We start from the raw sequence: 62,855 nt of genomic DNA, 5'->3' as shown, positions 1-62,855 counted from the left end.
TGGAGGCTTGCTGCTTTCTCTGAGCTGGCTTCTATCCACTTCGTAAGGCCAGATGAATCTGCCCCCTCTCGCTTTGGATGCCTCCTGCGCCAAGTGCCAATCGTAGAGCTTCCTGTCGTCCTCGCTGCTCAACACGTTGTACGCTTCCTTGAGACGGAGAAATTTCTTTCCCGCTACCTCTAGAGGGAGTGTGGTGGAGTCAGGATGGTACTGCTTAGACAGCTTCCTATAAGCCACTTTAATTTCCTCTGTGTCAGCTTCAGGTGTGATCCCCAAGAACCTGTGGATCCACAAGCGAAACCGCAAGATCACACACAGTCAATGGTGGGCTTCGGTTTTACTCACTCGTAATGTGTTCCCGATACGTGTGCTATGAGATCCGTAATGGTGTCGTCCAGTCCAGCTTGATCGTCTTTGCCCTCTTGTGTTGCTGCTGCTGCTTCAGCTGCTGCCCTTCCTCCTCCTTGGCCCTCCTTATCCGGATCATCATCTTTGTCAAATCGGATCCATCCTTCGTCCGGAGAGCTCCATTCAATCATTCTGTTGGCTCGTTTGTTGGGAGCGTTGGGCACAGCGGAGCATTTGATGGGCGAGGAGGATCCCACCTTGAGCTGAGGACGAGGACGGCCATGGCAAGAAGAAGAAGAGCGGCTCAGCAGCATGATAAAAACTGGAATGTATGGCTGGGACAAGATAAGTACCTAGGAAGCCCTAAGTAGAGAGTCAATTTAACTCTTGTTGAAGCTCAGAGAGAGAGAGAGAGAGAGAGAGAGAGATGAGTGCCTCTTTAACGATCGCTGGTTTGGCATCACTTGCGGCCCGGCGAGATGCCCAGAGGAGACGGGTGTGTCGGCTCTACAGGAAGGCGCTCCACCATACCCTTGATTGGGTCATATTCCGGGAGCCCTTCTACAAGGAGGTGAGGAGGCGTGTTGCGATCCAAGCGTGCATTCTTCTTCTTGTGTGCTTGTGCAGGCATCTAAGCTGAGAGCCAGATTCGATGTCAACAAGGATGTGGTAGATGTGGATGCAATAGAGAGGCTCATTGTCAAGGGAGAGGCCGAGTTCAAGAAGTTCCAGCATCCAGAGCCATACGCAGGTTTGTTTTTCTCCAATGTTTGTGTGCTCACCAACATTTCGTCCAATCTACAGTTCCTTGGTCCCCTGAAGGCGTAACGTATGCAAGAAACCCACCTCTCCCAGCCGAGGTTTGTATCTTTTATATTCAGATCTTGCAACTCTTCTCATTCGGGCTTTGATCAGGTTGTGGTTGTAAAAGATTGGGGGAGGGAAGACTGGAGCACTCACTAGAGGGCCTTTTTTGAGAATAAGTTTAGTCTTCTCTCCACCGGAACGAGCAGTTTGGATTGCAGCACCTGTAAAAGGCTGTGCTTGGCTCGTCCGCCGATCTGATCTGGACCAGCATAAAGTAGGCATGCCCATAGTTGCACTTGGCACAGGTAACTGTCCAGCCCCACGGTTGTAAGAAGCTCAGAGCTCATTCACACACACATACCTGGTGTGCGATCGCAATTCTTCCATGCGTCTTCTCCCCCCATAACGTCGTCAACCTCCTTGTTCTTGAGAGGGATCGGCTTGCTGATCTGAGAGGGAAGAGGCGTGAACGAGGAGAGAAAGCAGGAGAGCAAACCTTGAGGTCCACGCCGAAAATGTATGCACAGGTGGGGCAAAAGTATCTCAGCCTGCCAGCGTGCTCCACCAGCAGCAGGCTCGAGCATGTCGGGCAAAACTCCATCGGGGAACCCTAAACAGGATCCCTAAGAAGCTCTAGTGTGTATGGCAGCGGCGGCGGCGGTGCCCAGCTTTGGGGAGCTGGGAGTGCGCGAGGAGCTTGTAGACGCCTGCACCAAGCTCGGATGGAAGGCACCCACGCCCATCCAGGTGGAGGCGCTCCCGCTGGCTCTGCAAGGTTTGTGTGTGTCTTGTTCGTGCGCGTGTGTGTTCAATCTCTCCACGCTTGTTGCTGACAGGCCGGGACTTGATCGGCCTCGCGCAGACTGGATCCGGGAAGACAGCGGCTTTCGCGCTGCCTATACTTCAAGCGCTGTTCCAGCAATGCCACCCATTCTTTGCGTGCGTCCTGTCTCCCACCAGGTAAGAGAGCACAGGCGAGGAGAACTAATTACCTGGATGGATCATCAAATGCAGGGAGCTGGCCATCCAGATATCGGAGCAGTTTGAAGCGCTAGGATCACAAATCGGCGTCAGGAGCGTGGCTGTAAGAGTTGCTCTATCACCTGTTTTCGTCAGTTCCTTGTTGCGTGCTTGCTCGTGGACAGATTGTTGGAGGCGTCTCTATGGTGGATCAGGCTGTTGCGCTGGGCAAGAACCCGCATATTGTGGTATGTTCTCTGCACGCAAGCACCGAGCTTTCTTACGACACTCCTCTTTCCACCAGGTAGCCACACCTGGAAGGCTGCTGGATCACCTCACAAACACAAAAGGCTTTAGCTTGCGAAACGTCAAGTACCTGGTAAAGATGACATGACACACCTTTTCTTCCCTTAAGGTCCGTGCTTCTTTGTGATCAGGTGCTTGATGAAGCGGACAAGATCCTGCACAACGATTTCGAGAAGGAGGTCGATGAGATCCTCAAGGTTGTCCCTCGGGAGAGGAAGACGTTCCTCTTCTCTGCTACAATGACAAACAAGGTGCGCTTTGTCTCCTGCTTTTTTCTCGTTCCGTTCATGTTCAACGTACGAGCAGGTGGCAAAACTTCAACGAGCCTGTCTTCGAAATCCGACAAAGGTTTGTGTTGCCTGTTTGCGGTTGCCAGATACTTGAGACAAGTGCATTGCAGGTGGAAGTCTCCTCCAAATACACTACCGCTCTTACCCTGAAACAAGAGTATGTCTTTGTTCCTGCCAAGCACAAGGTTTGCACCCGTGTTCTTGCTGTTTGAGTTTTGTCTCTTGTCCACATTGGCCAGGACTGTTACTTTGTATTCCTGCTAAACGAGATGGCGGGGAGTACGGCAATGGTTTTCACAAGAACCTGTGACAGCACGAGGCGGCTGGCATTGATTCTCCGTAGCCTTGGATTCGGTGCTATCCCCATCAGCGGCCAGATGAGCCAGGTAAGGGGTCTTGGTTCGTCTATCCAACCAAACAGAGATGAGCTCACAGGTTTCCTCTTGTGCAGTCCAAGCGCTCGGGTGCCTTGTTGAAGTTCAAAGCTGGCGACAGAAACCTGCTCATATGTACTGACGTCGCCAGTCGTGGCCTCGACATCCCATCTGTGGATGTGGTCATCAACTACGACATACCAACAAACTCCAAGGCAAGTTTCATAAGATATTATCAGCTGCTCCTGACTCTCCCTTTCTCTCCCCTGGCTTTTGCAGGATTACATACATCGCGTAGGAAGAACGGCCCGAGCTGGGAGGTCCGGGCGTGCAATATCCATTGTCACCCAGTACGACGTGGACCTGTACAAGAGGATAGAGGACTTGATTGGTAAGTGATCATGGACCTCTTGTTTGTTCTAACACTGCTTGTCAGGCATGACTCTCCCCGAGTTTCCAGCAAAGGCGGACGAGGTCTTGTTACTCGAGGAGCGCGTCAGTGAGGCGCAGAGACTAGCTGCAATGGTTTGTACTCTTCTTTATTCTATGTACTGGTTGGTTGGATTACATTTTCTTGTGTGTGTGCAGCACATCCGAGAGAAGGACGCGTCCAAGAAATCCAAGAAGCGGCGGAACGGCGACGACGATGAGGCAGACGATGGTGGCTATGTGGCTGGAAAGAGGAAGCAGTCGAAGAAGCGCTAGAAGGAGCACGTCCTGGTGAAGTACTGGCGCTGGGGAGGCAGGGTGGCCACAAGCCTCTTGCTGCGCAAGTCGATCTCTCGGGCCTCTTGACAGAAGGCGCAGGGGAAGCACAGGCAGTGGACGCAGCAGTCACAGAGAGGAGACTCTGGGAGGTGGAACACGGATCGCAGCTTGCGCCTGTACCAGCACGAGTATGCGCATCCGCACAGGCACGACTGGAGGAGGAACCAGAGCAGACAGGCAGCCACGCACGAAGTCTGGCCCCCGTCGAGAATCTCCACGTTCCTTCCCAGCGCCACACAGGGGCACAAACAGCCCAAGACACAAGTGGGGATGTCCGTCAAGCAATCGCACAAACCCGACTGCCACCCCTCCTCGTCGCCGCCGCCGGACACAAACCCCGCCTCCGCGTATCGTTGATAGGCAGCCGCATAGGCCTCGTCGCCACTGGAAGCCATCGCCGATCGCCAAATAGTATCAACCCTAGCTTAAATTAAATCCCTTTGAAGACCATTTACGCGGCTGGAATCCGCGTCCGTGACGTGGTGCGGTTGCCGTGCGACTCCGGCAAGCTTCACTGCCCTGTTTCGAATGTGAACCGGCACGGCTCGAAGCTCGTCTGTCCATCCGGCCCTGGCATCAGCACGGGAAGGGAAGCAGTGCATCGTAAGTTTCCTTCCATTGCAGTATAATTGCCACAGTGCCCAAGAGCAAGTCATCTGCTTTCTGTTGAGGAATGCGAAACCAAACACAGCTTGGTCACAAAGACTTATTGTCACTTTCTATTGCCAGAAGCAGCACACTTGCTTAAAAATCCGCTGCACCACCTCCAGGGAACCGGTTTGGACTCGGACACCGCCTTCAGCACCTCCCCACTGAGTACAGGTAGCTGGAGGAACGAACAAAGTCAGCGGAGAGAAGATAGCTAGCCACGTCTCCTCCATTAAATGTGGCTCCGACTGCTCCTTCATCCTACTCCTCTGGAGATTTCATGCGAGTTAGACTGGCGAGAATCCTATCAATCAGCTGCTGGCCATGTGTAGCACTTCAATCTGGGATGTCTGCCTGTAAACCCGATCTTGAGAAAGGACACGTATAGTCAGCTCTCTTATGGTTCTTGACAGCAAGGGACAGCATGCCAGAGCTCTCTAGCAAAGGGAAGAGATCGATTTACCCTGGGCCAGTTTTTCATGAGCGTCCTGCTGGCTTGCAAGAAGTGCAAAGAGCCACATAGGCAGCCAATTTGCGTACATACCACTTAAACATCGTGCACAAGAACCCGACGATGGGGATGGCGTGGGAGTTTGACATCATACCCCAACACGGCATTATTGGAGTATAGATTTAAAATAGTGATTAAATCAAATTCTCATTGCGGATGGGCGATAATAATTCAAATAAACGTCTGCGAATCACCCCCTTCACTCATGCCTTCTTCTTAAGATGATGTGCGCCCCAAGTCTTGGTTGCCTACTGTAGCTACATCCTTGTTCCATCCTTGTTCTCCCGTTACAAGCGGCTAAAACCTCACGCACAAAAGAGGATGGATATCTTACCGTAGGGGGTCTTTACTCTTCTGCGATTTCGAAGTTCCTTGTGTTGCCAGTTACTTGCACTGAAATCGGTAAAGCGCATTAGGACGACAAGTGTTTTAGACTAATTACCTTGTGAGTTGTACAGATCGCCATTCATCACAGACTGTGACGCTTCCCGCTGTTTCTTCTTTTTCCTTCGACTGGCTGTCGCCTCGGGGTTCACTACCTTCACTCTCTTCCAGTTGCCTCTTCTTCCCAACTGTCAGTTCTGCTTGGTCCACATCTGCTACTGGCACTTTGTCCCTCGCCACCCTGAGAAATGCATGGTTCCCAGCTGCAAATCGTTTTTGGACAAAGCGGACATGGCTTCCCCAACCTTTTGTGAAGGTTGCTGCTCTGACATCTTTAGGTCCTCCTTTAGCTTCCTCTGCCTCTCTGCTTCTTGCAATGCTTGCAAGAAGCTTCTTGTTGCTCCTCCAGCTTCTCCATCTAAACTTGTAACTCATGTATATTCTCGCTCCTCTGCTTGCTTCTTCACCCCCACTTTCTTGGCCATGTTCAATTATGTGCCGCAGATCAACATCACTGATCAGCTCTTCCCCTCCCTTTCGAGCCTAGACAAAATCACCTCTCTAGTATGCAGCTTCCCTTTCAAGTGCCAAGGTCTCCATTTCCCTGTCCACCCACTCACGGAGCTCTCGCTTTTCCTGCTTAGCCGTTTCGCCTCGTCATGCAGCCACTTCATTGACTGCGTTTTACTCAATTTCCTTCGTAAGCCTGTCCTTCCTTTCATTGAGACTCCGACTTCTCCTAGTTCCTAAGCTCGTCAGATTCAGTCATTAAGTCTTGTTGACATGCCCGGAAATCGTTTATACCTCTTTCAATCAGCTGAACCTTGAGAAGAACTTCCCTCTCATTCTTGATCACATCAAGTAATTCTCCTCCTGAATCACCTTGAACCCCTCGAGTTCATCTTTCTCGGACGCGAACGCCAGAGGAAGCTCCTCCTCAACTTTCTCATCCAGGGTGCAGAAAATTAGCTTTGACATGGCCCACAAAAACAGCTGTCAAATATAGAGGAACTAGTTCAGTCTGTTCCTTTTCTTATACCAGGTTGTTAGAGAATGCCCAGAAGAATGTAAAGCGGAAAATAAGCTTTATTTACGCATGCTGTCCCTCTTGCAGCAAACAATTTCAGTGATTAAGTTGGCAATCCAACATCTCTCGAACTGCACTAAACCTGCTCTACCTTTGACTTGGGCAATTTAAAATAATTCAAAATGTCCCCTCGTCTCCTTATGAAATGATCTTCCATTTTAAAATATGCTGTGCACAATTGCATAAGAGCATTAAGAAGTTTTTCATGCACAAAAATATAAAAATGAGCTATCCAAACATGTTTATATCCACTTACCCCAAGAAATAAATATGCAAATTTGTGTAAAATCAACACTCTACCGTCTTCTGAAATTTTGACTGATGACTTCTTACATCCTCCCAAATGCATGTAGATGGCAATTCCATGACAACTTGCCTCTTCTTTCGAGATGGCTCCCCCTGATGACTTTCATTCTCATCACTGTCATTTTCTTTATCTCTATATGTTGAATCCTTGAGTTTGTCATGATCGTCATCATCTTCAGCACGCAGACTCTGCTGTTTCATTTTCGTGCAGCTATGCACAGGACTATGGGGAACTTCATCCGGATCCACGTCCATGTGTTGGAGCAGTCCCTTGCCAGCCTCAGGGAGGACCTGTGGAACTTGGCAGGGGCTGGCTTCTGGACCATGGCTAGAGATGACTCCTGGAACCGGAGCCTGGCTGGAGCTGGCTTCTGAAACCGGAGCTTCCCCCCTGCAATGAACACTGGTGATTAAAAGCGAGTGAGAAAGAGAGCATACTCCAATGCAGCCTTGGCAAGCTTCTGAGTGTTCACAGAGTAGGTGTCTCTGATTCGAATCTGAACCCGGCTCGCATTCTGTCATCACGAAGCTCATACATCTCATCTGGCCCTGGCATCAGCACAGGAAGCAGTGCATCCTACGCTTCCTGGTTCCGTTGCGGTATGATCGCCACACTGACCAGAAAGCATAAGAGCAAGTCTTCCTTGGTGATCTGCTTTCTGTTGAGGATGATGAAGCGGTTGAAGCAGACAAGCCCTTTTACTTCCAGCGGTTTCCCACACAGCTTGGTCACAAAGCCCCGGAGCTTGACAGTGTACTCAGAACATTCCGCAATTTTCCAGGTGATGTATTTTCTTTCCTCCAACAGTGCTTGTTTCTAACATTCAACCATGCGTATTTCAGTGCATTCAGGGGCTTCCAGAGGGCGGAATGCATAGGATTTCTCTCATCGTTATACTTTACCAATCCAAACTGAACTTCTCTTTAAAAATCAGGGACTGGCCAGTGAAAAGGCTCAAGGACGTCAAACCGAAACATCCAAACTTAAGTATAGGAAAGAAAATTACAGTGGATTCGGCAACCTTGATGAACAAGGTATAAAAAACTTTTTTATAAGCTGATATTTTGTCTGCTGAACTAACATCTTCTGCTGGCAGGGACTCGAGGTCATTGAAGCTCACTATTTGTTTGGAGCTGACTATGATGACATTGACATTGTTATCCATCCCCAATCGATTATACCCTCCATAATCAAGCCATAGGTAATATTAGTTGAATGCTGCGTCAACACACAACTAACACATCTAGTCAAATACAGGATTCCTCCATTCTGGTGCAATTGGGGTGGCCTGACATGCGACTACCTATTCTTTACACACTCTCTTGGCCGGATAGGATTCCATGCTCAGAAATCACCTGGCCAAGGCTTGATTTTGTCAAGTAAGCTTCACATTTTATCACCTTGTCCTTTGGAAACATTTATTCACACCGGAGCTTTGAAACAGGACTGGATCGCTAACGTTCAAAGCCCCCGACTGAGCAAAGGATCCATCCATGGACATATCCTATGCAGCTGGAAGAATGGGAGGAACCATGACAGGAGTCATGAGCGCGGCCAACGAGAAAGCAGTGGAGCTCTTCCTAGACGAGAAGTAAGCAAAATAGTTGGTTTCCAAGGATTCTTTTCTCATGATTGGTTATTTCGACATCATCAGATTGATCGAGAAGACTTGCGAAACGCACAAGTGAGATTTTGTCAAGGAGCCAAGCCTGGATGTTATCCTCGCATCCGACCAATGGGCCCGGATTTACGCTGCGGAAGTCGCGGCACGGGCCTCTCTGGTATGAGAATATATATACACCTCTGTTCTTTGAACTAAAAGCTCTTGTTGCTTGCGGTTCTCGATCGACTTAATTCGTAAAACGTTTCTTCCAGCTTCGTAGTCAGGGACAGGGTCCAAGAATGTACGCTGGAGGTCTCAAAGTCAGTGGATCTTTCTTGTTATCACGCGAGGAAGAATGGTGGTTGCTGGCAACCGAGTCGTAACCATGAGCACCAGCAGCAGCAGGATGATCGCAATGAGCGTGCACTTCCGGGAGCTCCTCTGGTGCTGCTTGGCATAGTGGCTGCGAGTTCCCTGTCCACGTAGTTGGCCGCCATGCAATCATATCTCAATGAGCTTCCACCAGCACAGCCATGTCGAGAAAAATCTGGTGGAGTTCCAGCAAGTTTTTCTTGATCTCCTTTCCCTCTCCCGGATCTCCTCGTACTGGATCGCCCTCTGGACGAACACCGGTCTCGACTCTTGATGGTCTTGTGCTGCACCGTCCAATAGACAAGATCTGACAGACAAACTTGAACATGTCACTCGCCTCTCAAACTTGATCATCCAAAATGTAAATGTAAATGTGGCAAACTCATGTATGCCCGAAGTTCATCCAACTTTCACGAGTTGGATTTCAATCTAAACAACAAGCATTATCATGCTATTGCATCAAAAGTCATGCAGAAGAAATGGGCGGTAGCTGCAGAAGTACACGATCTTGAGCCCACACTACATTGAAGGTGGTAGCCTCCAAATCACCAAGCTCTGGAGCGCGGTTGCACACAACAACATTTGGAATACCAAATCCAGAATCAGCATGCATGGTGTGGTAATGCCACTGCCTCTCCTCCAAGTCGTAGACCACAATGAAGCGACCAGAGTCTACATCCGGATAGCTTATATTCCCCTGAGATATGCAAGCGTAGCGACCACCTGCCGTAAACCAAAACAAGTCACCACCTAATCTGTCAACCCCATCCTGGTATATGGGATGTGTAGCAACTTTTTGCCACCCTTCTTCACCACCCTGCCAGCTGAAGACCTGAAACTCTTCAAAAGGTATGCAAGACATCATGTAGAAGCTGCCCTCGTGCCAGTGGAAACCCTTAGGACGAACATTATCTGGCGCCGCCGGCAAGCCCTTGTATGATCGATTCTTGGGGTTGTAGTGGACGGATGGAATGTACGTATTTCCAATCTCCCTCACCTCTTGAGCATCCATTAACTCAAGCTCGACGTCTTCTTTCCCTTCAACATCTAACAGAGGCTGCCAGCTCCCGGTGGAGGAGACGTAGAGAAAGCAACCGTGGATTGCCATGTACGCAACGTAGAGCTGATCATGATATCTGTTGAGCAGCAAAGAGAATGGACCCATTTCGTGGCAGGAAGGGGCCAAGCGTAGGCCATGGCTTCCAATTAACTGCTCCGGGATCATGAGACGTTCTCCATCACACGGGCTCCATGCTAATGTGCAATCGTCTGTGCCATTGCCTCTGTGAACGAGGACCCAGGTTTTTGAATCATCCATCTCCTCTATCCTATTTGCTACTTTAACCGCTGAACCTTTAGCCGATGGAAACAGCTCCAGCCCTGGATCAGAGACAATCTCCCACTCACCATCATCACCCGGTAACCATGCTCAAGACCTCAACCTAATTATCTAGGGTTCATCTGGATCTATGGCTTACACTCTCATGCGCGAGGAGCTCTTGGACTTTGTGCTATCCGAGAAGCTGCTTGGTATTGATTGGCATAGTTCATTTTTCGTCTCTCACTGCTTACAGCTACTACAGTACAGGCTTTCAATTTTGACGATTGATACAAGGAGTGGTATATAGACCACGGATCCCAGGAGAACAATGTTCACGTGCTCGAAACAATGGCTTTTCCCGCCGAATTTTTTCCAAATGGCATCCAGCCATACAAAGGTATGGGAGTTAGAATACACCATACCTTGACTGGTGTGATTTACCACAAGGACGGCTACTTTTGCTCTACCCACCGTAGATGCTTGGCGGATGAGAAAATGATGAAGGCTCACAAAGCTAAGGAGATTCCAGGATACCATGTATGTTACACTGCTACTTTGAGAGGTATGTTTTATGTGTTTTATTGCTTTCTATTTATTCAGCATTGAATTTTAAGAGACATTATCCCACTTGAAATGGTGCTGATCTTTGGTGGACTTGGAAGTATTCCAAAATCACATGGCCACGGTATTCTATCATCACAAGCTGGGTTCCACAAGTTGAGTTCTATGAGTGGCCTTTTGTATCATTTTGTGATCACGAGGTATTTGATTTATAGATGATATTTTTTTTACAACATTTATTTTTCTATTTTCTCAGTATCAAAGACATAGAATGGATCATGGAGGGCACGGACTGGACTTTCAAGATCACCTGCATCAATTGTAAAAAGTAGATCCTACAGTGGTGAAAGGAGTTGTGACTGTACACAAAGAAGGTTGAGTTAAAAACTCAGGGAGAGCGCCTCGAATGTCTAACCGTAATCCATCCCTGCCAAGAACAAAAAGAATAAAGCAAAAACCCGTCTACCTATAGCATATGTTGGTGTTTCCTTCAAAACGTTCGCCAGCATCACGTAAGGCAAGTGCTTCCCCAGACTTTTGGAGTGAGTCGTCTCTAAACATTCTCCACTCCCTCGACTCCGGAGCTAATGCCATCCGAGTGTGTGATGCAAGCTCCAACGAAGGATGTCCAGCCGATAGCTCCAGGCCTGAGAGGCATCGAATTCAGCAACTCATGAGCCTCCGTTAACTTCCCAACTCTTCCCAGGATGTCAGCCAGTAGTGCTAAGTTTAGGGCTCTTGGTTTGTATGCATTGCCGCTGCGATATTCCGAGCGATTGACCGCGCGTCTAGTGATTTCTGGGAGCTGCCGATGGCTTTGGAGGCTGTCTTTAGCAAATGCTTTTCTGGAGCTGGGATTTCTCATGGATGTGGAAATTTCTTTCTAGGGGGATTTGCAGCAGCTGAGCTCGAGCTCCAGGTCGTGTTTCACAGGAAGGAAATTGGCAGTAACAGGTGCGTGAGACACGTTTTCGACAGCGACAGTGCTCATTCGTGCATGTTTGCAGGCGCTCAATGTGGTACCTCCTCCAGTACGCAGGAGTACCCAAGAAATGCTGGTTCCTCTAAGATACGCTGCTCGTCAAATGATCCTCCCTCAGCTTGGCCAGAGCAATGGTGGATGGAGCTAGGAAAAAATCCTGGGATGGACCAAAGCCCATTTCACTTCTTGGATCCACGGGCTCCATCGGCACACAGGTTAGAATCCCTGTTTTCCTTCGTTTCCTATGCAAGCGATGAGGATGCTAACGTGGTGTTGTGCCACACACTTGACATCATCTCGGAAAACCCTGACAGATTCAAAGTTGTTGGCCTGGCTGCTGGCTCAAACGTTACACTTGTTGCTGATCAGGTAAACTACGAATTGGTCAGCCGTCGTATCTGTTTATACGAGCTTACACTGCCAATCAACAGGTCAGGAGATTCAAACCAAGCATGGTTGGGATTCGAGACCGAATTAAAAGAAGCCATTGCTGATCTTGACGAAAATCCAGAGATTGTCGTTGGGGACGAAGGAATTGTACAGGTACTTCAATTTGCTCAGTTGTTTTTTCTCATATTTTTTTTCTCTTGTGTTTGCTTTTTTTTGCTCTTCAGATAGCGTGTCATCCAGAGGCAGTAGAAGTTGTGGCATATTGGCGGAGGCAGCCGCGCGCATACCGGACAACAAAGATCGGTTGAATGCGGTGCTGGAGGTGGCGCAGCGAGTTTTCAAGCAAGCGTACGTTGTGGAGGGGCCTCGAGGGGAAATAGTTACATGCCTGTTGCAAGCACGTCGTTGAAGACTAAGTTTACTCAGCCGGCAGTCCATATGTTCTACCTCTTGCAAAGAAACACGGAATCAACATCCTACCTGCGGGAGATTTTCCTTGTTGGCTAGAGCAATATCCTTTCCAGCTGCTATTGCTGCTACTGTAGGCTGCAAAGAATATTATTGTACATGTCTAAGTGCTTGAAGAACAAACTTTCGTGTACGCTTACCTTGAGGCTAGCACAACCAACCATTCCTAGGCTTGAACGTGTCCGCGGTGAAGACGCAATCATGGTTGGTCGGATCCTTTCTTCAGCTGCAAGGACATTAGCTTCTTTGCCTGCTCGAAGTCCCACCACAAGCTCCCCACCACCGAGATCGGCTCAAAGAACCTGGTCGAAGAGGAGCTGCGCTCTTGCATTTGCGGAGGGATGACGAGGCCGAGCTTTCCGGCAGTATCTGCTACCAGTCCGAACACCTTTAAGTTGCGCGGAATGCACGAAAAAAACCTCCTGCAGGTCAGGAATGAACCGGCTACCTGTCCAAACCATGAAGACACCTTGTCCATGCAGACAATGATCTTCTTATCCGGTACGAAAATCTTGTTGGCCGTCTTCCGGATCGCTTCACACCATCCCAGTCCTGTCCTGGACCCGGCTTGGACACACGCACCTCCTCCAGCACCTCCCCACGGAGTTTAAGGTAGCTGGAGGAAAGAGCACCAGCAGCACAAAGTCAGCAAGCAAAAAGAGAAGATAGGAGAAGATAGTCGCGTACCTTTTAGCCACGGGTTCGCCAAAGTGTGGCTCCGACTGCTCCTTCATCCACTCCTCCGGAGATTTCTCTTTGATCTGAGTTAAAATGGCGAGAACCCATGCTGCCACGGCGTGTGGATCGTTGCTCATTTTGCTATTAATCAGCTGCTGCGCCACAGCACTTCGATCCGGGATGCCTGTAGACCCGATCTTGAGAAAGGAGACGTACACTACGTAGAAGCCCTTGGTGGCCAGCTCTCGCATGGTTCTTGACTTTCCCCACCCAGAGCTCTGCAGCACCATCGTCCATGCTGCAAGCTGCCCCATATCGTTGTGCCACTCGTCAAACAAGCCATTGATAACCTCTGCAACGTAGTCCAACACTTTGCAAGGATCCTGGTAAGGGCGATCCCAGGCCACCTGTAGCGCCTCCTTGACACTCAGTGGGTAGTCAACTTTTGGACGTACTGTGGTTGGAGATGCATACTCAAGCACGGCCAAGACGAGTCCCCGGCGTTTTGAATCGCTGTGAGCAGCCCTTCCATCCATTCCTGATTTCAACAGTAGAGGATCGTCCCAAGGGACGACGGTGGTGAGCCATGTGAAGAGGTTATCCGAGATATTGGCAGTGATGGATCAAACGGGGGCATACCCCGGGCCAGTTTCTCAAGAGCGTCGCGCTGGCTTGCAGGAAGTGCTGGGTGAGAGAGGCATGAGACACAAGATAGGCAGCTAAGTTGCGTACATACCACAAACATACACGTCGCGTGAGGGCGCAAGAGTGCGTCGCCATGCTCCTTGTTCAGCTCCTCCGCCGAGACAGTGTTAGGAACCGCAAGATTCGCACCGTCAAACTCCCATCGCACTCCGCCATCCCTAGTTCTACCAGGGTTTCCTACAAAACCTGATGTTGGAGACTGACTAAATCAAATTCCATTCTATAAGGATATACATACAACCCAAACTACGTCGTCATAAACGTCCATAGTTTCTTTCTCAAGGGCTGAGAATCACCACTGTCGCCATCGCCTTCACTCATGCCTTCTTCGTCATCATCCACTTCTTCATCCATCTCCATTTCCTCCTCCTCCTCCTCCTCCTCTTCTTCTGCCTCCTCATTGTCCTCGTCGTCTCCTCCTTGTGCTACTTCCTCCAGGCCCCCGTTCTCCACCTCTTCTGTCACCACCTCCACAGCCACGAACTCCTCGATGAGGCTAACAGTTTGTGCGCCCTCGCCCTCCCCTCCTTCCAAACCTCGCAAGTCTTGGTTGCCTACTGTAGTTGCATTGACTTCCTGGTCCGCGTCTCCTGTGGTCGGTCCATCCTCGCTCACACCGTTACAAGCGCCACCGTCGTGGCTCTGCAAAACAAAACCAACCAAACCAAAAAGTCACCTCATCACGCACGCACAGAAGAGGATGGGTATCTTACAGTAGCCGGGTCTTCACTCTTTTGCGATTTCTTGGTCGCCGAAGCTCCATGCGTTCCTCCTTGTGTCGCCAGCATACTTGCACTGAAATCGGTAAAGCGCATTAGGACGTGATACAAGTGTTTCTAGACTTACATTGTGGAGTCCCTGAAGTTGTACCGAGGGGTAGAGTCGCCATTCATCGCAGACTGTGACGCCTCCCGCTGTTTCCTCTTTTTCCTTCCACTGGCTGTCGCCTCCGGGTTCACTGCAGCACCCTCGCTCTCTTCCAGTCGCCTCTTCTTCCCAACTGTCAGTTCTGCTTGGTCCACGTCTGCTACTGGCACCTTGTCCTCCTCGCCACCCTGAGAAATGCTTTTCGGAAATATTCTGGACGCACAAGTTCGCAGCCATGACAATCGGCTCGGAGTGATGGTTCGACTTGGAGTAGAGCTTGGAAGGGGCTGCAACTCGTTCTCGGACGAAATCCTCCTGGCGGACATAACTTCCCCATCGTTGGCGTTCTTCTGTGAAGGTTGTTGCTCTGACATCCTTAAGCTGTCCTCGAGTTCCTTCAGGTCCTCCTTTAGCTTCCTCTGCCTCTCTGCTTCTTGCAGTACTTCTTGCCTTTCCGCCCGCAAAGCTTCTCGTTGCTCCTTCAGCTTCTCCCTCTGGACTTGTAACTCGTGTATATCCTTCTTTATTTCTTCCCATTCAGCTTCAGCAAGCTCGCGCTGTCCAATTATCGCCAACCGCTCCTTCTCAAGACTCCGCTTCTCGGACTCCACGCCATCCAAATCCTTTCTAGCTTTTTCACTTATCTGTGCCACCTCTTGGCGCTCCTTCTGAACTTGTGACAGTAAGCGAGCTTCCCGCTCCTCTGCTTGCTTCTCCATCTCCTCCACTTTCTTGGCCATGTTCCGTTCAAGCTCAGCATGCCGCAGATCAACATCACGGATCAGCTCTTCCCTCTCCCTTTCGAGCCTAGACAAAATCTCAGCTTTCTCCAGCTCTGCAGTTCGCGCCAGAGCTTCCCTTTCAAGTGCCAAGGTCTCCATTTCCCTGTCCACCTGCTCGCGGAGCTCTCGCCTTTCCTGCTTTAGCCGTTCCTCCTCGTCATGCAGCCACTTCATTGACTGGTTTTTACTCGCCTCGAAGTGATCGATTTCGTTCGTAAGCCTGTCCTTCCTTTCATCGAGTAACTCCCACTGAGCCTCGAACTTCTCCTTGTCTTTCTTAAGCTCGTCGGATTCTGTCGTTAAGTCTTGTTTACGTACCCGAAAATCGTCTATCTCCTCTTTCAACCGCAGCTGAACCTTGAGAAGATCTTCCCTCTCCTTCTCGATCACATTAAGCTTCTCCTTCTCCTCCTGAATCTGCATCTTGACCCCCTCGAGTTCATCTTTCTCGGAAGCTAACGCCAGACGAAGCGCGGAAATCTCCTTCTCAAAGTCGGCCTTCTTTGTCCTTAAAGCCTGCTCGTTCTCATCCAGGGTCCTCGAGATATCCTCCTACCATGCAGAAACAAATAAGCGCGTGAGGCACATAGAATACAATGTTTACCAGGCTTTGCTTTGACACAGCCAAAAGATTCTCCCGAGTACTCAAACTGGCTTCTAGATCAACAAGACGTTCCTTTTCCTTCGCGTTTGCTTGTTCAAGCTCTCGTACCATCTGCTCGTGTTGTTCAAATGCCTGGAAGAATGATAACAGGAATAGATACTTTAGCAGGCAGAACACAGTTCTTTTACTCACCCTGTCCCTGCTGGCAAGCTTCTCTTGTAGCAGCAAGATTTCCTGTTCCTTCTTTGTTGCAGCATTCTCCCTTTCCACAGCAGCCTGTGTAAAAGTATAAGACAAACATAAAAACAGAAACGTGTCGTATCGCATTCACTAACCTCCTCTCTCAGTGAAAGCGCAGACAGCAAAGCACTATACTCTGCCTGTTCTTGCCGTAGTGCAGAACGGTCCTTTTCTAGAACCTTTCTTGCTTCATCCAGGTCCCTCTCAAGTTTCGTAAGTGCATCATCCCTCTGTTGCATGTACTCCTCTCTCTTGTTCAGAAGCTTCTCGTTCTCCACAAATCTAGCCTGACTCTCTTCGAGGGTGCGTTCCCAGCCCTTGAGGTTCTGCTTTTCATGTTCAAGCTCCAGCTTATGCGCCTCGCACCTTTAACAAAGACTCTCAAATGTCAGAAGCGGGTTCCAGAAGATGAAAGGGCTTACTCTGCCAGAAAACTGTGGCGCTGCCTTCTCAAGGCGTCTTCACGAGACTCGACTTCCTGCAGCTTTCTTTCCGCGTCAGCGTGCTTCCTGTTTGCTTTCGCAAGCAACGCCTCCGCGGAATGTAGCTTAGACTCCGCCTCGAGCAGCTTTTCTTCAGCGCTCATTGCCGTTGCCTTGCCTTGTTGAAACTGCGTAGCAGCGGCTGCCTTGGCTTCAGCGACTTCCTCGTGCATTTCTTTGAGGGCCTTCTCGAGCTGGACACAAACGGCAAAGGTTGTGACAAGTGAAGAGAGAGCAAGGGCGCTGTAGCTTACGTCGGCCACGCATTTCTTCTCGGTGGTGACAGCACGCTTCAGAGATTCCTCGCGCCTCTCCGCCTCTTGCAGCGCAATCATGTGAGCGGATTGTTCCCGCTTGAGCCCATCTCTCGTCTCGTCAATCACGCTCTTGAGACGCTCCGACTCGCCGCGCAGCTTGTTGGATTCCAGGAGCAGCAGCCCCATCTGGTACTGGTAGTCGTACAGCTGGAGATCCAGGCCGAGCGTCGCGTGAGACCAAGACTACCCGGAAAGAAACAAGACCCACCTCAGTTTCGAGCTTGGAGATATGAGCGAGGAGAGCATTGCGATCCTTGAGCTCCAGCGATTCTTGGTCCAGCGCACCCGCTTCCCGGAATGTCTGCCAGATCTCGCTGCTGGACTTGCCCGCGCCATCTCCTGCGTCATTCCCAGCTAGGGTTCCGTCCGCGGACTGGTGCTGCTGCCGCCCATCTGGTGGTGAGGAGGAAGCAAACCTGACCTCTCGCCTTTCCGTGGACACAGAGAAGCCAGCTCCCCGGTTGGGCGTCGCGCCGCGCCTGTGCGGGGTAAACATCGCGCTCTCTTTCTCTTCTCGCAACCAAAAGCCCTAAACCCGTCTATCGGGACATTTCGCTAGAAAGCGGAATATTCCCCCGACGCTTAAACCCTGGCTAACCCTCATAGGTCTCGCGATTGGCAATGTGTGGAGGGAGGGGCTCTCTCTCCTCGTCTTCGTCTTCCTGGCTAGGAGAAGAATAGGGCTTCGATGAAAGGCGTCCGAGGCAAGGGCATCTCCTCATTCTTCCGTGTCTCTTCCTCCCCGCTCTGCCACTCTCCCACTCTCGCCCCCCATCTCTGGAGGCATTGCGTGCCATTCGGCGCCAGATTCCCGGCGCTGTCCCTGCCATCGGTGCCGCGGCGTGAGCTATGGCAAGTGATTGCGAGTGACGAGGTATATAAGCTGTGCATGCCTTGGCATTTAGGTTAACCTAGTCCTGTGTTTGTATGAAGAGGAAGATGCCTTCACAGCGCGGGCGAAAAGCCAAGACCGCCGACAGCGACGGTGCTACTGTCTGGGTGCCAAAGGCAACAATCTCCACATCTGCGCAGCAACAGCGTCCCTCCTCGCAGGCCGCCGTGGCCGAGCCCATGACCGAGACGGCCTATCCCGCCAAAAAGGGCCAGACCAAAGTCAAGTCGGAAGTTCGGGCCACCTTCTATCCCAAGTTTGAGAATGAAAAGTCCGATCAAGAGGTACTGCCTTGTCTTTCTACTCGTTTGGTTTATAGAATTGTCTTGGTAGATCCGAAGTAGGATGATCGAGGTGGTGGCTTCCGGCAGAGGTGTTGTGGAGGTGAGTTCCCGAGCAATGAAAAGAAGCTTGCTTATCCAGGGTTGTGTAGGTCACCTTGAAACATTCTGGATCCCTGTTTATGTACGCTGGTGATGGACAGGCTTTCGCGAAAAACAGCTATGGAAATCTGTAAGGCGGTTTACTCTTGGCGTGGTTTTCACGTAGTTTGTTTTTTGTTTGTGCCAGATATACGGCTGTTGGTGTGTATGTTCTGGGAAAAACACTCGAACAAGCATGGGGCGATCAAGCCAAAGCCAAGCAGAGAGAATTCAATGCATACCTTAAGGTTTGCTCAGGGTTTTTGCCAATGGTATCATGTCAAACTGATTTTTATTTCCCAGGAACACCGTATTTCAATCTCCATGGAACTTGTGACGGCTGTGCTTGGTGATCACGGTCAAAGGCCTCTCAAAGATTACGGTCTGATGTCTGTTATTCTTGTAACAACGGCACTGACTTCTACCTTGTTACATGAACAGTGGTGGTGACAGCAGTAACAGAGCTTACAGGCCGTCCCAGATTTTTTTCTACCCCCGATCTTGTGGAATTCTGCAGGAAGTGGCGTCTTCCTACGAATGAGGTGTGGTTATTCTCCACAAGGTATGTTTACGATCTACTTGATCTGTCATTGCGAATGAATTTCTCGTCAGGAAGTCCGCTTCAACGTGTTTCGCGGCTTACGACGTCTTATGTGAGCAGAGCATTTATACGCTTGTCCGCGACAACTTCAACAAAATTGCAGATGCGACTGTCCCAGGTATTTGTTGCTCCTCTACTTGCGTTTCTCTTGAATGTTTCCTTCTTGTGGTGTAGGCACCGAAAGTCATGCCGTAGTGCAAGGGGAAATACTGGAGGGACTGGTTGCTCGTATCGTTTCTTTTGAAAGTGGCAAGAAGCTAAAGCTTGTCGCTGAGAAATATCCTGTTCCAGATCATGCACCTGGTAAATGTATTTCTTCAGTTTTGATCGGTATGTTTACGATCGAGCTCTTGCAGGTGCTTACACTGCGCCTGGTCTCCGTGAAATATGCATGGCAAACAGGCAGTCTGAGAAAGAGGTACAGGGTAGCTCTTGACGTGCGGACTAATGATCATGTCGTCCAATTTTTCAGCAAAGCAAGGCTCTTTTGAAGGCTGTTGGCACCGACTTTTGCTCGGACTGGAATGCATGGTTTGACAAGGAAAAAGATGCTGCTCAGACAGCGTGGCTAAACAAATTTCTACAAACACCTCCTGCGGATGATCCCACAGCTAAACTTCAGGTACCACTATGTTCTTTTGTTCTGCCTCTAAACTTCTATGGGCAGGAAATGGTGAACTTGCTACGCCAAAAAAATATGCGGGTGAAGTTTAAATGTCAGTCTCGCCAAGGCTCGGAGAACGAGTTCACAATGACTATTCATGTACTACAAGACTCTGTATTTAGAAGATATCAGAAGGAGATGCAGTATGTGATTTTCTTTCTGCCGCATTCTCTAATAATTTCTGTGCAGGTACAATCCAAGCCTGTGGCCTTTATACAGAGGTCCGGTTTTTTTAACAAGGAAACTTCATAACATCTGACTTTTATATGTTTCTACAGGTTTCTTTGTGGATGTTATGTTAACCAGAGACTCGCAAAACAATTCTTCTTCTTCTAATGAGACGGAAGAAGTGACTTTGGGACACCTGGACCAAGATGCAATGGCGGATGATGCTGAGCACTTGATGGTGAAATTGAAGTTCTTGACATACAAGGTAACACTTTTTTGCTTGTCTTCTTATGTGGTAACCTCAACTGGATGGTCTTTTCTCTCTTTCAGATTCGTACGTTCCTTATTCGTAATGGTATTGATATTCTGTTTAATAAGGGGAAGCAGGGTTATAAAGACTATTATTTCAGGTACTTTGGATTCGAAGTTTTGGGCTCAGCTTATGTTTATTTGCCAGGCAAATGCAAATCTGGGGCACTTCTGCGGAAAAGCAGCGAGAACTTTCCAGGATGTTGGATGAATGGTATTTTGTTAGAATCGCTGATTGCAGCTGCTCATCCTCTTGCTTTCCAGGGCTTCACACATCACACAAAAGATTAAGATTGGCAAGCTCAAAGAAGGGTCCTATCTTTCAGAAGCCGAACCGTTTCTGAAAGCTTTTGCTAGTCGCAGTACAAAGAACCAGCTACTGGTTGGTCAAGCTGGTACTGATATCGACACCGCGGCGCACCTAGCTGCATCTCGTGAAGGTGATGACGAGGAAGGTGATCTTAAACAAGACGTTGGAGCTTCGCCGGATGTGCCGATTTCCCATGAAGGCATCAAGGCTAAGGGGCTGCTCGTGTTTTTTCCTGGTACTTGCTTACTATCGTTTATCGTGGATCGCTTAATCGTCAACTTTTCTCTTTGTAGGAATACCTGGGTGCGCAAAATCTGCACTTTGCAATGAGATTATCAGCACTCCAGGTGGCATCGGTGATAAAAGACCGATGAAAAGCTTAATGGGAGACATGATAAAGGGTATGGCGTTGCTATGAGCGACTGACTCAATATTGAGCGTCATCTCGTTGCAGGACGTTACTGGCCGAAGCTTGAAGAGGAAAGAAAGAAAAATCCAAACGTAATTACTCTGGCTGATAAGAATGCTCCGACTGCGGATGTGTGGAAGCTGGTAAGTATTTTCTTTTAGCCTGTACTACTACTCAAGCACCGTTTCAGGTGACCGATATTTGCAAGTCAACTGATGCCACTGCGGTTCCCATAGTTCCTGACTCTGAAGGTTTGACGGCTTGTATAAGCAGAGGAACTTCTAATCATCCTGGTTATTTCAGGCACGGATTCAAATCCATTTTCTTTAGATGCCCTTGCTGTTTTTATTTTCCGAGTACTTCACCGAGAGAAGCATCCGGTATGCTTTCGTATGTTGAGGCGCTGCTTTTTCTTTACTGCCTGTTTGTCGCAGGGCAACCTTGACAAAAACTCCCTATATCCTGGATATGTGCTTATGATGTTCTACAACCTGTACGATGGGATGGTCTGTATCCTTTTCTTTTCTTCATTTTGTTTTCTTTCCTTACTAGCACGATAATTTTGTGTATAGGATCGAAGTGAATTTGACGCGGAGCTACACAAGCGGTTTGGCTATCTGATCAAATTTCCCTTGTTGAAGCCGAATCGGTAAAATCTTGTCCTTTATATTTCTCCCGGAAGCGAGTTACGACGCATGAATTCCAGACCTCCTCTGCCGGGACCTCTGAAAGCTGTGCTCGACGAAGGACTTGAGCTGTTCAGGAAACACGCCGCAAAGCATGGGAAGTAAGTCATCTGATGGTTTGTGGTTGTTATTCTAAGTTTCCCGCTTCGCAGGGCGGATCCATCGAAGGGAAGCTTCAAGGGAGAGTGGGACGCATGGGAGAAAAAACTGAAGGACACCATGCTTGCACATTCGGCACACATAAGTGGCATTCAGGTAAAACCGTTTTTTCGATTGACAGTAGTTTAGTCATGACAGAGGTGCGCTTGCAGGTTCCCTTCGAAGATGTTGTCAAATCTGTTCGAGAGAAGCTTCGTGATGTGGTTACTGGCAACGTTCAAGTTCACATGCCAGATACCCAGGAGCGTAAGTTTCGTGCATTCAATTACGCTGCGGTCTCCTTACCCGTGGATGGCATTTTGAGCGCTCTGGCCAAGGTAAGTGTCCTAAAGTTTTGAGACGAATTTGGATTCACAGGTTGTGCTACAGGTATCGAGCGCAGACGCCGGAGCAAAGGCGTTTCTGGCTCCAAAGAATCTTAGCAACACCCTTCGTGCCGGGCATGTGACACTTGCGCACGTTCGCTCTCACGGTGCGGCAGCGGTGGCGGAGTATGGCGCATACGTTGGGACGGAAGTGCCGGTTAAGTTCACAGCATTCTTGTACTGCCCAAGGATGTGTGCTTTCGAGGCTCAGCTAGACAGCAAAAGCGTGGCTTCCAAAAACCCAATGCCGCACGTCACGGTGAGTTTTTTTTTTCTTTTCTTTGATTCTCTTTATTTCACTGGACTGACCTTCGTTCCGCACAGTTATGGACCGCTCCTGGCACGCCACCCAAGGAGGCAGGATCGCTGGGCAAGCTAGCTGCGGAGGGCCAAGCTACTCGAGTGGTGCTTCGGCAGCCAATCGTGGTGACGGGCAAGGTGGAGTTCAAGATGTGAGACAGTAGACTCAGAGAGAGAGAGAGAGAGAGAGAGACATAGGTGGTTTTTGTGAATACCCCTCACCCCCTGTGTAGAGTTGAGTGAGCGACTGTGGATCGCGCGAGATGAGAATTGGAGAGAGGTAGCTAGTAAGGCCTCTGGCCAATGTAGTTCCCTGGGGGATCGTAGTTGCAGATCATGAACACATCCCCGTCGGCACAGGTGACTCTTGCGCATCCCACCCGCGTTGAGCTTCTCCACACGATCTGTGTGTAGTGGCCACAGTCGTCGTTGAAGAGGCACGAGTTGGAGTAGTAGTCATACCAGCGGCGCTCGTCCACCCAGGCGTCGACGGCCTCGGACGGGCTCCACGGCTTGCCCCGCCCCCAAAAGATGTTCTCGCCGTAGGGACCCCCCGAGTGCTGGAGATAGCAGTTGCCCGACGCCTGCTTCTGGTTTGCCCACCACTGCGCGTACGCTGCCAGCCGGTTGTCCCACACCAGCGGCGGAACACCCACGCTGTAGCGAGCTCGGTTCTGGCCGTAGAGGAACTGCGCCACGAATGCGTTGTATCGGGGCGGCCAGTAGCTCGCGCCTGCCAGGAGCGAGCAATGCAGCACGTAGCACACGGCCACCACGCAGTGGTATCTTCGATCAACCATGAATCTCATAGCATGAATGTATGTACGTAGTGTAAGTGTCTGTCTCTATCTATGTATCTATGTATCTATCTGTCTAGAGCCCGAGACGACCCTGCTTCAAATGCCTACCTCTTCTTCTTCTTCTTCTTCTTCTTCTTCTTCGCTTCTGGGGGCTTTATAAACTATCTATCCGTCGTGCGAGCAGCCAGGAAGCTTTATGAGCGCCACTGTCCAATGCGAGTGCGTGGTTGAGTGGGAGGAGCTCTGTTGCTACAAGAGAAGCGGCGCTCTCTTTCTCTTTTTGCCATTGCGCGGTGCCAGCCTTTACCAAGTCGTTGGAATCTTTGTTTGGCCCCGTAAAGTAGTATATATGCGATGCGCTCTGGCTGGCCGAGGGATGGTGAAAAGGATGGATTGGCAGCGAGCATTCCTTTGCTTCGCTCCGCTTGCAATGGCTGGCTTGATTGCACATGGGCGCAAGCGCGCGAGAACATGGATGTACACTCAATTCACACTTTAGCTGCCACCGCCTGACACAACACCCACCAGTTGAGCAGTCACCATTTCAAAAGCTTACAAGGCTTATAGGTGAGAAGACAAGCAAGAGGAGAGGAGAAAAGAGTGGCGCGCGACGGGGCGAGTGAGGCCTATAGCTAGGAAATCGGCTATTAGTCACTGTTTCAGAGTTAGGGGTCACGGGAGGCTCTTGGCTGTCTGCTCTCTCCTCTGCCTGTACGCGAGCAGGACAGGATTGGTCAAAAAGCCGCGCGCGAATTCATTATTTGATCCAAGCCGAGCTGCTGCGCCAATGTGGATGGCTGGTCTCCATCCATGCCTTCTTCCAGGAAGACTTGTGCTAAACTAAACACTATTTTATTATCCAAAGCGTGGAAAATGCTATCTCGAGTTCTTGAACATCGAGCCTTTCCTGGCTGATTCGATCCCATTACCAACATTTTTGGCCAGCGTAAGCTTCTTGACAACGATAAATCGACGTTATTCCCATTATCCATTATCATTATAGATTTACTCACCTCCACCATGAGAACACCGTCCATCCGAAAAGTGGCCAGGAAAGATGATCACGTTCTACTGCTGTGATGCCCGGTTGATACTCGATCACTGTAACTACTATCCACCAGCAAGAATGGATGTTTAGCCGAAGACTAGGCGAGGTAAAAAGTGGTCACCTATGAGGAAGAATGTCGCAATCTTGTTGCTGTGTAGTAGAGAAGGGAATTCCGCAAATCCTAATCCGAAAGAACCAGTAACATTGATTAATGCATGGATGAATGGAATACGTTTCTTTTCTCGATGGTGGATGAATCCGACGCATCTGCAAGGCTCCCCCTGCGACCCTCATGGCGGAAGGCAGGCGCGGATCAAGCTCAAGTCGGCGCGATCGAAAAGCACCCTCGATAGATTTAGCCGGTCCTAAGGGAGACTGGGGCTTCGTCGTTGATCGGAGTTGAGCTCGTTTGCAAGCAGCGTGGTCCATGCCACACCACCGGGAAGAAACGGCATTGTAAGCAGCAGCTCCCGAGCATCCTTGCTCCGTCCCGCCCGCCCCAACACGTCCAGCATGCAGTGGTAGTGCTCGCTCGAGTGGCTTATCCCATAGTCACTCGCCAGGCCCATGAAGTAGCGCATCCCCTTGTCCAGCAGGCCCCCGTGGCTGCACGAGAAGAGGACGCTCAGCATTGTCACTTGATCGGGAATGATGCCCTCCACCCCCATTGCACTGAAAACCTCCACCGCCGCAGCGCCTTGTCCGTTGTGGGCATTTGCGGCAATGAGAGCACTCCAAGACACCACGTCTCGTTCCGGCATCCTATCAAACGTCACCCTTGCTTCCCTCAGATGGCTGCTCTTCCCATACATGCTGATCACGGCATTGGACACCAACGTGTCGCCCGTAACGAGCTCCGATCCGTAGGCGTCTCCAAAGCTGGAGAGGACGATTCTCCCCTGGGACACCAGCCTCACGCTGGCGCAGGCCTCGAGGGCGCTCACCAGCGTCACTCTGTCACCTTGAAAACCCTCCATATCCATCGCCCGCACCAGCTGCAATGCCTCCTCGCCTTGCTCGCTCTGGGCATACGCCTGGATCACAAAGTTCCACGATATCACGTCCCGCACCGGCATCTCCTGCAGAAGCAACTCTCGTGCCGTGTCCAGATCCCCGTTGTGCGCATGCCCGGCAAGCAGCGCGTTCCAGGTGACCACGTCCTTCTCCGGCATCTCGTCAAACAGCGCCTTGGCCGCAACAACGTCGCCAGCCTGCGAGTAGGCCTGGACAAGCACATTCCACGCCACCCGGTTGCGCAGCGGCATGCTGTCAAACGCACGGCGTGCCACCCTTAAGTCACCAGCGTCGGCGTACATGCCGACCATGCTGCTCCTCGTCACCACGTCCTGTTCCGGCATCTTGTCGAGGAGTGCCTCTGCCTCGCGAATATTGCCCTCCCGAGCGTAGGCAGTGATCATAGTGTTCCACGTCCTTAAGTTCCGCCGAGGGGCTCTGTCAAAGAGATCTTTCGCCCTTGTCATGTCGCCGTGCTGGGAATGAGCTGCGATCATCGCGTTCCACGACACCATGTCTTGCTGCGGCATGCTCTCGAAAACTCTCACAGCCATTTCCACCTCTCCAACTCGAACGTATGCCTGTATCAGCGCATTCCAAGCCGCAACGCATGTCTCCGGCATAGCATCAAATGCCTTGCGGGCCTTGTCAACATGTCCGTACCTGGCATACGCTGCAATCAAGCTGGTCCACGACACCAAGTTTTTCTCCGGCATCGCATCAAACAGCTCCCTCACCTGAGTCATATCTCCCGATTCTGGATCATCTTCCTGAGATGAATATGCAGCAAGCATTGCGTTCCAGGAAACCACATTTCGCTCTGGCATGCCGTCAAACACTACTGTTGCCTTGTCCACTTGCCCTTCCCGGGCATACGCTGCAGCCATAGTCGTCCACGACACAACATCCCTCTGTGGCATAGAATCGAAGGTTAGCTTGACTCCTGCAATATCGCTGTTTTGAGAGTACGCTTGCAGCATGGCGTTCCACGCAACCAGGTTTCGCTCTGGCATCAGATTGAAGAGGGTGACTGCCTCATATAGCTGGCCGCAGGCAGCATACACAGAGATGAGAGCCACCCATGCAATGAAATCTCTCTCTGGCATCTTGTCGAATTTTTCTTTTGCGCTCTTGCAGCTTCCTTCCCGAGAGTAGGCTACCACCATGACCACCCAAGAAACAAGATCGCGACGAGGCATTCTCTGGAATAAAAGCTCGGCCTCCAGCATATGCCCGTGTTGGGCATATGCAGAGACAATAATGTTCCAGGAGAAGACGTTGGGGCATGCCAAGCTCTCAAAGACCTTTCTCGCGTTTTCTAGGCTTCCACACTTGCTGTACATCTCCACGATCATGTTGCACACGTAGATGTTCCCACAGTGCTGGCTTTGTGCGAATAGCGAGTGCAGGCGTTGGCCGGCAGCGAGGTTCTTTGTCCTGGTGCACAGCTTGAAGGCCTCGGCGTAGGAATTGGGATCGTCTGGGATGGGACACACTTGGAGCTTGGCCATCTTCCATCACTTCATACGCAGGACACGTCTGGAAAGAAGTGAAAAGCTCCATGAATGACACAAGCAGCAGCAGTAGCAGCGAATTGTCAACACTACGCACCACGAGGAATGATGACGTGAGAAATCGTTAGTCCTTTGGGTCCTTTAGGATGCACGCGTGCCTTGTGCTCCCTTGCTGCATAGTGGCTGAGCGATCCGATCATCCATTTATCCCAGCCTTGGAAAGCACCTAGGCTAGAGCGCCTTGAAACTTGCCCCAAGATCAAAGTTAGAACCAGAATTAAAAAAAATGTAACAATGTTTATATGCTTATTTTTAGACCATGGACATGAAAAAATTTAAAATAAATATGGAAGTAGAGATATGTATGAAGATTTCAAGGTGTGAGTATGAGAAATAATTTAAATTTAGAACTGAATTTATGGTGAATAGAAACGAAGACAAGCTATCGTACGAGAATAAACACTCTAATAGCAACACTATATTGTAGGATTTTTGTAAAAATTTAACGTATATTTATTATTACATGTGGATTAGGTATACTAAAAATCTGAGAACGCAGCTACATTACTCGTGATTTGTTTGTATACACACTCACTTACACTTTGTTCCTTGAGCTTGAATTTGATTTGCGTCTGTATGTACATAGCATCATTCCCTTATAAAAAATTTACAAAGAATTCCTAATTCTCAGCTGCCAAACGTCTTCACTAGCTCATTTTCTAGTAGCGCCAATCCTCCTACTATCTGAGCTAAGAGCTTCAGCTCCTTATGCACACTAAAAGGTATCTACCTGGCTTCTTCGAAACACACCTCAACAATGGAGCTCTTGAGTTTATTGCCACGGCCACAATGGACTTACTTATAAACCCTCCTCTAAATCAAATCCTGTAAAACCGCCAATCTGCTTACAAATACCCCAGGCATATGTAGTATATCCACCTGTTTTGTAGCACGTCATTTACTCGACTGACTTTTGAAACAAGCAAATCAAATCACTTTCTTCCTTGATTTTGTTCAAACAAGAGCTCCCATCCCCGTATACTCCTGTAGCTGGAATGGACCTGTTCTGGAAATGGATCCCCGGTTAGCCGGACAATGTGAAGGTGTGAGAGGGCGATTAGAGAGTACGCCCTTGAGCCCAGGCAAATGTCAATCCCTGGCCAGTGTACGCGGGCGCATACGTATCGGTGATGCTGTGTGTGGCGTATGTACCGGCGAAAAGTCAATGAGCCATCCCCAAGCTCCCAGTTGTGACAGACAGATAATCTCAAAGTCAACTGCCCAACTTCCGGAACAAAGAAGAAGGAGAGACGAAGAATTGCAGGCCCAGCGCAAAACGCAAAGAAAGCTCCCTACCCCGTCCTTCCTGACCGTCGGTGATCGGGGCGACCGCCGCCAGTCAACGTTCGACTAGCCCATCCGACGGTGGAGAGCCTGCCCCTTCCAACGGCTGGATGCACCCTTTATAAAGGGCGCATTTTGGATGGATGTTTTGCTGCTTCTTCGTTCGCTAACTACACGGGGCGTTCCTCCTTCTCTTCTCGCTTTCTCCTCTCTCTCTCTCTCTCTCTCTATACTGCTTTGTAAGATCAATCTCTTGAAACCGTAGTTTGAATCTTACTAGTCATGGGTATTCGCTGCAGCCTCTTGTTTCTTTCCTTGCTGCTAGTTGTCGACGTTCTCGCCCGGCCTCTTCCACCAGGTGAATGCAGTAATACTGCGGCAGAAACGAGTCCTGACTCACGGATTCGTCTTGCGTTGTGTTGTGCAGTACTAGAAAACAAGAAGGATGCAGTGGAAGCAGCAGAGATCCTAGCTGAGAAGGAGGACTTGGATGCTGCGAGTGTGGTAATATACATACACAATCTGATTCGAGGCCTGCTTTGAATTTGATCTCATGTCAAACACATGTTGGTTTTCATGACAAAACGCAGCAGCTGAAGGCGCAAGTCAAGTGCGAGGAATCCAAAACAGCTTCCGATCGTGTTGCTCGAGAGCTGGCTGACAAAGCTCCGGTGCCTGCTGATCATATAGATTACATCTACGATGTGGATCCTTGATCCAGGCCTCTCTTTTTTTTCTCTACCCGAATTCGAGCTCAAGAGTGCCCAAGATATGTACTATAGAGTGTGAGGGCCACGCGCAATTATCATCCTCTTCAAAGTGTTATATGTGTTCTCCAGTTTACATCTCCGCATTGTACAGAGCGGGGCGAGCATTATAGGGACAGGGCAGTGCAGCAAACATATTAAAAAAGTCTCCTGTTCTTGGGAGTTTCGACTTTGATATACCGCATCTAAGATACAACTCTCGGGAGAACCATTGCTAAACTATAAGCTCTATAGACTTTTCAACTCCATGTATGTATGCGTGTGCCAGTGTGAGAGTGTGTGTGAGTCACGAGTGGCGTGGGAAATATGGACATGATCACCGGGATTTTATGGAATGTGACGTTGGAACATATGATACACTTAGAGGCTTGATTGATTATCATCTTTATCTTCGATCACCGGAGGAGCAGTAGTGGGATGAGGCGTGGCCGCATAAGATTCTAGTGCTTGCAGCAAAAACTCTTGACCCGACTCCACTCCGCTTTGCTCCATCTTGGACATAAGCACTGTCATCTTGTCCAGCTGCCGCTCCTCCCCATAGGCCTTGAACAGTATGAGGTACGAGGACACGGCGGGCTTGATGTCGAGCTTGGACGCGTTGATGAACAGCGCCTCGGCCTCGTCCACCAGGCCGTGTTCAGCGTAGGCCCGCAGCAGCACGTCCAAGGTGGACACCTGCGGCTTGACGGGCGACCGCACCATCTTGTCGAAGCACTTTCGCATCGTGTCCAGCTCCCCAGCCCGGCCATAGGAGCTCATGAGCGTGTTGAAGGTGGTCAGGTCGGGGCCGAGGCCCGCCATGTCCATCCTCACCAGCACTTGCTCCATCTTTCCCAGCTCCCGCGACTGCCCGTAGCTCGCCAGCATCGAGTTGAAAGTGGTGGCCGAGGGCTTGCACCCGGACAAGTTGACGAGCGACTTGTAAGTCCGCTCCATCTTGACAAAGTCTCCCGCCCGGCCGTAAGCATCGATGAGGACGTTGAAGGTGACAAGGTCCGGTCTCACGCCATGCTCGCTCATCTCCTTGAGCTTGTACTCCATGTCGCGGTACAGCCCCTTCTTGGCGTAGGCGTCCATGATTCCGTTGAAAGTGTAGGCGTCGGGCTTGAGATCGTCTCGGCGCAGGAGCTCCAGGAAGAGCGCCTCGGCCTTGTCCGTGAGCCCGGCCTGCGCACACGCCCGGGTGAGCATGTTGTACGTGGCGAGGCTCGGGCACGAGTGGACGCTCGTCTTCATGTGGCCGAAGTGATCCAGCGCGCTGTCCAGCGCTCGCGCAACGTTCTTGCACCTCAGGTGAGCCATGATGATGGCATTGAACACCGGCGTGGTCCTGGACGAGAGCTGGAGCTGCGAGAAGATCCACGACGCCAGCCGCAGCTGCCCCTGCTTGCCCATGGTGTCGATGATCTTGGCGTGCGCCACCTCAAGGTCCCGGTTGCTCAGCCGCGCCTCATTCTTTTGCAGCCACTTGAAGAGCTGTGGCGATGACAAACACATCAAAACCTCGCTTGATCGAGCACGATGAACTAACCGCGAGCGCCAGCGCCCAGTCGTTGAGCCTGCCAATCTCGTCCACCAGCGCCATGAATCCATCCACGGGAATATGCCTCGCGTACTTGTCCAGGACGTGGCTCTTGCTGCTCTTCTTGTCTTGGAGCTCGTGGAGAATGCTCATCACGGCCGGTTGCCGCTGCTGCTGCTGCTGCTGTTGCTGCTGGTGGCTGGAGAGAGATCGATCGGCCCTCCTCCCCCTCACAAATCTCATCCTGGCGAGCTGCCCGCTGCCGCTCGTCCTGGCGTGATCGCCTCCACCATAGCCCAGCGCGGCAAAGCAGTGCCAGCGGCATTCCATTTTTCTAGGGTTAGGGTTTTAGGTCACGACGGCTATGGCGCAGTTCGACCAGACGCTCAAGATTGCGCCCTTCCTGGACAGGCATCTGGTGTTCCCGCTGCTCGAGTTCCTCCAGGACAAGGGGATCTATCCCAATGACCAGATTCTCAAGGCCAAGATCGAGCTGCTGGCCAAGACCAACATGGTCGACTACATGATGGACATCCACCGCAGCCTCTACGACGAGGTCCCCAAAGGTAGGCGGCCTCCATTTCGCGCTCCAATGCCCATTTCCCGTTCGCTCTTCTCGCAGAGATGATGGACAGGCGTGCCGAGGTTGTGAATCGCCTCAAGGCCCTCGAGGATCTGGCGGCTCCCTTGATCGCCTTCCTGCAAAACCCGCAAATGACCGCGGAGCTCAAGCCCGAGAGGCAAGCCAATCTCCAGATGCTTCACGACCGGTACCAGGTACTTTGTTTCTTTGGTTTCTTGTGAGTTTAGGCTGAGCACCACCATTCTTCTTCTTCGCAGATTGGTCCCGAGCACATCGATGCGCTCTACCAATACGCAAAGTTCCAGTTTGAGTGTGGCAACTACTCGGGAGCCGCGGATTTTCTCTACCAGTATCGGACCTTGACCATCAACAGCGAAAAGGCTTACAGTGCAATGTGGGGCAAGTTTGCAGCCGAGATACTGATGCAAAACTGGAGCGGTGCAGAATACGAGCTTGGAAAGCTCAAGGAAGCCATGGATTCTAAGGTAGTTTTACGTTTTCTTTCCTACTTACAAAGAAATGTTTTTGTTTCTTGTCCTCTTTGCAGAATTTTTCATCGCCGCTTGTCCAAGTGCAAAATCGAGTGTGGCTCATGCATTGGAGCCTCTTTGTGTACTTCAACCTCGAAAGTGGGAGGCATAGTCTCATCGACTTGTTTATGAATGATAGGTGAGTGTAGGGAAAAGAAAGTTTGTGTTTTGGCTTCTCAGAGTACCTCACTCATTCTGTGTCACCAGATACCTTCATGTGATACAAACGCATGCACACCATCTGCTGAGGTACCTCGCTGCTGCCTTTGTGGTCTGCAAGAGGAAGCATCGCGGGAACATAAAGGACTTCATCAAGGTGATCCAGCAGGAGCATCACACTTACAGGGATCCCATCACCGAGTTCCTCGAGTGCCTCTACGTCAACTACGACTTTGAAGGAGCTCAACGGAAGCTCCAAGAGTGTGAAGATGTGAGTGCCGCTTTGCTTCCCACCGCTCTCTTCATCCGTTTTTGTTTGCTTTGCAGCTCATCCTGAATGACTTCTTCCTTGGGCGTCCGGAAACGGACAACGGCTACATTGTGTACAAGTTCAGGGACGAGTTTTTGGAGAACGCACGCCTGGCAATGTTCGAGACATACTGCAAAATCCATCAAAGGATTGACATTGGGTAAAAGTGTTCCTGGAAGTGATGGCTTGTAACTAATGTTTGTTTTCTTTTTGTGGGATCCTCAGGATGCTGTCTGACAAGCTTCACATGAATTACGACGATGCCGAGCGCTGGATCGCCAACCTCATCAATTTTTCCAGGCTCGATGCCAAGATCGATTCGAAGAATGGAACGGTTGTCATGGGCGTGCAGCACACGGACGTGTAAGTGGAAAATCGTGTTTGCATTCTCCCCCGCTGCTGTAACAAGCTTGATACTGCAGGTACGAGCAAGCCATCGAACGGACAAAGCCTCTGGCAACCCGAACTTACGTACTAGCTCGCAACATCGCTGAGAATTTGCCTGTGAGAGCTTGAAATCCTTGCTCGAAGTTTTGGTTCGTGAGATCTGTCAAACGCAAGCGCTTTTATTTCTTTTGTTTGCAGAACACTCTTACGTAACAATCTATCCTTCCCCGTTTAACGCCATAGCTCAGGAGCTTACGTTGTCTTCCTGCAACTGTGAAGAAGCAAAGCTAGTGGTTGGCACGCGTGTTTGGCAAGCTTACCTGAACGATATGAGGCAGGAACTTCCCATTGAGCGTGATTTGCACCCGGTCTTCACCCTCTTTGCCTCGGATTTTGTTCACCTCGCAGAAGAAACCAACTGCGGACATTCTGCCACCCAAAAGCCACAGCTTGAAAGAAGACTCGAGAGGGTGGCAATGACATACATGCCATCGCCAAATTCCTCGTTGATGATGGCCTTGATGCTCTGGGCGTAGTGCATCACAGCTTCGTTCAGCCTGAGAACCACAGGATTCACAAAAAAGAAGCAATCCAAGTCCGAGATACTACTGACCGATAAACAGTGGGATCCTGGATGAGGGTCGGTTCGTAGGAGCGAAGTGGGGGGGCTCGCATCTTCTCGAGGAGCTCATCCGAGAGCCCTGGCACGGCATTCCGGAGGGGACTCACTTGTTCCGGGTGAAGCTGAGCCTGGCGGTGGAAGAGCTGCCCCACATACGCATTCGTGAGCCCAGTCTCGGCTGCGATCATCGTGAGCGTCTTGCCCGACCGGGACTTTGCTTCCAGCAGCTGCTCCACCAGCGCCCTCTTGATCTTCTTCTCGCTAGACATCCTTCCTCTTACAACTTCTAGGTAGGCTAAGTTATGGCATCCACACACACAGTGAACGCGAGGTAAATAAAAGATGGATGATCTGATTCCGGAGGAGGAGGTTCCGCCATGGACACAACAGATCACTGTGCGCGGTCTTGCCGTGAGCGTGCTACTCGGGGTTGTGTTCTCCATCATCACCCACAAGCTCAGCCTCTCTATCGGCGTCATTCCCTCGCTCAATGTGGCTGCGGGGCTCTTGGGTTTCCTCCTGGTGAAGTCGTGGATGGCTCTCGTGACCAAGCTGGGCCTCGTGACCACGCCCTTCACCCAACAGGAGAACACGGTCATCCAGACGTGCGTGGTTGCGTGCTATGGGATTGCAGTCAGTGGTAAGCTCTCCGGGCCGGGATCCCTCTGTCGCAAATCTTGGTTTGCTGGTGATACCGTCCAGGTGGATTCGGCACCTATCTGTTTGGGATGAGCAGCCGGACGTTCCAGGTCATTGGGCCTGACTCTCCTGGAAACAGTGCACAGGATGTCAAGGATCCGGAGCTCGGCTGGATGACTTCGTTCGTGCTTACGTGCAGCTTTGTTGGAATCTTTGCTCTCGTGCCCCTTCGAAAGGTAGTGCTGCTCTTTTAGACTTCGGAGGATGATTAGTCATTCAAGTTACTGCTCTCTAGGTGATGCTGATCGATTACAAGCTCACGTATCCAAGCGGCACAGCCACCGCAATGCTCATCAGCAGTTTCCACAGCAACGCGGGTGCTCACGAAGCCAGGTAACCGGGATTGGATTCCGATACTCCGTTTGATCGTCGTGGTGTTCGTAGGAAACAAGTGGCCTGCCTCGGTAAGTCCTTTGCCGGGAGCTTTGCATGGAGCTTTCTCAAGTGGCTCGTTAGCGGTGGCACTGGAAGCAACTGCGGTTTCGAGCATTTCCGGACGCTGGGGCTCAAAGCCTATGCAAACACGTACGTGACGAGTTCATGGAAAGCTTGAGAGATCTCCTCTCACTTGACTGTGGATATCGAGGCAGGTTCTATTTCGACTTCAGTGCTACATTTGTGGGCACCGGCATGCTGTGCCCGAGCATCGTCAACTTTTCGGCACTAGCGGGAGCCATCCTGTCTTGGGCAATCCTGTGGCCTCTCATCGGTGCCCGAGCTGGGGACTGGTATCCCGCGGGCCTGGAACCTACGAACTTCAAGGGGCTCTATGGATACAAGGTATGTGTGTGTTTTACAAAGGACAAGTCTGAGCTTGCTTGCTTGCTTAGGTGTTTATCGCCATTGCTCTCATCCTCGGCGATGGCCTCTACAATCTTCTCAAGATCGCCGTCATCAGCCTGAGGGCGGCCATGATCCACAAGGCAGGAGGGGACGACGCAACTGGTACGCAAGATCATCTTGGTTTGAAAAACTGACTGTGGAGCTCGTCCATCGGGCTGGCAGGAGTCCCGCTGTTGGATCTGGATCGAGACAAGCTAACCGAGACGTTCACCATGGAGGGCGTGCCAATGTGGATAGCCGCTACCGGATACGTGCTCCTGTCGCTGCTCTCGGTGCTGCACATACCCACGATCATCCCGGCACTACGCTGGTACCACGTCCTCGTCTGCTACCTCGTCGCCCCGGTGTTTGGCTTCTGCAACGCTTACGGCACCGGGTTGACGGACTGGAACCTGGCGTCATCGTATGGCAAGATGGGGCTGTTCGTGTTCGGGGCGTGGGTGGGATCGTCGGGTGGCGGCGTCATGGCTGGCCTTGGAGCTTGCGGCCTCGTCATGTCCATCGCCTCCACCGCTGCCGATCTCATGCAAGACTTGAAGACCGGCTACCTCACACAATCGTCGCCGCGCTCCATGTTCGTGAGCCAGCTCCTGGGGACGCTGCTGGGATGCTTTGTAGCTCCGCTCACCTTCTGGATGTTTTGGAAGGCGTTCCCGGACGTCGGCCTGCCCGACGGGGAGTACAAGGTCCCCACCGCCATCGCCTACCGCCAGATCGCCATCCTGGGTGTGCAAGGCCTGGCAGCTCTTCCGGCCCACTGCCTCGAGTTTTGCATCGCCTTCTTCGCGCTGGCGCTGCTCCTCAATGCCGGCAGGGACTGCTTCTCCTGGCGGTGGCTGCCAATCCCGGTGGCGATGGCGATCCCCTTCTACATCGGCGCCTACTTCGCGGTGGACATGGTAGTGGGCAGCCTGGTGATGATCCTGTGGGAGAGGCTCCGCGGCAAGGACGAAGCGAGCGCGTATGGAGCGGCAGTGGCGTCGGGCCTCATCTGCGGCGATGGATTGTGGACGATCCCCTCGGCCGTGGTGGCGCTGCTCAAAATCAAGCCTCCCATGTGTATGACCTTCCTTCCAACTGCGACTTAAAAAGGAGATTGACTGGATTTGACTGACTCGCTGACTTTGTCCGTTGACCACTCTCTCATGCGCTGCCTCTTCTTCTTCGTCTTCGTCTTCTTTGACTGGATTTGACTGACTCGCTGACTTTGTCCGTTGACCACTCTCTCATGCGCTGCCTCTTCTTCTTCGTCTTCGTCTTCTTCGCCGGTCTCTCTGGAAAAGTTCAAGCACTTTTGAGAAGTTCTCGATCGAGGAGATCTATACCCTTCGTCGGCGGCGCAGGAGCGAAGAGGCGGGAGAAGAGATCCTCCTCATCCCTCGATCGGCAGGCCTAGGAGCGCTTGCAGGGGAATTCAATCGCCTCACCACAAGAGCTCGCCGGCGCGCCCGCGGCCTCGCCGCTGCCCGCCTGAATCCTCTCACGGTACACTCGCCCAGCAGCCGGCTCACCGCCGTCGCCCAAGACGCCAGCATCTTCTCGCAATCGCATTCATCGCATCGCATCTTCGCATTTTCTTGTCCCCATAGGGTCGCGTCCAGTTGCCACGTCGGACGGCGTCCAACGAGTTAGACCTCGCCACGTGGAGGGAGCTAACTAACATTGGCCTTTGTCTTCCTTTTCCCCCTTTTGGTCGTGTCATTGTTTTTTTAATTTTAGACCTAAAGTAGGCTAGAGAGCTCTCCCGGGAGGAGGAGAAAAGAGGGCAACGAAGCAACGCAAATGGCGGGCATTCTTCGTTAGGGCGCGGCGGTAAGCATCCTGTCCCGTCACTCACTCTCTCTGTGCCCAAAATCGATCAATCCATGATGGGGGAGGGAGAAGAAGAGGAGGAAGATTTGCTGCTCCAAGAATGCGGCGGCGTCGGTGGTGTGGGCGGCGGCAAGGAGAGCAGCAGTGGCAGCAGCAGCAGCAGCAGCAGCAGCAGTGACCACATTCTCGTGAGCCTGGGCGCGCTGGTGCCCGATCAAGACGAGGCCGCCCGGCTAGTGGCGGCGGCGTCGCGCTACCACTGCCACGCGCTGCGCGGCCACACCCAGTGCAGCAACGTGGTACCGCAGTGGATCCAGGCGCCGGTGGCGGTGGTGTGGTCGGTCGTGCGGCGCTTCGACAGCCCCCAGGCATACAAGTGCTTCATCCGGGGCTGCGTGCTGAGGGAGGGCGACGGCGTGAGCGTGGGCAGCACCCGCGACGTGACGCTCGTCTCGGGCCTGCCCGCCAGCTGCAGCACCGAGAGGCTGGAGATCCTGGACGACCAGCAGCACGTCCTCAGCTTCCGGGTGGTGGGCGGCGAGCACCGCCTCAAGAACTACACCTCCGTCACCTCCCTCCACGCCACCACCGCCGGCGGCCGCGACGCCACCATTGTGCTCGAGTCCTACGTGGTGGACGTGCCCGCCGGCAACAGCAAGGAGGAGACGCTCACCTTCACCGACACCGTTGTGCGCTGCAACCTCCAGTCCCTGGCCAAAGTGTGCGAGCATCTGGCCTTGCAGCAGCAGCAGCAGCACCAAGATCGATGATACGCTACGATTGTCCATCGATGAGCGATCGATCCCTCTCGCCCCCCCTCCCGCTCACAAGATCTTATGGCCGGATCAACGTAACATATTTACGTGCGTACATGCATGCTATGCGCGATGATATTGGAGATTGTTTTCATGCTTTTCAAAGAAGCACAACACTTCTGGGGCTTGGACAAAAGGGACAGTGCAACATTTGGCCGATAGATGTATCATCACCTCTTGCACTTGGCTTTGGTGGACGAGTTTGTGGACGACGATGGGTGGTGGTGCCAGTTGCGCTTGCGCTGGTTGATGAACCAGTTGTTGATTTGCTTGAGCTCCAGCCCGGTCTCTTGGACCAGCCGCGCCTTCTCGTCCTCCTGCCACATCTCTACCTAGTGAGATCGATGATCCAGCAATGCTGAGAATGCGTCAACTCACGGTTGGATACGGCCATTTGGAGTGAGCATGCCACCACGCCTTGAGAACCGAGGTGGTGTCGCCTGGCAGCTTCCCGGCTCGTCTCTTGCGGAGGATCTCCTCCCGTACGTCCACAATCCTCGCTCTATACCCCTGCAAGAAGCTTAAGTCGGGTCACTCGATCGGAAAGGATGAATCCGAGAGAAAGAAGAACCTGCTTGAGCTCGTGCTTGAGCTCCTGTCTCACGCGCTCCATGAGTGTTCTCTCCGTCTCCGTGGGGATGAGGGGTCCGAATCCCAGATTGTCCTGCCAGTAATCGCTGTCCGACTGCTGCTGCTGCTGCTGCTCCTGCTGGGGCTGCTGCTGCTCGTCCTCGTCGTCGGACATGGTTGCGCCCGTACCCTCCCCCGGCGCAGCTCCTGCTTTTCAACACGCGGTTGGCACTACACCTATGAACATTGGTTCATGAATTTCATGGCACAAACTGTGGAGAATTACCAGTTAGGCTGATGAGCGACTGCTCCAGCTCCCAGCACGCCATCACCGCTTCCTTGGCATGGACGCGAACGTGGTGCTGGAGCTGGTCCTTGAACGACTTGAGCAACATCACGTAGTGAGCCTGGATACAACATACAATAAGCACCACCAACAATCAATACGATGAAATACCATGAAGTGGTCGAGTTCTTCCTTGCTGCTCCCGCACAATAGCTGGTGGTTGGCCAGAATGGAGTACTTTGCAATGGCGTGGTGGCACTGGGAGATTTGCCCGTCAATCCTCGACAGTTGGTCGACTGGAGTGGCAATCCTGAGGCAGGCAACGTGAGCTTCGAGCAGCTGCTCGTACAAGGGATGCGTGACAATATCAGCTTTGAGCCCGGCATTCATCTGGTAGCGCGCAGCAGCACACTCGTCCAAGTCGGGGTCACCTGGAACGGAGCCGTGGCTGGTCACATCCGCTTCCACCGCCCCCATGAGCATCGCCGCCGCCGCCACTGCTGCTTTCCTGTCTTGCTCCACCAGCAACTCGGTGGTGGTGGTGGTAGTAGCAGTGGCCGGACTTGTGTTGGTGGTAGCGGAAGCTTGTTGCTGCTCGAGGCGCCTAACACCCGTGCTAGTAGCACCAGCCGCAGAGAGCCAGTTGGTATAGGACGAAGACGAGGGATTCGGCCAGGCTTGCTGCTGCTGATCTTGTGCCTGCTGTTGAGAGCTTGTTTGCCTCGACAGAGCCGAGTTGAGCCAAGTGGGCATTCCCATCTGCTGCTGCTGCTGCTTACTCGAATCGGCAGCAGCGGCCTCGTCTCCACTCTGCGAGCTGGAACCCATGCTTGTTTGTGCTTACAAGTATAACAGATGCCCGGCCTGGGGAAAATGGCCCCCTTTTTCCTCCGCTCCGCTCTCTAATCTAGGGAGCATATGCCTCCCTCACGACAAGAATGTGTAGCTGCTCTTGTGCTTTGTGCTGTCCTTTCTCCTGGCTGCTTCGAGATTTCTGGCCTGGCTTGACGAACGACCACCGGAGATTGATCAGAGGAGGAGCTCCACGGCTATGGATGGAACATGGGAAAGAGAAGCTAGCTTTTCTCCCGCTCCAGCACCTAGGACCTAGGCCTACGAGTTAGCGCTCCACCATACACTTGACTAGAGCAAGCAACAAACAAGGAGCGAGGGAAGGGGACCATATCTATACCAAGCATCAGCATATAGACAAACTCCAGAAATTAAAACAACAGCATTGATGCAAGGATGGTAATTAGATGGAAGGCCAAGGCAAGCCACTTTCTCAGCAGTCCTAGTCGCAGTCAAAATCAATCAACAGCAAGAGAAAAAGAGAGATGCATATGCTTCTCTTTAGAAATCCTTGGAAACAAGTAGGTGAAACATTGTACAAAGCAACAAACACATATGATCACCAACTAAGCGGCCCTGGCACTTGCTTCAAGGCGGACACGAATCTGGGTGGGATTTCCAAGCAAGAGGAACGGAACTGGAACTCGGGTTGCAGTCAGTGGACTGTGCAGTGAAGTGAGTGCAGAAGTTGCAGCAAGCAAAGCTGCAGACACAGGTGCAGGTGCAGGAGGAGGAGGAGGAGCAGTAGCAGGAAGGAAGGACCTTCAAGGAAGCAAGCAGCACAAAAACAAGACAGGCCAACACTGGCCCCTACCAAACATCCAAAGTCAAACTACCTTATGAAAGATCCCAATGTAGGAATAGGAGGAGGGTGTACCTCCTGCCTCTCTCTCTCTCTTTGTCTATCTATCTATCACAGAGACCCCAAAAGCGACCACAAGCACAAGCACCAATTGAAGCAAACATAATTCTCAGCGAGAGAGCACCTCTCGCTCTCACTCACTGGGGTTGATGCGTACTTGATTTGATTCCGTGTGGTCCATCCAGCCATCCATCTATCCATGCTCCATGCGTCCAAGTTCCAAAGTCTTAGTCGGATCCATTGCTTAAAGTTGCATCACGTACTTAGCTCGTAATCCAGTCGGCCTTTTGCTTTGGTGTGGTTTTTCTTAAGTCATGCAATCAAGGAATGCAAAGCGAAGCCGTTCTTACTATAATTGAGGTCACTTTCTGTAAATCAGCTGGATGCCCGTGCGAGGCATCGCTTCCTACATAAAAAAAACTATCCCGTTCTTTCCAACAGCATGACACTAAGAGGGTATATATATATATGTGGAGACCAAGTGAAAGTCGGATGGATGGATATAAAAAAATCTTTTTCTGCTGTTGCTGCTCGCTTCACTCACTAGCGGAGCTCGAGGATGTGGATGTGGAGGCCTTTCCCTGCTTGGGTGCGCACCATTTCGCATTCAAGTTGGACGTGGACATTTCCTGATGCTGATGTGCGAGCAGCAGGGACTTCTACGCTGGCCACGACGAGGAGTTCGATTCCACCTCCCAGCCGAGCCACCACTCCATACCTATACATCATACACGGACAGGCGATCCCCGATGTAACTTCTGCATATCGGGCAGTGTTTACATCTCTCGGAGCACACGCTGCCAACAAAGCCAGTCAGTAGGACGCCACCACAACGGACTTCAAACATCAACCTGCAAAGGACTCGATGTTTACACAGAGTAACATTATGGTTATGTCACGCTCAAAGCACACCCGGCAAAGCACTTTCTCCTGCAGGGCCATCTTAGAGCAACAAGCCAGTCACGCTACACATAAATCACATATAAATCACATATAATGCAGTGAAAAGGAGAAGCCCATACGCTCTGCAGGCGGTCAAACTCGTGCTGCCGATGCTTGGCTATTCGTGTTTGCTCCGCTTGAAGCATCCATATCTGCGTACAAGCCAGAGTGAGTCAGGCATTGGACAAACAAGCGTAAAGTACCTCTGCAAGGTCTTTCCGGGCCATTTTCTTGACCGGAAGGCCAGTAAATGTGTAGTACCTGGAAGTACAAATCTCGCATAAATGCAAGCCAAAAAACCAGAGCCAAAGACAGTTGATTTTCTTGTTTTACCCCGAAAGAGCCGGTCTTGTTCTTCTTTGCTCTTCTCATCAATGGACCACCACCCAAGAAGCCCAAGTTGATGAATTGTCAAGGAACAAGGAACTCTATATAGATGACTAACCTTGAGCCATGGCGAACAAAACCATAGAATTCCGGGAGACGAGCTCTATGACACGTCACCTACATGCATTAGCCTTTCCACGACACGCAAAACTGTAAGAAGAATACCCAAGTCAGAATGGAATGTTTCTTGCTCCTGCTAAAGAAAAGAAACATAGTAGTTTTGCTTGCTACCTTTCTTGATGGATAAGTTAAGTTAAGAAAGTCTTACCTCAAGCTTTATACACAGTAAGATCTGCGATATCAATACTGGCTTCGATGCCTTCGTCCTCAAAGTATGATTGATGTGGAAGATGCACTGCAAAGATATTGTCTCTTTCCAGTGTTTCGCAAGACGATGAAAGAGATCCTCGAATCCAAGTGTTGATCCATTTGGTGCAGACCAGAATGGTGAAATACTCAGCAATACTGAGCAGCAAAAGCATTAACAATGATGCAAATACAAAACTTACCTTACTTTATAAACAAGTCCCGCGACAAGCGAAAAAGGAGTGAAAATTCTAATTAGTAATACAAAATATTCTTACCTGTTAATTTAACAACCGGATGCAAAAGCCCCTGAAAGTTCCAAAGGGGCATAGTACCAAGAGATGGTGCTTCGTTCTGGCATATCGTCAAACAAACCCTTAGTTACGATGCCCATTCTGGGTATGTGTTGGTATTACAACATTCCAAGACACAACGTCCCACACGGGCATTGCATCGAGCACCTTTATTTGACTTTGAAACGGCCGCCAGAGAGCACACAGACACTAGTCCTGTCCACAAGAATAAATAGCTTGTCATCCTCTCAAACAAGCGCTGGGCAACGTCAGGTTGCCCAGGAGGCCAGTAGGCAACCAGTAATTGTGAGGGAGGGCATGGGCGCACAGACTGTTAGCCTCATCGAGGAGTTCATGCCTATGGTGGAAGAGGAGGAAGTGGATGTTCTAACAACCGGTAGAACTAGAGTTTGGGATGAATCGGATATAATCACCAAGATAGATTACCACAAACATAGGTGTTGTATGAGTGCTGTCGCCATACTCCTTGCTGAGCTCTTCAGACAGTGTTGGGGTTGGTGTGCCTCTGTCAACTTCTTGCAAGCCAAGAATGTTAATAAGCTTTATACCAGGTGGGAATAGGCAATTGCATTTACTGATTTAAATATATTATTAGCCATATCATCTTCTTCGCATTCAACCTCAAGAAATGTAAACACGAAGAAGCTACCTTTCAAATTGCTCAGCTTCATTCCCAATAAAAAAGATTCCAAGCTTTTTCTAAATGCAAGGGAAGAAAACTAACTTTAGCCATAGTTAGAGTTTACTGTCCTTGACCTTGTATGCCACGTGACATATATATAACATGGACCACTATAAGATCTATGGTCCCCTTATTACACATAATATTCTGCAATATAGAAAGGGAATACAAAAAATATACATATCAATTAACCTAAAAACTCTAGCTTAAATCCTATTATACTAATATTAGTATAATGCACTTTATTTTTCTCCCTTTAAACCAATTGAAAAAGGGGTAATTGCTTGATGAGAGAGCTTTTAGTGGCTATTTTATCCCCATTTATCCCCTAATGTTTTAAGGATTTACAATGACAGTATATCCAAATCTCATCTCATGATCACATATGCTACAATATAGCATTGTAGCCATACACTTGGACCTCACATCATCTCCTCATCTTGGAATGATGAAAGACCATTAGGGTTCTTTTATAGATGGGCTGGGATTTGAAGGAACGTCAGGAGGAGGCATTAGTGGATCTATAGGTGGTATCAATTGTTTTGGATCCTTTTATACGAAGTATTTCAACTACTACACAAACACAATTTCTGGAGGATCGGCTTGTTGGATGTCATGTTGAACCTCATAAACTTGTGGTCCAATTTGCCACAACATTTGATACAATCCTTTCCACTGAGCAAAAAGCCTCTTAAATAAATCACATACTGTAAGATGAGAAGAATAAACTAACATCAAGTCATTCACTTTGTACTCCACAAGTGGATGATAATAGAAGTTGTAGCATTGTTGTTGTCCCACTTATACACGGCCAAAGTGTTCTGCAAACTCCCATTGGACAAGTGGAAGAATGTTCGTCAAATACTGATCTCACGACCTAGCATCAGCAACCTATGGCAATCGCAAAGGTAAACTTAGTGTAAGCGACTAATTTTTCCATTTTACTTTAGTCACTTAACCACACCTCCGACCACTTGGAGGAGTCTCATTCACAACTTCCACAAGTCCCAGTTAGGACTTGGGGCTTGCTAGCCCCGAGAATGGCATCCATACCACTCAACCTTTGCACTTGGTCTAAGTGCTCCACGTGTCCGATCCCATGATCGACACCCCAAGGTATCTCCGACATATCGGCCCGTTATGCTGAGGCCATACCTATTCACCTTGGTCATGCTGGTGGTCCAACACCACCTACATTGCAATCCTGTCTCTTTGTAGCACACGTGGTTTTGACCCTTTATCCTATGGTGATTTACCATAGGATAACACCACGAAGTGGAACCTAAACCCTCTTTGTGCCACGTGACAGATGCCACGTGTCACATGCCACGTGTCCATGCCACGTGTCTATAGGAACCTGAGGTTCAGGGCCTTGGGCCTTTGAACGAAGGAACGGTGCCAAACTCCTAAGCATGGAGCCAAGGAGTGATGGAACCGAACCACGGAGCAACTCCCGTGCATAAAGCCCAAGGAGCGAAGGGATAGGGGCCCGGAGCGACTTGGAACAGTCCTAGAGTAACCGGCATCCCAATGCCAGGACCAGCACGCAAAACGGAGCCAAACGGAGTCTGGCGCTATTTTGGCATACCGGTGGCCTAACGCGAGGACATGGGTACTCCACCAACTAGCATGGAATGGAACTTGGGCTTAGACCCAAGCCGGACGCAGAACAAGGACAGGCACGCAAGCGGGAACTAGACTATGCCTCAGGTTGGTCGGCCATGCCCGACCTACCCACTATCCCTACTATACATTTGGAACCCCCCATAGCCCCCCCCCCCCCTTGAGGAACACACGCTTTGGGCTTTCACCCCAAGCCTCCCTTAGTATCAGGAGTTAGTCTCTGGGACAAACTCGAAACTTACTAAATATGGAATGTCCCTAGATTGCGAATTTAGACACGGGACGAACACCATTGTGTTCAGGACGATCTCTACATTCCGTAGATATGCCAAATGAGCAAATTTGGACACTTTCCATAAATAGCATTTAGGACCGAAATGAGACCAACACAAAGGGCATGATAGCGAGGGTGTTTGGCAGACACGGTAAGCTATCATCTGGCGATATTGAGGGACCAATTTCAATATCCGAGGGTTCTTGTCAAGCCAGTGCAAGACAGAGCAAAAGAGAACTAAGAGCCAGGCCGAGTATGCTCAGCTAGAAACACATAGGAGTTCCTACCTTATGTCCATCTGGCTAAGTACAGATGCTAAGCCCAGTAAACTAACACTTGAACAAGAGGGGCTGATAAAGGGAACCAGCAATACCGACCTCCTGCCATCGTGGCAGTAAGGATAGAATATCCGAAAGGACTAGCCGACAGGTAACTTTCGATACCCGAAGTCACATTCGCGACACTCTCCCCCCCTTGGGAAGATCGACGTCCTCGTTGATGCACACTCGAGTCTAGAATACCGCCAAGGAAACAACTCCAGAAAAAGTTCACGGTATTCACACTATGTGAGAAATGCACCAACTTAAATGAGTTAGGGGGCAACCTCTTTGTCTAACGCGGATGCGCTACCAGCTCAGACACCTTCTGGCCGTCACCGACAAAGAAATGACCAACGGAGTCAGCCACCCTTGCTGCTCTGGGAGTCACCCAGCTACAAAAGTGTGATATGCCCCTGCCTGCAGGAACATAGAGAGAGAAGCCAGAGGCCCCAACCCTCCTAAGCAAAGAAACCAAACCCGTCGGTAAGGTTTAGATAGACTACTGTAAACAGGCAGTTAGAGTTGTTTACACGGTCACGCCCTTTCAACGGAACAAGGAACATTGACAAAGAGGCGGGTTATGTGACCAGTCGACAGTAGCTACCCCATGACTAGAGATTTCAACATGCACAGGAAGTGCCAAAGCCAGTCTGCCTATACTGGCCCAAACTCAAAGATTAATAGATGGACAATATCAAAGTTATAAACAATGATATCTTAGAGTCATAATTATCAGTGAATAAAGCTTAGATTAGAACACAAAAGTATTCCAAGTAAGTTATCATCCGATAAAGTAGTATTATAGTATAGGAACCACCAAGATCACTATCATTGGAAAACATAGGATGCACCATCCAACAAAATTCAATAGCAAGTATATCATCAAGTAAACTCAATGATGAAACTTAACTACCGAAGATAGCAGATAGTAAGCCAACAACTTACTAGAGATAACTCAAAGAACATAAAATATCATTGACTGACAAGCACAATGCTCGCGAATGTATCACCCGAAAGAAATAACATCCCAATCTATCAGAACTAACTCAAGTAATAATCAACAGAACAGAATGAATGTGGTAAGACCAACAAACCCTCAGTCATGCCAACTATCACATGAGTCAATCCGAATAGATCCCAGCCAACAACACTAAGGAACTCAAGTTGCCTAAGCAAGTGTCAGCAACATCCTACTGATGTCTCAAACCCAAGAGACCAATCCAAAGCAAACCACAAAGAACATGTGGTATTGCAAAAAGCCAAAAGCTATCAAAGAGAATAACTAACCATCATGAAAAATCAGCAATCATCCCATCAAAAAGAAATGCATAATCATCGTTGAAGAAAGAATCTACCATCCCGAAGAACAGCAACTCAGTCTATATCAACAGTAATCAAGCAAAACTCTTGACAAGGATAATCAACTATCTAAGATGATAGTCAATCATCACCAATGATTGCTAGATGCAAAAGCCAACTTCAACATTGAAGCTAATGAGCTAAAATGCTTTCCCCAACAACTCCTAACAAATGGACCACAAGTACTAAAACTCAAGGAACCAAAAGTTCGAAGAAGCCTATAGCAAAGTTTTGCCTATAATGATCACGAGTCTTGCATAAACTAACTTCAATGCTAAAGAAGAAATCATGGTGCAACCCACAATATCTCCCTCAACACATCCATAAGTCAAACTTCATAATGCCAAAGCTAATGAAGAGCAGATCTGTAGCAATCCAAAAGCTAACCACAACGAAGCTATACTTGACAAGTGATCACTAAACCGATCCTCCATGAATTCATCTATAGCAAGACGTAACTCACTTCATAACAAGCACAAGAAAAATCATCAATGATTGATATATTCCAATTCAAATCCAATAAGGATTCAAACATTCTAATATCGATCACTAACTCTTCCACTTGTAGAGTTATTATAGTCCACGACTGAATCACTTTTCAAGGAAAAGCCAAAGCCCAACCTCTACTAAATAATCTCGTCTAGAACACAATTAACTTAAACTTGCCACTCAGTTCATTTAAACGTCAACACAGTTGCCAACTAGCAAATGCACGAATGATAATAACACAAAGCTATAGCCAAATCATCAACACTATCTTCATCGAGAGCAATGAAACTCAATATCAATCCTAAGGATAAATATATCATCTCACCTGAATCTCAACATCAATAATATCAATGACAAGGCTCAACATCAGAACAAAGCTAAAAGAAAGCAAGAGTGAATCACCACTCAAAACTCTCTTGCAACCAAGCTAACCAAAGTCGAAGATACTTTAGTTAGTATCTGAGACTAGTTCTTCAACATTACTCAGGTATAGATAACACTTCCTCAAGGAGTGCATCACCACGTCCAAGACTCAATAAAATCCAACACTATGAACTAAACGCAACCTAATGATATCAACAGAGGTAGAGTCGACATGCCAACATGGAAAACCCATGTAAGTCAAATGACACGATCTTCCGCAACACCATCCGGTAAAGTAAACCCATCACTGTTAAATCTTCATCAAGCGAAGCAAGTGTCAAAAGTCCTCGATGAAGTCTACAAGTAATCACCAGTCGCAAAGCAACTAATAATTACTCTTTCAACTTGCCTTCACAAGACCCAAACACTAAACTCACGTCATCGAGTCATACACTTGTCCAACATGAACGTAATACCCCAGATATGAGATAAAGGTTTATGGACAAGCACGAACTAAATGACCACTCGAATCCAACTCAACTGCGATAAGCTCACCAATGCATTTAGCCACTAACTCTGAGCATGCCTTGAAGAGGCTAGCTATGCATGATCAACACTTAGTTGAAACTAAAGTGAAGACCATGAGATGGACTCATATCGGTACACAACCTCCTCATAGACAAAGCTACAGTACGGGTACCAACATCTCAAACTTAAACAACTAAGTTGAACATCACCATCCTCAGCCAAGGCGCAGGGCCACCAAGACCAAGTCAAGATCAGTGAGAGCTCACTACTCTCTGTAAGCAACCAAAGGGAACGACTCGAGAGACGATCCATAGGGTTCAAATATAGAGGAAAAGGGCCTATGAATAAGAGTGCACCCCCTTTTCCAAACGGTTAAGGGTCTTGGGATATTTGGGGTTAAGCGTCCTTGGGTTTGAATAGTACTGGGCTGGGTGACCTCCCGGGAAGTCCAAACTCAGGAGCTTACATTTGGTATTGGAGCGGTCTCGGGTCCGACTCTGTTGGTTGGCTAGGGGAATCACACCACATGTTGATTGACATCTGGCTGGTCCAGTTTGCTCCCGTTGGGCTCGACCCGAGGGGTAGGGTGTCAAGAGAGCGAGGCTCTCGGGAGAGCTGCGGCTCTCAACTTCCGTTCACGAGGGCGTGAACTTGCAGGGAAGCGTGGTGGATTGTAAGCAACCAAAGGGAACGACTCGAGAGACGATCCATGGGGTTCAAATATAGAGGGAAAGGGCCTATGAATAAGAGTGCACCCCCTTTTCCAAACGGTTAAGGGTCTTGGGATATTTGGGGTTAAGCGTCCTTGGGTTTGAATAGTACTGGGCTGGGTGACCTCCCGGGAAGTCCAAACTCAGGAGCTTACACTCTCATAGAGTCTAACGAAATGCAAAGTGCAACTTGCCACTAAGCATAACGCTATAAAAGAAAGGCACAAGGGTCACCTTTCCAGAAAAGTGCAACGGCCACTTTTCTACACTAACTCCAGACTCTATCCAACTCAATTGCCTTAGCCCCAAAAGTTAGCATCCCTTTCGGTCTGCATCATACAAACTACATACTAAGGTCTAAGCTAACTGAAGTCAACTCCAACCCCTTCACTAGTTTGTATTGGCTTTCGAAAATGGAATGGTTTTCGAGCAAAGTGACCAACAGATCAGCCATTGGAAAAGTCTATGAAATTTTGTGGAAAATCTTTTCATCCCAGAGAAAGAATGACTCTCAGTCCAGGAATACAAACTTTCAAGACTCAACCAACTTCCTCCTACTTAACAACTTCACATAAGCTCACTTCAACACAAATTCTCATGACCCATATTATGCTTAAGCCTCGAACATCTTTTTGCCCATTCTTTCAACATCCAACACCGACGTCCGCAGAATGCAAAATGAACATCTGAAGTTTGATCATAGAGACCATATCTTCGGATATTCACATTGCACTAACACTCTTCTTCAACCACCTTCAAGATCCAATGTGAAACTAAAACACTAACAAGAAAAAATGACATGGAAAATCAAGCTTTAAGGAAAATTCCTCATCACTCGAAGTAACAATGCCACTTCCACTAACACAAGTGCTAGTGATGTCAATGCCCCAACTACACATCTTCTCCATCCAACAATCTACTCCAAGTATTAACGGATAAACCAACAAGCTATAGCAAGTGAATGCTACAACCCTTTTCCAACACCTTATGGGCAAACCCTCAAGGAAACAAGGTACCAACTTAAACTTAGCATAATGGACCACCATTGAGAATCCAGTCAAAGCTACTACAATGCTACTTCGTGTAAATAGACTAGCTTCATCATCAACCACTTTGGGGTTGATCATCATTTACCCAAGCAACTTCGTAAACACATTGCTCATTATCACATGGATATGATATAGAAATCACAATGACTTGATCATTAATTGAGCAACACTATGAGCAATGCCAATGTCATTACTTCAAAGGTTTATGTGAGTATCAAGTGCCAACTCAATTTGACAAAATGCAACATAAATGCCACACTCCACCAATAGAGATTTACAACATCCAACACCACTAACTTTTGTTCACAACATAGACAAGCTCATGCCACTCTCTTTCCGACCAAACTCAAAACTAGTCCAACACCAAGCTACTCAAGGAGCAATAGCAAGGTTCCTCGGAAAAGAATTGAGCATTGCAACCCAAGTCTTCCAATAGCAAGCCTAGAAAAATGGTTTAGCACTTCACCGCTATCCATCCCACAACTCACCATTTGTAAGACCATCATCTCCAAGATGCATCAAGGTAGGGACTCTTGATTACATAATGTGAACATGAGCAATGAGTTAACACCTTGTTGCAAATCATATCTCCAAGAAGAGAAAATGATTTACGTGTTTGATCCTTCGTCCCTGATGACTCTCTTTTCGGTCTTATCTTTGACCAAACCTCAAGCTTGCTTTCGCACTGCCTTCAGTCCAATCCAAGAAAAGTTTATGAGAGAGCATGGCAATGATTACCTGAATCAATAGACTAATCCCTACAGTCTTGTTTGATCCACTTGTAATCATGCCTAGGAAGGATCCACTAGTGCCGTGCTAAACAGCTACGGACCAGCCTATTTGCCACTCATAGCAAACCCAGGGAAGGTTTGCTTTCACTCACGGTACATGGAACAACTCATGGAACCACCGATAGGCTAACATTAATCCTGCCAACTCAAAGTGTAACCTCAAGTTGCTAATGCGCCTCACTCACGAGCCCAAGCTCAAACTCGTGCTAACGGAGCATCTCAAATCCATCCTATGAGCCCAAGAGCAAGCTCACATTATTAGGTACAAAAGGTAACCAAAACCATACCCAAGGAACGAATGTGAACCCTTTGCGCCAAACATGTACCCACTCGGATCATCGTTTTCATCTCTGCGTATGCAACGAGACTAGTTGCCCAATCTCATTGAATAGAACTCGCTGAGACTCATCCTCTGATACCAAATGTAGCGCACGTGGTTTTGACCCTTTATCCTATGGTGATTTACCATAGGATAACACCACGAAGTGGAACCTAAACCCTCTTTGTGCCACGTGACAGATGCCACGTGTCACATGCCACGTGTCCATGCCACGTGTCCATAGGAACCTGAGGTTCAGGGCCTTGGGCCTTTGAACGAAGGAACGGTGCCAAACTCCTAAGCATGGAGCCAAGGAGTGATGGAACCGAACCACGGAGCAACTCCCGTGCATAAAGCCCAAGGAGCGAAGGGACAGGGGCCCGGAGCGACTTGGAACAGTCCTAGAGTAACCGGCATCCCAATGCCAGGACCAGCACGCAAAACGGAGCCAAACGGAGTCTGGCGCTATTTTGGCATACCGGTGGCCTAACGCGAGGACATGGGTACTCCACCAACTAGCATGGAATGGAACTTGGGCTTAGACCCAAGCCGGACGCAGAACAAGGACAGGCACGCAAGCGGGAACTAGACTATGCCTCAGGTTGGTCGGCCATGCCCGACCTACCCACTATCCCTACTATACATTTGGAACCCCCCATAGCCCCCCCCCCCTTGAGGAACACACGCTTTGGGCTTTCACCCCAAGCCTCCCTTAGTATCAGGAGTTAGTCTCTGGGACAAGCTCGAAACTTACTAAATATGGAATGTTCCTAGATTGCGAATTTGGACACGGGACGAACACCATTGTGTTCAGGACGATCTCTACATTCCGTAGATATGCCAAATGAGCAAATTTGGACACTTTCCATAAATAGCATTTGGGACCGAAATGAGACCAACACAAAGGGCATGATAGCGAGGGTGTTTGGCAGACACGGTAAGCTATCATCTGGCGATATTGAGGGACCAATCTCAATATCCAAGGGTTCTTGTCAAGCCAGTGCAAGACAGAGCAAAAGAGAACTAAGAGCCAGGCCGAGTATGCTCAGCTAGAAACACATAGGAGTTCCTACCTTATGTCCATCTGGCTAAGTACAGGTGCTAAGCCCAGTAAACTAACACTTGAACAAGAGGGGCTGATAAAGGGAACCAGCAATACCGACCTCCTGCCATCGTGGCAGTAAGGAAAGAATATCCGAAAGGACTAACCGACAGCTAACTTTCGATACCTGAAGTCACATTCACGACACTCTCATAGATTAGGCCATCCATCCATGAGTGATCATCCCAGATCCACTCCTTAGCATCCTTAGGATGCTTGCAGACTTAGGGAATAATCTTCCCCAATATTTCTTTTCCGGTCCCCACCAAGTCCCTCTCTGTCGATGGCCGTGTTCACCAACACTGCCACTGGATCAAGGCCCGCAGGCCCGACCCCTAAGTCCAACTGTCCTCTGGGACTTCCTCACTGGGTGACCGTGTCCTTTGTCACCACATTAGAGGGCTACTCCTCTTCCTTTCCATAGTCTGGGACTTTGGGACAACATTTCGGAACACCGTGGCCTTACGCAAGCCTTATGGGTACTCTCCCCGCCTTTCGCCTTTAGGTGCTCTAGCCATGGGCTTAGAGCGAGGTTCCATTGAGCCACGACAGGTATCCAAGTAGGTAGTGCCACCCACACTTGGACTGGGAGCATCGGCCAGTCGATCTCCCGGGGGAACTAAAGCTGGCTCTTGAACACTTCACCAAGCTACCCCGCTTGTCGGTCCATGTTCACTCTAGTTTTGGACTTCCCAGTGGGCAGCTCATCACCCAACACTGGGTCCGGCCTTCCTGGGCCAAACTAGCCTTTCCTGGCCAAACTGGCCTTTCCTGGCCAAACTGGCTCCACTGCAGTCCTCCCCCTACTATACTTTTGGAGCTCACCAAACCCCCTAGGGTTTGGGAGATGAACGCTTTGGGCTTTCACCCTCTCAGACTCGGACTCGGACTCAGACTCGGACTCGGACTCAGACTCGGATTCGGACTCGGCCTTGGTCTCGGTCTCGGTCCCGATCTCGGTCTCGGTCCCGGTCTCGGTCCCGGTCTCGGTCCCGGTCCCGGTCTCGACTTCGGACTCCATCTCGGGTCCATCTCAGACTCCATCTCAGACTCCATCTCGGGTCCATCTTAGACTCCATCTCGGGCTCCATCTCGGGTCCATCTCGGACTCCATCTCGGACTCCATCTCGGGTCCATCTCGGACTCCATCTTGGACTCCATCTCGGGTCCATCTCGGAATCCATCTCAGACTCCGTCTCGGTCCACCTCAGACTCCATCTCGGACTCCATCTCGGTCCATCTCGGACTCCATCTCGGACTCCGTCTCGGTCCATCTTAGACTCCATCTTGGACTCCATCTCGGATTCCATCTTGGACTCCATCTCGGACTCCATCTCAGACTCCAACTCGGGTCCATCTCGGACTCTTCCACGTGTCATGTGTTGGTCCTTTTTGGGTCCCTTTTTGGAGCCTTGTTTATTGGTTGCCTCATGCTCGCTCCTCGAGCACTTTGTTGGGAGTCCCACTCCCGCTCTCGACCTTCCAAGTTAGAGCTTTTAGTCCAAATGTGTTACACTCGTTTGGCTTTCGCTTCGGCCACTACCACGTGGCGCCCTTCCGGCTCCACTTTGGGGCCTAGGGATTTTGTGTCTCACAACTCTACCACCCATAGACGAAGTTCGATGTCCTCATCGAACGGTAAACCCTTTTATAAAGTAACACCTGTAGGTATTACCATTTCCATCTTGGCACCCAGCCAATATTTGTCTATGGTTTGACCCCAAAGGCTCACCATGCCTTGTCCATCCTCTAAGGAGCATAGCCTCCCCGACTTAGAGGCTCATTCAACCACTTATGGTGGTTCTCTCCTTTTATTGGTTTAGTTTTCATTAAACCTGTTAGAGACACCTTCTCTAACTCGATCCCACTATACATTCTCGAGTTGTCTCACTTTCCATCGATATAACCCTTGCACTTTGGAACTTTTAATTCTTGACTCCTCGAAGTCAATTTCCTGGGTGTCTTTGACACCTTGCATTGCACATATCATGCAACTCCCCTTCCCCATCTTAGGAAGTCCTCTACTCGATGACAACATCATCCTCTCTTCGATTTCATGCCACCTTTGGCACTAAGTTCCGGTTATCATAATTTGTGCTAGGGCTGTCCACGGCCCTATCTTTTGGCTACTTTGCCACTCCCTCACTTGGAGCTTTTACTTCGCCAAATTGGAGCACTTAGAAATCCATCCTTGGAAGTCCACTTCCTTTCCCACAAACCGTTAGCATCAAACACATTAGTGTTCCTTGGTTAACTTTGCCATTTGGATCCCTTCCATTAAATTCCATGGCCCAAACTTGGCCACTAGTCCTTTGCTCCTATCCTTGATTGTTGCACCCAACAATGCAGGATCGCTACCTCCATTTTCGAGATATCCTTTCAGTTCCATAGCAAAGACTCTTCTTTGCCAAGTCCGGAGGATGTTCACTCCTAGTATGTCTCTTTAGCATCTTCTACTATGGGCTCTATCCATGGCTCAACTTCATGACCCTCCCATGGGTCTCTTATAAAGACTACTTTCCTTGGACTCACTATGCCATCACACGGACATAGCTTATTTCCCTTAGGTGCCCTTCCCACTTGATTACTTTGACCAAGCCACACCATCTTAAATAGTTCAAATCAACATTTTGAACCAGGAACTTCCTTCCTTAGCCAACCAAGGACTTTGTCCTTATTTGGCCATAAGATCATCTAGTGATCTCACCTTGGCACCTTAACAGAGTTGCCAAAAGGTATTTGGTCTTCTAGACCTTCAAGTTGTTGACCATAGCCCCGGGGGCATCCCCCACACTTGGCGGTGCACCCAAGCCAGCCCTTACGGCTAAGGGTTCATAGCAACTGAGATTAGGTGTCCCCATCTCACTCACCACGTCCTTGGTGCCACTTGCACCAAAGCGTTCAAGTTAGATATGCCAAGCTTTCACACTAAGCAATCTAATCGTGCATCACGACTCCGAGGCATCCCTCGCTTGGCGGTGTGCCCAAACCAGTCTCCCCACTGAGAGTCCATGACCACCGAAATATGAGTGTCCTCATATTCCAAACCATCACCACGCCCTAGTGATTTGGGACTCGAACCCAAGCACTAGAGGGTCGGGACTCGAACCCAACCTCCGTATATGCATCTACGGAAGGCATCACACAGGATGCCTGGCGTGACTCCCCACGCCGGTGCACCAACTTATATTTAAACCGCGCTACAGATCACAGCTTAGGAACCTGGTTCCTCCACACTGCCAAGTCCCCTCACTTGACAAGTCTGTGATCATGCATGGACTCCTCCATGCTTGGCCCCATGGCCGACCCTTTTTGAAGTTATCACCTTCAATTAGGGTATTTGTTCCCCTGACTTGCCAATCTCACTTCGCAAGTCCTCTGACCACTGTAACATGGTTCCTGCATAAGCGTGAAAGTCCTTGACCATCAACTTTTGTTCAAAGCCCTCTCTTTGAACACTCGGGAACTACTTCCCTAACCTTGATAGCCTTGCCTCATGGCAAGTTGTGAGATACAAAATCCCTAGGCCCCAAAGTGGTGCTGGAAGGGCGCCATGTGGTAGTGGCCGAAGCGAAAGCCAAACGAGCGTAACACGTTTGGACTAAAAGCTCCGCCTTGAAAGGTTGAGAGCGGGAGTGGAACTCCCAACGAAGTGCTCGAGGAACAAGCACAAAGAGAGCAATAAGTGAGGCTCCAAAAAAGGGACCCAAAAGGACCAACACATGACACATGGAAGTGTCCGAGATCGACTCGAGTTGGAGTCCGAAATGGAGTCCGAGAAGGACCTCGAGGTGGAGTCCGAGGTGGACCCGAGATGGGACCCGAGATGGAGTCCGAGATGGAGTCCGAGAAGGACCCGAGATGGAGTCTGAGGTGGAGTCCGAGATGGAGTCCGAGGTGGACCCGAGATGGAGTCCGAGATGGAGTTCGAGATGGACCCGAGATGGAGTCCGAAGTCGAGACCGGGACCAAGACCGAGACCGGGACCGAGACCGAGACCGAGATCGGGACCAAGACCGAGACCGGGACCGAGACCGAGACCGAGATCGGGACCGAGACCGAGACCGGGGCCGAGGCCGAGTCCGAGTCCGAGTCCGAATCCGAGTCCAAGTCCGAGTCCGAGTCCGAGTCCGAGGTCGAGTCCGAGTTCGAGTCTGAGAGGGTGAAAGCCCAAAGCGTTCGTCTCCCAGACCTTGGGGGGTTTGGTGAGCTCCAAAAGTATAGTAGGGGGAGGACTGCAGTGGAGCCAGTTTGGCCAGGAAAGGCCAGTTTGGCCCAGGAAGGCCGGACCCAGTGTTGGGTGATGAGCTGCCCACTGGGAAGTCCAAGACTAGAGTGAACACGGACCGACAAGCGGGGTAGCTTGGTGAAGTGTTCAAGAGCCGGCTTTAGTTCCCCCGGGAGATCGACTGGCCGATGCTCCCAATCCAAGTGTGGGTGGCACTACCTACTTGGATACCTGTCGTGGCTCAACGAAACCTCGCTCTAAGCCCATGGCTAGAGCACCTAAAGGTGAAAGGCGGGGAGAGTACCCATGAGGCTTGCGTAAGGCCACGGTGTTCCGAAATGTTGTCCCAAAGTCCCAGACTATGGAAAGGAAGAGGAGTAGCCCTCTGGTGTGGTGACAAAGGACACGGTCACCCAGTGAGGAAGTCCCAGAGGACAGTTGGACTTAGAGGTCGGGCCTGCGGGCCTTGATCCAGTGGTAGTGTTGGTGAACACGGCCATCGACAGAGAGGGACTTGGTGGGGACCGGAAAAGAGATATTGGGGAAGGTTATTCCCTAAGTCTGCGAGCATCCTAAGGATGCTAAGGAGTGGATCTGGGATGATCCCTCATGGATGGATGGCCTAGTCTATGAGAGACAGGATTGCAATGTAAAGCTCTATTTCGTTAAAGTGGGATTTATTCAGTAAAATGGGACTAGGTACAAATTTTCAAGTATTTGAAAATGACGTGAAATTATATGTTTTTTGTCCAGGGGCTAGACATATCTGGGGCATGGTGACTAGCGCGGTGACCTTATGTCCAGACTGAGTCCATCTAGTTGTATAATAAATCTCATTGTCAAGGTGAACAAGCCGAATCTGAAGCTAAAGAAGAGCGATGGCATGCGCGCACACACTATTTGTTTGTTCATTGAGCGTGTGGTGAGCTTTCCAAGATGAACATCATTCCTATTAGCCAGACATATAACTTAATGGTGAGAACATTTAGATATTATTCAATGTTATCTTTTTCTAACGAATCTAATTGTGAAGGTGTAGCAAGAGGCATTGCTAGTCTGGAGAAGTCATTTAACTCATTTGACCCTTAGTGTATTTTCATGAAACTAAATAACATTCATATTATTAAGGAATTTCTCTAGTACCTTTTTTTTACGACATAGAGGCTTGCATTTCTTTCAAAGGTGATTTAGTAAAAGGCCTGAGGGCACATGCCATTCTATTTCTCAGACCGGTATTAAGATATACTAGTGCAAAGGGAAAAAGGTATTTGGTGATCAAGTAAATGGCATGAGGGCACACGCCATTATAAGCCTAAGCGCTAGTGGACACCTCCTTTTTGGTACTCTCAGCGGTACTATCATCCTTCTCCGGGTCAGTTGTTTTGCTTTGGATTGTTGTCTCTGACGTTACTGGGGCGTTCTCGATAGTTGTTAATGTTGCCGTTTGTTCAGAAAAATGATCACCTGGAGTATAGTACGGGGAGTTTGGAAGACTTATATATTCTACATCTTCACCTATCTCCTTCTCCGTCTCCTTTTCTGCCTCACTTACAGATTTTGTGCTTGCCATGAGAACGCTCTTCACCCTAAAATATGGAGTTCGTTGTGTTATAAAAGGAAACCAACACACACGCTGCAAGGGAATGATGGTACATAAAGCACGTAAGCCCACAATATGAGTTTATGTGCCATTAATATGGGCCACACGCCATATTATTAGATTTATGCACGTGTGATTGGTAAATGCATATGTCACATCATCTTTGTTTTACCTCACACACTATATCAAGCCTCCTCTGATTCAGATTCGGATTGTTCACCTTGAAATAAAATACATTAGAAACTTTGTAAAGGAATATTAATGAATCTCACCTTGAACCCGAGTTATGAATGCTCTTGCTGCATCTCTTGCATGGTCTGGCAAGGTGATGGTGGCACTCTGCTTCCGCATCCAACCATGCACAACATTATCCACCGATATGCTCATGCTGGGATCCCTTGGATTCAGCACCCATCTCTTTTCTAGGCAATCCTTCGTATATCCGGAACTTGGCTTGAACCACTCCACAGTTACATTGAAGGAGTTAGTTTCCGCGTCCTCCTCTGCATCAGTGATGCAGCGCCCCACCCATATCATTTGTTTTTTATTACTGGGTCTGACAAGCACGACCATTCCTTTGCAGACCTGTACTGGATTGAATGCTGAATCCGGCTTCTTGTTCCTCGGCCCACAATAGTGATCCTCAACATCGTTATCTGTCACTGCATTTCCAGAGGACATTGTTCCGCTACTATCTGGTGCTCTGGGTTCTGGCCAAAAGGACTCTTCCAATTCTTCATATACAACCGGCCCATTTTGGATAGCAGATATAATCTTCTCCCAGTATTCGAGCAAAGGCTTGCACCTCTGAAAATAGGATTCTCCACCAAACACCAACCCCCTCTTCCAGAAGGCAATATGCTGTCTAATCCCGGCCACTATACTTTCCTGGTCTTTGAGTCCATCCGGGTGCATCGGCCGTGGGGAACCCTGAGGAATCATAGGTTCCCCAGTTATGGGATCTCTCTTGAAGAGTTCAATGCCGTCCACTGGCAGCCACACTGTGTCCTATTCTCTCATCTTGTACCTCATCACTGGAGCACCGTCACACATGCTGAAATGAAACTGAAGAGGCTTGGAGTGGCCAATCAGCGTTTCGGATCCATCCCTGATGTAGCCTCTTACAAACCCCTTAAAGTCTGGAACCTCTGTCAGAAGTGCAGCTTCAACAGTGCCTTTGATGCAATTTTGGAATTCATCGTAGAGTTGTGGGAGGGTGAGGACATTGGATCGCCGGAGGGACTTTGCCAGGTGACTGAACATGGCATCGACGTCTTCATGAGTGTGCCCAACCATGAGAAAGCCAAGTGTAACCGTTTCAAATATGCCTTTGGCAACAAGCATCGCCAAGTACGCGAAGACGTACATGTTTTTGTTCTCACTGCCAGCATTGTCTGTTTGGAGCAGAAGATGGGGTGGAAGGCCACATCGGCCGCAAGAACTTCCTTGAGATTCTGCTTCGTTTGGATGAGGCTGTGCATTCACCGGGCGACCAGCCTCGTCGGAATGGCATGAGGCCTCACGTGATAACCCTACAATCTGACGGCCAACATATTCACTGGGATGGCATGGGGCCCCACGCGATACTGCAAGCCTTTGCTCCTCCTCCAGCTGAACCCTGTATGGGGTTCGATCGACAAGGGCCTTATGCAAGGGTTGGCCGTTCAGCTCAGTCTGCGCACTTTGCAGAGACCTTAAGTGTTTTGCTAGGGACGCAATCATCATGTTTGCACCCCCGCCACCCCATAGAGGTACAAAGAAGTTCCCATAGTTCTGGGCACCATGCCCATGAGCGATTATGCCAAACAGAGACACAGGCAGCTGCATGGATGAAGAGATTGCCTTGGGGGCAGGATTGAGTCGAGGTAAGCACGTCTTTTTCTGGTCCATTTTGTCGTGGATGATGCAGAGGTAAGAGTCAGGTCTCTCCATGGAGAGAATCCTGTTATGATAATATGCAGTCCTGCAGCTTCTCTGCTCGATGTTGTGGTCGAGCCGCCTTCTAACCAACGTCTCTCGCTCTTGAGCGCTGCAAGAATTCTTCGACAAAGCCATTTTGATAGCAGTGCACTCGTCACACTTTGAAAAGCTGGAGTACTTTCCTATACTCACATCCCTGAACCTGTTGCTCCACAATCTACTAAATCTAGATTGGCTCAGCTTCCTGTAGCCATTACTCTGGAGTTCCCGATTCACATCTTCCAATATGGCCCCCTTGGTATACATGGAAGGGAGAACTCGTTGGGTGTCTCGTGTTCCATCTTCCAAGAGGCGGGTTTTATGTGGTTGCTGCTCGCTACATGTCTCGACAAACCTCTTGAAGATTGCCTCTCCATATACAACATGACCCTTGGTTTTGTGCGTACCGTCGTTCCCATGGACTGCCTGTTGAACCCTTTGTTCCTCGAACTCAGTTTTGATTCTGTAGAATGTGCTTCGAGGGACTCCATAAATGATTCTCCATGCCTTCATGCAGACCAAACCCCTCTGGAAGACCATGCCCCCCACCTGATGTTCTGAAGCATCAACAGATGACCGTAATGCCTCATACACAAAATTGCGAGCTGCCTTCCAGGACAATGTCTTGTATCTTGCTCTCTCCTCTTCAATAGCATCCCAATCAGCATGTTGACAGCACCTCCTCTTGCAACAAGCAACTGTCGAGACCATTCGAACCTCCATCGCCATTTTCTGCCTTTTCGGTTCGTTGCTCAGATCCCTTTGGCTGCGCTTTAGGAAGGTGTACTTTCTTTTCCCATGAAGAGATGTTCTGTCGTCAGTTGTAGTGGTGTTTGATTGTGAATCCTTCACATTCTCAAACACTAAGTGCCTCAATTTCCACCGCACAATGCTTCCAATAGTCAGACTGTTTTCTTCTGTGTCAACAACCTCTAAAATCGCAACTCCAATATCATCCCAGCCCAATTCTTGATTAGCAACCGCATCTCTTGGATCGACAACTGTGGCTAAGCCCTCAGCTACCACCTCCCCCTCGGGGTTGTTTAGAAACACTTTTGCCTGAATCCATGTAGCACGGTTCTTAAGATCCACGGAGGGAACATGCGTCGCACTTGCGCTGTCCCCAACATCTGCTTTCTTCTGAAGATTTTTCAAGGCAACAACAACATTTACCCCGACGACCATCTCTCCTCGTTCAATAGCGACCACATTCCCATCGAAGACAGTCTCTACTGATACAGCAGCATTGCCTTCCCCAAGCCTTTCACAGTGTATAACAAAGTTCCGATCCATAGACACAAGGGTCCCTTTTGCAACTCTCTTCCCACCATTCAAAATGTAAACCTTTTCCCCAACCCTGAAGGCCATTCTGAAAGTGCAGAAAAGAAGTTAAGACCATACAAAAAATGATTGGAGAATGGCCTAAATCATAACATACCAAACAACCTCAATAGCATGAGGCCACATGCCATTATTCAAACATGCTATTGACACCCACGTGAAATTTCGCATTCACAAAATTGGCATGAGGCCTCATGCCATCTTGATATACACACAGCTGCAGGCAAGTAAAAACATACATGACAATACGCTAGCCATGAAATTGCAAGGGCCCAAGATGGCATGTGGCCTCATGCCATTTCTAAATGTGGTCCTAAGTCATTCCATGGTGAACATACCAGGAAGCACAAGTGCCGAATATCAAGAGGAAGCGGTAGCCACACCAAAGAAAGTGCCGCTCGCAACACCGCAACTACTCGTAGCGCCGCTCGCAACACCGCAACTGCTCGTAGCGCCGCTCGCACAAACTGCCACTCGCATAAACTGCCGCTCGCAATGGCGCTCGCAATGCCGAAACCGCTCGTAGACGCATAAACCACAGCCCACAACGCCGCTTACACAAGCAGCGCTCACTGCGCTCAGCGGAACCAAGAACACGGCGCACAAAAATGATAGACCTAGGAATGAGTTCGAGAATTCAAAAATAACACACGCTTGAACGTCACATCAAATCCTCTGACAAACCAGATCTTATGATTCCTCTGACAAATTTCAAACTGAGTAGCTTCTAGACTTTGCTGTCGGAGGTTGAACTTTGTCACATCATGTCCTTGCCTCGATCCAGCTGTGCCATGTCAGTGATTCGAACTTTGCCATGCCATGTCAGCGATCCGCGCCAAGATTATTCGCCGTGTAAAGGAATAATTACGCTGTGTGTGTACGTCCATTTATGGCAATATAAGGCCACACGCCATTCAAAGAATAATGCTCGACATAAGGCCACACGCCATTCAAAGAATAATGCTAGTCGAGCATTTTTTGGTGCATTTTTGGGTTCAAAATTGCATGAGCCCACACGCTATAAAGTTTACCTGTACCAAAAATAGAAACAGCTTTATTTACTTGGGAATTTAAGTGGTTGAGGCATTTTTAAACTTACAAACACATGCCCTACTTACATTCCTTTGGTTGCCTAAAATTCAAAAATATTATAAACCTTTCTTTTTGCATTTTCAATGTTTTCAATTATGGTATTTGATTTTCGTAGGACCAACCTAGTAATCTATTTGCATCCCGTCATGTTTATAGCTAGCTTTCGTTCGTCCCCTTCGCTAGCCTGAGATACATCTGCTCGGCATCTGCCTCTTACAGCATTTGCCCAGAAAGGGCATCTTTCTTCACGCAGCATTTGCCACATGTTTAGGGTTTAGGGTTTAGGGTTTAGGGTTTAGCAATTCAGTAGCTTGATAAACATGCAAATACAGAACTTGATGCAAAATCCTTTGATATGTCACAATGCCCCTAGGACCATAAACACATTTCAATAGAGAGGGTCCTTTCATTTCATAACTCCTTACGTAGATCTTGGTGAAACCAGAGTTAGTGAAGTTAGTTTCTTGTGATCCCGCATCTGATTGTGATGTCCCTTTGCAGTTTCGATGGAAAGGTCAATGCACACCAAACTGTGAAATCTTGGAGCAAAATAATGGTCGGATCTATGGCAAATGCCCCTGAAACATTGTAAGGCTCGTGTGGTCTCATGTGGTGTCCGATTGAGATGCTTCTTTGCAGGGTCATCAAGAAAGACATTGTATACCATTCTGTAAAATCTAGTTGCGATCTAACGGTTGGATCTCCAGAAAACTCAAAAAAATCTCGCGTGTGTCAGAATATCCTAGGAATATACTCCTATGTGCCCTTGAAAATGGCATGCGGCCCCACGCCATTCAAGAGATAATGCCAGATGACGCCGAGAATTTTTTGGTGCATTTTTTGGGTTCAAAATTGCATGAGCCCACACGCTATAAAGTTTATCTTTGCCAAATAGAGAAAAGTTTATCTGTGTCATGTGAGGTAGTTACAGTCCTTTGTGCTCGGCATCTGCCTCTTGCAGCATTTGCACTGAAAGGGAATTTTTCTCCATTCAGCATTTGGCCCTGAAAATGGCATGCGCCCACACGCCATTCAAGGAATAACGCCACAGGACGCCTGGATTTTTGGGTTTAAAATGTTTAGGGTTTTTTGGGTTTTTTCAAAATATTTTGGGTCCAACGTTTTTTGGGTTTCTTTGGTTCAAAATTGCATGAGCCCACACGCTATAATATTGATTTGAGAGAAAAATAGAAACAGATAGAATTTCTTTATTTAGCTGAACATCTGCCATTTTTGGAAATACAAGATGCTTTGGAATATCCAATCATGCATGGTATAAATATAGCGAGGG

General features: G+C 49.5%; 16 protein-coding genes and 1 long non-coding RNA gene across 20 annotated transcripts in view; 8 read left to right on the top strand and 9 right to left on the bottom strand.

Annotated features, from left to right (window-relative positions):
• Positions 1-692, bottom strand: part of LOC9645401 (NAD(P)H-quinone oxidoreductase subunit T, chloroplastic) — a 908-nt gene extending 216 nt beyond the window's left edge. Inside the window, exons 1-2 of the mRNA XM_002992679.2 lie at positions 346-692; positions 1-280 (exon numbers count right to left, since the gene is read on the bottom strand). The exon at positions 1-280 is cut by the window's left edge and continues 216 nt beyond it. Coding sequence (XP_002992725.1) covers positions 1-280; positions 346-662 — 597 coding nt within the window. The 5' untranslated portion in view covers positions 663-692. The remainder of the gene's footprint in view (positions 281-345) is intronic.
• Positions 693-716: 24 nt separating this feature from the next.
• Positions 717-1,556, top strand: LOC112343235 (NADH dehydrogenase [ubiquinone] 1 beta subcomplex subunit 9-like). Its single transcript, XM_024666371.1, has 4 exons — positions 717-919; positions 976-1,099; positions 1,153-1,208; positions 1,264-1,556. The coding sequence occupies exons 1-4, from the start codon at positions 776-778 to the stop codon at positions 1,309-1,311; spliced, it is 372 nt and encodes a 123-aa protein (XP_024522139.1). The 5' UTR covers positions 717-775; the 3' UTR covers positions 1,312-1,556.
• On the bottom strand, positions 1,323-1,765 carry LOC112343236 (DNA-directed RNA polymerase III subunit RPC10-like). 2 transcript variants are annotated; one of them, XM_024666373.1, is made up of 3 exons: positions 1,652-1,765; positions 1,517-1,604; positions 1,323-1,464 (listed from the first exon to the last, which is right to left on the bottom strand). In XM_024666373.1, the coding sequence occupies exons 1-3, from the start codon at positions 1,754-1,756 to the stop codon at positions 1,334-1,336; spliced, it is 324 nt and encodes a 107-aa protein (XP_024522141.1). In that variant the 5' UTR covers positions 1,757-1,765; the 3' UTR covers positions 1,323-1,333. The 2 variants fall into 2 exon arrangements, with proteins under 2 accessions (XP_024522141.1, XP_024522140.1); XM_024666372.1 differs by having other exon boundaries at positions 1,517-1,765.
• Positions 1,766-1,796: 31 nt separating this feature from the next.
• LOC9630558 (DEAD-box ATP-dependent RNA helicase 10) lies at positions 1,797-4,303 on the top strand. 2 transcript variants are annotated; one of them, XM_024666370.1, is made up of 13 exons: positions 1,797-1,930; positions 1,992-2,115; positions 2,170-2,239; positions 2,301-2,363; positions 2,420-2,494; positions 2,553-2,672; positions 2,728-2,769; positions 2,822-2,896; positions 2,951-3,097; positions 3,163-3,300; positions 3,365-3,476; positions 3,522-3,610; positions 3,674-4,303. In XM_024666370.1, exons 1-13 carry the CDS (start codon positions 1,798-1,800, stop codon positions 3,788-3,790), a joined length of 1,305 nt encoding a protein of 434 aa, XP_024522138.1. In that variant the 5' UTR covers position 1,797; the 3' UTR covers positions 3,791-4,303. The 2 variants fall into 2 exon arrangements, with proteins under 2 accessions (XP_024522138.1, XP_024522137.1); XM_024666369.1 differs by having other exon boundaries at positions 3,522-4,303.
• Positions 4,304-10,579: 6,276 nt separating this feature from the next.
• Positions 10,580-11,101, top strand: LOC112343231. Its single transcript, XR_002991201.1, has 3 exons — positions 10,580-10,648; positions 10,701-10,847; positions 10,904-11,101. It is a non-coding gene; the product is annotated as an uncharacterized LOC112343231 (long non-coding RNA).
• Positions 11,102-11,251: 150 nt separating this feature from the next.
• LOC112343230 lies at positions 11,252-12,509 on the top strand. Its single transcript, XM_024666361.1, has 4 exons — positions 11,252-11,601; positions 11,655-11,998; positions 12,061-12,172; positions 12,244-12,509. Exons 2-4 carry the CDS (start codon positions 11,874-11,876, stop codon positions 12,325-12,327), a joined length of 321 nt encoding a protein of 106 aa, XP_024522129.1. The 5' UTR covers positions 11,252-11,601; positions 11,655-11,873; the 3' UTR covers positions 12,328-12,509.
• On the bottom strand, positions 12,499-14,021 carry LOC112343229. Its single transcript, XM_024666360.1, has 4 exons — positions 13,902-14,021; positions 13,175-13,849; positions 12,628-13,103; positions 12,499-12,565 (listed from the first exon to the last, which is right to left on the bottom strand). The coding sequence occupies exons 2-3, from the start codon at positions 13,699-13,701 to the stop codon at positions 12,932-12,934; spliced, it is 699 nt and encodes a 232-aa protein (XP_024522128.1). The 5' UTR covers positions 13,702-13,849; positions 13,902-14,021; the 3' UTR covers positions 12,499-12,565; positions 12,628-12,931.
• A 49-nt stretch (positions 14,022-14,070) lies between these two features.
• On the bottom strand, positions 14,071-17,721 carry LOC9630557 (protein CROWDED NUCLEI 4). Its single transcript, XM_002992678.2, has 9 exons — positions 17,371-17,721; positions 17,100-17,309; positions 16,786-17,039; positions 16,459-16,729; positions 16,316-16,399; positions 16,124-16,255; positions 14,717-16,071; positions 14,584-14,665; positions 14,071-14,512 (listed from the first exon to the last, which is right to left on the bottom strand). Exons 1-9 carry the CDS (start codon positions 17,656-17,658, stop codon positions 14,117-14,119), a joined length of 3,072 nt encoding a protein of 1,023 aa, XP_002992724.2. The 5' UTR covers positions 17,659-17,721; the 3' UTR covers positions 14,071-14,116.
• A 54-nt stretch (positions 17,722-17,775) lies between these two features.
• Positions 17,776-22,804, top strand: LOC9630556 (tRNA ligase 1). 2 transcript variants are annotated; one of them, XM_024666358.1, is made up of 28 exons: positions 17,776-18,036; positions 18,102-18,338; positions 18,388-18,438; positions 18,488-18,567; positions 18,625-18,724; positions 18,780-18,858; positions 18,918-19,038; positions 19,089-19,195; positions 19,252-19,380; positions 19,434-19,495; positions 19,550-19,699; positions 19,745-19,884; positions 19,931-19,962; positions 20,020-20,174; positions 20,240-20,319; positions 20,367-20,432; positions 20,483-20,763; positions 20,822-20,929; positions 20,983-21,080; positions 21,128-21,188; positions 21,241-21,317; positions 21,372-21,443; positions 21,510-21,586; positions 21,644-21,724; positions 21,776-21,878; positions 21,935-22,099; positions 22,152-22,406; positions 22,472-22,804. In XM_024666358.1, exons 1-28 carry the CDS (start codon positions 17,851-17,853, stop codon positions 22,601-22,603), a joined length of 3,285 nt encoding a protein of 1,094 aa, XP_024522126.1. In that variant the 5' UTR covers positions 17,776-17,850; the 3' UTR covers positions 22,604-22,804. The 2 variants fall into 2 exon arrangements, with proteins under 2 accessions (XP_024522126.1, XP_024522125.1); XM_024666357.1 differs by having other exon boundaries at positions 18,096-18,338.
• On the bottom strand, positions 22,700-23,274 carry LOC9645400 (pathogenesis-related protein PR-1). Its single transcript, XM_002992677.2, has one exon. The coding sequence runs from the start codon at positions 23,254-23,256 to the stop codon at positions 22,732-22,734; it is 525 nt and encodes a 174-aa protein (XP_002992723.2). The 5' UTR covers positions 23,257-23,274; the 3' UTR covers positions 22,700-22,731.
• Positions 23,275-24,083: 809 nt separating this feature from the next.
• Positions 24,084-27,080, bottom strand: LOC9630555 (pentatricopeptide repeat-containing protein At2g35030, mitochondrial). The gene is made up of 2 exons (XM_024666359.1): positions 26,921-27,080; positions 24,084-26,848 (listed from the first exon to the last, which is right to left on the bottom strand). Exon 2 carries the CDS (start codon positions 26,818-26,820, stop codon positions 24,661-24,663), a length of 2,160 nt encoding a protein of 719 aa, XP_024522127.1. The 5' UTR covers positions 26,821-26,848; positions 26,921-27,080; the 3' UTR covers positions 24,084-24,660.
• Positions 27,081-29,239: 2,159 nt separating this feature from the next.
• Positions 29,240-30,802, bottom strand: LOC9645399 (pentatricopeptide repeat-containing protein At4g39620, chloroplastic). Its single transcript, XM_002992675.2, has 2 exons — positions 30,466-30,802; positions 29,240-30,410 (listed from the first exon to the last, which is right to left on the bottom strand). Exons 1-2 carry the CDS (start codon positions 30,784-30,786, stop codon positions 29,295-29,297), a joined length of 1,437 nt encoding a protein of 478 aa, XP_002992721.2. The 5' UTR covers positions 30,787-30,802; the 3' UTR covers positions 29,240-29,294.
• Positions 30,772-32,691, top strand: LOC9645398 (eukaryotic translation initiation factor 3 subunit E). The gene is made up of 8 exons (XM_024666355.1): positions 30,772-31,022; positions 31,079-31,233; positions 31,297-31,524; positions 31,587-31,708; positions 31,777-31,999; positions 32,056-32,198; positions 32,264-32,401; positions 32,461-32,691. The coding sequence occupies exons 1-8, from the start codon at positions 30,821-30,823 to the stop codon at positions 32,552-32,554; spliced, it is 1,305 nt and encodes a 434-aa protein (XP_024522123.1). The 5' UTR covers positions 30,772-30,820; the 3' UTR covers positions 32,555-32,691.
• On the bottom strand, positions 32,631-33,316 carry LOC112343256 (cyanate hydratase-like). The gene is made up of 3 exons (XM_024666403.1): positions 33,039-33,316; positions 32,746-32,854; positions 32,631-32,642 (listed from the first exon to the last, which is right to left on the bottom strand). The coding sequence occupies exons 1-3, from the start codon at positions 33,314-33,316 to the stop codon at positions 32,631-32,633; spliced, it is 399 nt and encodes a 132-aa protein (XP_024522171.1).
• Positions 33,308-35,703, top strand: LOC9645397 (probable metal-nicotianamine transporter YSL6). The gene is made up of 7 exons (XM_002992702.2): positions 33,308-33,687; positions 33,750-33,922; positions 33,982-34,079; positions 34,131-34,271; positions 34,337-34,526; positions 34,577-34,691; positions 34,752-35,703. The coding sequence occupies exons 1-7, from the start codon at positions 33,390-33,392 to the stop codon at positions 35,675-35,677; spliced, it is 1,941 nt and encodes a 646-aa protein (XP_002992748.1). The 5' UTR covers positions 33,308-33,389; the 3' UTR covers positions 35,678-35,703.
• A 573-nt stretch (positions 35,704-36,276) lies between these two features.
• On the top strand, positions 36,277-37,352 carry LOC9630554 (abscisic acid receptor PYL4). The gene has a single exon (XM_002992701.2). The coding sequence runs from the start codon at positions 36,455-36,457 to the stop codon at positions 37,169-37,171; it is 717 nt and encodes a 238-aa protein (XP_002992747.2). The 5' UTR covers positions 36,277-36,454; the 3' UTR covers positions 37,172-37,352.
• Positions 37,283-39,760, bottom strand: LOC9630553 (homeobox protein knotted-1-like 7). Its single transcript, XM_024666356.1, has 5 exons — positions 38,244-39,760; positions 38,073-38,193; positions 37,788-37,993; positions 37,595-37,726; positions 37,283-37,533 (listed from the first exon to the last, which is right to left on the bottom strand). Exons 1-5 carry the CDS (start codon positions 38,898-38,900, stop codon positions 37,387-37,389), a joined length of 1,263 nt encoding a protein of 420 aa, XP_024522124.1. The 5' UTR covers positions 38,901-39,760; the 3' UTR covers positions 37,283-37,386.
• Positions 39,761-62,855: the final 23,095 nt, after the last annotated feature.

The sequence above is a fragment of the Selaginella moellendorffii genome, unplaced genomic scaffold (genome assembly GCF_000143415.4).
Source record: "Selaginella moellendorffii unplaced genomic scaffold, v1.0 SELMOscaffold_140, whole genome shotgun sequence".
Taxonomy (NCBI): domain Eukaryota; kingdom Viridiplantae; phylum Streptophyta; class Lycopodiopsida; order Selaginellales; family Selaginellaceae; genus Selaginella; species Selaginella moellendorffii.
This window is presented reverse-complemented; position numbering and strand designations above follow the sequence as displayed.

What these genes read in the sequence shown, in the direction of transcription:
- LOC9630554 (XM_002992701.2), top strand. Translation starts at nt 36,455, where the DNA reads ATGATGGGGGAGGGAGAAGAAGAGGAGGAAGATTTGCTGCTCCAAGAA.
- LOC112343236 (XM_024666372.1), bottom strand. Translation starts at nt 1,739, where the DNA reads ATGCTCGAGCCTGCTGCTGGTGGAGCACGCTGGCAGGCTGAGATACTT. An exon ending in GAATTGCGATCGCACACCAG is followed by an intron (nt 1,465 to 1,516) that starts GTATGTGTGTGT and finishes GGGGCTGGACAG; the next exon opens with TTACCTGTGCCAAGTGCAAC.
- LOC9645400 (XM_002992677.2), bottom strand. Translation starts at nt 23,256, where the DNA reads ATGAGATTCATGGTTGATCGAAGATACCACTGCGTGGTGGCCGTGTGC.
- LOC9645399 (XM_002992675.2), bottom strand. Translation starts at nt 30,786, where the DNA reads ATGGAATGCCGCTGGCACTGCTTTGCCGCGCTGGGCTATGGTGGAGGC. An exon ending in ACTGGGCGCTGGCGCTCGCG is followed by an intron (nt 30,411 to 30,465) that starts GTTAGTTCATCG and finishes TCATCGCCACAG; the next exon opens with CTCTTCAAGTGGCTGCAAAA.
- LOC9645398 (XM_024666355.1), top strand. Translation starts at nt 30,821, where the DNA reads ATGGCGCAGTTCGACCAGACGCTCAAGATTGCGCCCTTCCTGGACAGG. An exon ending in AGCTCCAAGAGTGTGAAGAT is followed by an intron (nt 32,000 to 32,055) that starts GTGAGTGCCGCT and finishes TTTGCTTTGCAG; the next exon opens with CTCATCCTGAATGACTTCTT. An exon ending in GGCGTGCAGCACACGGACGT is followed by an intron (nt 32,402 to 32,460) that starts GTAAGTGGAAAA and finishes TTGATACTGCAG; the next exon opens with GTACGAGCAAGCCATCGAAC.
- LOC9630553 (XM_024666356.1), bottom strand. Translation starts at nt 38,900, where the DNA reads ATGGGTTCCAGCTCGCAGAGTGGAGACGAGGCCGCTGCTGCCGATTCG. An exon ending in GTCGCTCATCAGCCTAACTG is followed by an intron (nt 37,994 to 38,072) that starts GTAATTCTCCAC and finishes GTTGAAAAGCAG; the next exon opens with GAGCTGCGCCGGGGGAGGGT. An exon ending in TCAAGCACGAGCTCAAGCAG is followed by an intron (nt 37,727 to 37,787) that starts GTTCTTCTTTCT and finishes AGCTTCTTGCAG; the next exon opens with GGGTATAGAGCGAGGATTGT.
- LOC9645397 (XM_002992702.2), top strand. Translation starts at nt 33,390, where the DNA reads ATGGATGATCTGATTCCGGAGGAGGAGGTTCCGCCATGGACACAACAG. An exon ending in AGGGGCTCTATGGATACAAG is followed by an intron (nt 34,527 to 34,576) that starts GTATGTGTGTGT and finishes TTGCTTGCTTAG; the next exon opens with GTGTTTATCGCCATTGCTCT. An exon ending in AGGAGGGGACGACGCAACTG is followed by an intron (nt 34,692 to 34,751) that starts GTACGCAAGATC and finishes TCGGGCTGGCAG; the next exon opens with GAGTCCCGCTGTTGGATCTG.
- LOC9630558 (XM_024666369.1), top strand. Translation starts at nt 1,798, where the DNA reads ATGGCAGCGGCGGCGGCGGTGCCCAGCTTTGGGGAGCTGGGAGTGCGC. An exon ending in CTGCTACAATGACAAACAAG is followed by an intron (nt 2,673 to 2,727) that starts GTGCGCTTTGTC and finishes ACGTACGAGCAG; the next exon opens with GTGGCAAAACTTCAACGAGC. An exon ending in ACATACCAACAAACTCCAAG is followed by an intron (nt 3,301 to 3,364) that starts GCAAGTTTCATA and finishes TGGCTTTTGCAG; the next exon opens with GATTACATACATCGCGTAGG.
- LOC112343235 (XM_024666371.1), top strand. Translation starts at nt 776, where the DNA reads ATGAGTGCCTCTTTAACGATCGCTGGTTTGGCATCACTTGCGGCCCGG. An exon ending in GCATCCAGAGCCATACGCAG is followed by an intron (nt 1,100 to 1,152) that starts GTTTGTTTTTCT and finishes TCCAATCTACAG; the next exon opens with TTCCTTGGTCCCCTGAAGGC. An exon ending in ACCCACCTCTCCCAGCCGAG is followed by an intron (nt 1,209 to 1,263) that starts GTTTGTATCTTT and finishes GGCTTTGATCAG; the next exon opens with GTTGTGGTTGTAAAAGATTG.
- LOC112343256 (XM_024666403.1), bottom strand. Translation starts at nt 33,316, where the DNA reads ATGTCTAGCGAGAAGAAGATCAAGAGGGCGCTGGTGGAGCAGCTGCTG. An exon ending in CAGGATCCCACTGTTTATCG is followed by an intron (nt 32,855 to 33,038) that starts GTCAGTAGTATC and finishes TTTGGGTGGCAG; the next exon opens with AATGTCCGCAGTTGGTTTCT.
- LOC9630556 (XM_024666357.1), top strand. Translation starts at nt 17,851, where the DNA reads ATGAAAGGCGTCCGAGGCAAGGGCATCTCCTCATTCTTCCGTGTCTCT. An exon ending in GTGTGGTTATTCTCCACAAG is followed by an intron (nt 19,039 to 19,088) that starts GTATGTTTACGA and finishes ATTTCTCGTCAG; the next exon opens with GAAGTCCGCTTCAACGTGTT. An exon ending in TGCAGATGCGACTGTCCCAG is followed by an intron (nt 19,196 to 19,251) that starts GTATTTGTTGCT and finishes CTTGTGGTGTAG; the next exon opens with GCACCGAAAGTCATGCCGTA.
- LOC9630557 (XM_002992678.2), bottom strand. Translation starts at nt 17,658, where the DNA reads ATGTTTACCCCGCACAGGCGCGGCGCGACGCCCAACCGGGGAGCTGGC. An exon ending in AGAAGAAATGCGTGGCCGAC is followed by an intron (nt 17,040 to 17,099) that starts GTAAGCTACAGC and finishes GTTTGTGTCCAG; the next exon opens with CTCGAGAAGGCCCTCAAAGA. An exon ending in CGCCACAGTTTTCTGGCAGA is followed by an intron (nt 16,730 to 16,785) that starts GTAAGCCCTTTC and finishes TCTTTGTTAAAG; the next exon opens with GTGCGAGGCGCATAAGCTGG.
- LOC112343229 (XM_024666360.1), bottom strand. Translation starts at nt 13,701, where the DNA reads ATGGATGGAAGGGCTGCTCACAGCGATTCAAAACGCCGGGGACTCGTC. An exon ending in GGCGAACCCGTGGCTAAAAG is followed by an intron (nt 13,104 to 13,174) that starts GTACGCGACTAT and finishes TCTTTCCTCCAG; the next exon opens with CTACCTTAAACTCCGTGGGG.
- LOC9630555 (XM_024666359.1), bottom strand. Translation starts at nt 26,820, where the DNA reads ATGGCCAAGCTCCAAGTGTGTCCCATCCCAGACGATCCCAATTCCTAC.
- LOC112343230 (XM_024666361.1), top strand. Translation starts at nt 11,874, where the DNA reads ATGCAAGCGATGAGGATGCTAACGTGGTGTTGTGCCACACACTTGACA. An exon ending in TTACACTTGTTGCTGATCAG is followed by an intron (nt 11,999 to 12,060) that starts GTAAACTACGAA and finishes GCCAATCAACAG; the next exon opens with GTCAGGAGATTCAAACCAAG. An exon ending in GGGACGAAGGAATTGTACAG is followed by an intron (nt 12,173 to 12,243) that starts GTACTTCAATTT and finishes TTTGCTCTTCAG; the next exon opens with ATAGCGTGTCATCCAGAGGC.